The following is a 72,089-nucleotide window of genomic DNA, read 5'->3' on the forward strand; positions in this document are numbered from 1 at the left end:
GAAGAGCACCCGCCCAGCCGTCTTCTCTGGGAGCTGCACACTCTGCCGAGCGAAGGGCTGAAGGGGGCAGGAGCTCGACAGCCCGGACCGACAGCCCGGACCGACGGTCTGTAACAGAGTCTTGTAGAAAAGGGTTTCATCAACAGGACTTCCTCCGCTTTTAACGTGACTCTCCTTTCCCTATCCTGCTCTGATTATTTTGTTTGATTTCTTAACAACCTTGCAGTTTTCTACTACCATTCCTCTGCTGTAATTGTCTACCATTCTCGACGTTCAAAGACCTGAGAAAAAGCCTCCAGTGCAAGTGAGAGAGAAATTGGTTTCATTACTTTTTTTCCTCACATCTTGTAAATCACCAGCGTGGGTAATTACAATAATTTCCAGCTTAGCATGTACCTTCTCTCCATGTAATAAGATTAGAACCCAGCCTGTCATGCCACCCTGTTATGGTTTATAGATGGAATTTTTCTTCCACTATCTGTATTTGATTAAACACTATTTTCACTGCAGCTCTGACTTTATCTGTTTTCCTTGTTATCCACAAGGGATTCTGCAACACATCCCTTTTTCCCTGTACGGGAAGCACAGCCTTGTATCTGGGATGTAGCATGCTGTAGGACTCATCACATTTCCATGTGCTATAGATCTCTGACTTTTTTTTAAATTGGACATCTTTCTTCTTTTTTATGATGAAAACAGAGAATCATTTTCAGGGGGAAAAAACCATAAATGAGAAAAGGATTTATTTGGTCTCTTTAGATGAGTTAAGTTTTCTAATTGTGCCTCCTCCTTTCCTGCTGATCAGTATCAATCAGCCTAGAAAACAGTGTAATTTACAAGAAGAAATTTTAAGATTGATCTCTGAGTGTAGGGTAGGTGAGTTTAGTATAATCATATGCATACGTACATGTACGTATATGTGTGTCATACATATATTTGTATATAATATACATATATATTTGTGTTTATTTAAGCTATTTCAGGATTTTGTTAATATAAATCAAAGTGTAGATAACCTTTCAAATTAATAAGACCCTCTTTTTAAGAACCAGGACTACATCCCAGTTGGCAATGCTATTAGTGTGGATAACATTATTTCCAAAAAGAAAATAGTGTCGGAGCAGGTAAATAAAGAATCCTCGGCATTAGATAGACTCAACTGAATCCTATTTCCCTTTTAAATTTCCTTTGACTCTTTTGCAACTTTATAAAATGATTTTGAAGTATAATTTGGGATCAACGGTGGCTCTCTCATGTTGACTATACCCTATCACCAGGGTCCAAGTCCCATTTGGAAACCTAACCCTCCTAAGAGTACCTCCTCCTCTAAACAGCTCAGAACGTGTATGCTATGGTCAAAGCAAAACCTCACACATCTCTCTGCTCACCCTACCCTGCTGTGACTTGCTTATATCCTAGCAGCACTTAATACAAAGTTATAGAAATGCAAGTGTTCTGGAAAGAGGAAAACTCACCACTATTCTCCAGTCTTTAAATTACCTAAGACACTAAATTCTATAATGGCTTCCACTTCCATTAGTCTTAAAACTCACCAAAATGTAGAAAAACTGGAAAAGAAAGTATGGAGGTATAACTTCACCTTGTTCACCAGAAGACTAGGAAAATGCTTCATTAAAAATCCTTTAAAATGTCCAACTCTACATCAAAATAATCTGAACAGTCCATAGGGAATGCCTCTCTTAATTTTTTCATTGTGTCTTTAAGTGCTGAGGGCCTGTTTGTCTTTGTCTTCCTTCCCAGCATCCCTGTCCCTCAAGGAGCCGCTGTCCTAAGCCATCGCAAGGTCAACAGTTAACAGCTTGGCTGTTTTCCCTTGCATGAGGTCTAATGGTTTTTCTTGCATTTTCCTGTGTGACAAAAAACACTCATTCACTTATCAAATATTTATTGACATCCCCTATCTGCCAGGCAATGTTCTAAACATTTTGCTGCTCTTGGAGAGACTAACATTCTAATGGGATATCGAAAATGATAATCAACTCTTCCTGGTTTGCCCACGACTTTCCGGGTTTTAAAACTCACAGACCTATGTCCTAGGGATCCCCTCAGTCTTGGGTAAATCAAGCTTGTTGGTTACCCTAGAGAGCATCATAGTAGATAAGACTTAAAACTCGGTGGGGGGGGGACAAAACAAAACAAAACACCCCAACATCTTTTTCAGTGATAGTTCAAGTTGGTGATTATGGAAGAATCTTGTAGATACTGGCATACATACTGGATTCCACAGTGGGTGGACCTTGCTCTCTAAAAAAAAAGCAAGTTTCCTTTAAATTCTAATTTCTTACCTGGCATGCAGGGTGGAACGGACATAAAATTTTAAGTAAGAAAATTTGTCTTTTTGATCCTTCTGCTCCCATTATCTTTTCAGCACATGATATACCCATGCCCTCATCCTTCATGCCATGTCAATGGACCATGCCAACAGTCCAAGGCATGACCCCTGGAGCATGTATGTCAACACACTCTTTCCCACATATGCATTTCATGCCTCCAAGCCTTGGAACACAAAAGCCCTCTTCCTCCATATGGCAGCATGCTACCAATTCTTCTAGGCTTGGATCAGCCACTGCATTCTTAGTAATGCCTTCCCCCATTTGGATCCAGTGGGATGAAAATCTACCTGTATTCTGTTCATATGGCAGTTTTCACTAGCCTTTAACAGAGTAGGGATCACTCTTGAACAAAATTACGTGTTTCTGCATCTACCTTAGAATTTGTGTTACACCAAGCAAGCAAAATCTATCATTTATCCGTTTCCCCAGTAACTGATACAGAGAAAATGCTTGATACATGCTTTTGGACTTTTGTTTCTAGAAATGTGATAAACTGAACACCCTGAAAACCACCCTTCAAAATACTGGATAAAACATGACAAACATTATTTTAAATACAATTCTAGATGTCAGGAAAGCAAGAGAAATGTTCAGAGGTCAGGAACAAAAAACAAAAGAAGTTGGAGCGGTTAGTGTGAACTAACATTGGAACCACCCTGGGGACTTTTCCAGCCTTGGTACGAAGGAGCATACTTTGATGGCTACATGAGGATAGAAAAATAAGCCTTGGTTTTGAGCAAGATCAGGAGTTGGAACTGAAATGTCTAGAAAGTTTAACCCCTGAAATGCTGTAACTCCGCTGAAGGAGTAGACAATCCATAACAACATTTTTTATCACAGAAGTTTGTCTATTCAAGAAAGGCAGTTGGTCATACACATATTATATATATAATAAAATAAAAGGCCTCCCTGAGAAAATCACAGACCTGTTCTCACATAATTTTAAAGTATGGACATATATTACCTCTGGGGTCCAGGAACCCCTAAGCCAATAAATTAATAAGAAGAAATATTACTTTTCTCTTCCATCTTCCCTGGTCTGTCACCAGTACAAATCACTGTACTGGTTCCTACTAGCTTCGGTTCTTATCCCGGAGGTGACACATATCAGACCTGAGAGTCTGATGTTAATTCCTACACATACTGGGGTCTACTGCAGGCAAGAAACCACAAGAATATGAACCTAGGGATTTGTATAAGGGAGCAAAAACCATCTCCTCTCCTAACAGGAAGGGAGAAAACTCTCTGCTCCTTGGACAGGATCCTAAGTCCTTATTATCATCCTTATGAATGTAAATAAATCCTTTTAAAAGAGAAGAGAGGACCAAGGTCTTTAGCTTTACTGCTAAAAGGAGGTCTCCATGGTCCTGAATCTAAACTTCGAAAAATTATTAGAATTTTAAGAGTTCAGCAAAGTTGATGGGTAATAATATGTATTTACAAACTCGGGTTGTTGTTGTTGTTGTTTTTTTTAAAGATTTACTTATTATAAAGAAAGAGAGCATACTCATGAGTGGGGTAAGGGGCAGAGGAAGATCATCTTCAAGTAGACTCCCCGCTGAGCATGGAGCCCTTCCAGGACTTGATCTCATGGCCCCTAAGATCATGACCTGAACTGAAATCAAGAATCGTGGTTCAACCAACTGAGCCACTCAGGTGCCCCTCAAGTAATTCTTACATGTCATAAAAGAATGATTACAGAATGCAATTTTATAAAGATATAACAACAATATCAGTAGAAATATGAGGCAGACAAAAATAAGCCTATTGAAAACCTATTAAAAGACATTTATGCAGAAATAGATGACATTCTAAAGGAAGACTTCTTTAAAGACCTAAATGGAGAGAGAAAATCTAGACATGAATTTTAAGAATTTTTTTATTATTATGTTCATTTAGCCAACATATCATTAGATTTGATGTAGTGTTCAATGATTCATTAGTTGTGTGAAGATGCCAGTCTTCTGCATGTTTTTCTACAAGTCCTATATAATTCCAATCAAAATATCAACAGGTGTTTTTACTGGAAGTTATCAACAGTATCTGAAATTCACATGTAAGAGCAAGTAGGCAAAAATAACCAAGACAATTTAGAGAGCGAGGTGGTTGGGACTCCAATCAAGAGTTAATACTAAGTTATGATGTAGAAGATCCCACGACTCTAGAGATAGACAAGAGAGTTGATGTGTATATACAAAGAAGTAGCACTACAAATCAGCATGGAAATGATCATCTAGTCTGTAAAATAAGACTGAATTTCAGATATAATAAACTCTAAACGTGAAAGTTTAACTTTTCAATAAAAAATTCAAGTAAATATATTCAGGCCCTTGCAACATGGAATTAGTTAAGAGCCCAAAAGCACAAACTAAGAAAAATATGGACAAGTTCAACTTCATTAAAATTAAAAACATATACAAAGGAATACATTCTTAAAAATTTCATTAGATAAGCTACATTTTAGTAGAAATTATTTGCAATGTTCATGACCAAGACAGAATGAGTATTTAGTATTTATAAGGAATTATTTCAAGTAGTAAGAGGGCAAACAATCCAAAAGAAATATAACTAATGGGGAAAAAAGAAATACACTTTTGATAAAAATTCAATCGCACTATTAAATTAACTATTAACTAGCAAAATGCAAAATTAAATACAATTTAACAAATAACATTCTCAAAAATTAAATATTTGGGTAATAGCAACTATTAGGGAAGACAGAGTACCTGGTACCAAGAAGTAAGTGTATACATTCAAAATAGGACGGCCTGGGTTCAAATCTCAGTTCTGCCACTTATTGGTTAAGTGACCTTGAACAAGTTCCTTTATTTCTGTGCCTCATCTTCTTATACTTAAAATGAGAATAATAGTGGTACCCAAACCTCTGAGACTGTTACAACTGGAGTTGATGTGTGCAAAAATAATTAGTACAATTCAAACACATAATGAACACACAATAAAGGTTACTTTGTTGGAGTATACATTGGTATAACCCATCAGAGTATTATTTGTCAATATTTAGTCAAAATGCACAAACTCAAAACACAGCATTTGACACGCAAGTATAAACCCTTATAAATCTTGCCCTTTTACCATCTTTAACTGACTTTGACAAGAGGCCCAGTGACTTTTTGTGTTTTTGGCTTTCTAGTCCTCATTCACACTCTTATGGGACATTTTGAACTAGCCATTGACTAATACTTGACTAATATTAACTTGGAGTAACTTGACTAATATTTACAAGGAGTCACCATAAACTTGGGTGAACAATGCTCAGGGAATGATTGCAAATGAAACACAGGAAAACAAATCTCATTAAATGAAGCAAAGGTGGGTCTAGATCCTACCATCTAAGACAAACATGTGAAGAACCCATTTAACAGACCAGCATGTCTGGTTTTTAGTCTTTGCTCTACTTTCTAGTTTTTATAACCTTAGAGAAGTCATTTCACTCTCCTTACCTGTGTTCCTTCTTCCATCAAATGATATGATTTCTAAAGTCATTTCCAACCTAACAAGCAATTCTTGAAGGCAGAAGAATGCACTTTGGATGAAGCCAATGTTTTTCAACAGAGCTCGCGAAAGAGCTGTCCCTCAGTGTTAACCACCTCAATGTTAACCCCCTCAAGCAACCTTCCCAAAGGTTCTCATAGTCCAGAGATCCAGGATTATTTCTAAGAGCTTGAGCCTTTTAATGTGTCTTCATTTACCAAGGTAGAAAACCCCCTTCAAAGATTCAAGAAACCAAGCTACTATATGGAAACTGGAAAATTCCATTCTCCAGTTCCCTTGTGTGACCAAAAAAAAAAGGAAATTCAAGACTGCTACCTGGAAGATCATCCCCTAATACAATAGACATCTGAAAACTGCCCGAATGCCTTTCTTTCACAGCTCTTTAGAAAAGAAGATGATCATGAACATACTCACAGCAGGTTTCAGAATTTCTATTAGATACGGTTACCACCGCTAAAATGGCAGACTTGGAGAACACAGACACATAAAAACATCCAGCCTCTGGGCAAGACTTGTGTCCCATCACATTGCCCACATGAAAAATTTTCCATCAACAACAAGATTTCAGTTTAAGAGTTTAAATAGAAAAGCTACAGGGAGCCATAAATAAGAGCTTTCTCGGTTTCTTTTTTAAATAGAAACTCATATTGAAAGTTAAGCATACTTATTATTAGCCAATTAATATAATCCTGTCTACTGAGAGTAGGTTTTTACCCCTACCTTCTGGTAGCTGTTTGGAGCAGTCACACGATGTAGATGCTGCTTGATTTCTGGAAGTGTCTAAAATTGAAGGGAAGAGCCACCTGGAAGAGAAATCAATGATTTCTGTGTATATTACATTCATGATATTTGCTATTCATTCAGCCCAGTTCTCTCTGTTCTCCAACTCTCAGCTCTGAAACAAGCTTTACTGGGAAAGAAAAAAATGTTGACTCCTGTTTCCATCAATATTAATGGCAACAGCCTAATGAGGTGCAGGAACTATGACCTAAGTCTTTTCAATCAGAACACCTGGACAGTCTCAATATTATTCTGTAGCACAGTGTTGTGCTGGCATTTCTCAGGTCAGGAAGGGCTTAATGAAAGAGGAAATTGGAGAATATTCAACACAAAAGACTTATGTCAATGCTCCATAATGTATTTCTTCATTCTACCTGCAGGGCCTCGTACAGAGTTGTTCAAGAACTTACTATCATAGGTCATTGAACCTCCAATGGAGTGTATGTTCTCTGTCCAATATTATCAACTGAGGGGCAATTAGGGAATTTGACTGCTATTATGTAGTTGTATAACAACCTGAGCCCTTCAGGAGTCTGAAGGGGTCTTTTTTCCACACTTCTTACACATGGAAAATGGGGCAGTCCTTTAATTATGGGCCTTATGTTCAACTATTGCTCAGTTGGTGTCAAGTAATTGAATATTATAGATAATATATTTTTTCAGATCATATAATTTATTGCAGATAGCACACAGTTTAAAAATTCACCAACACACTGACAGTACAAAATGAAACAGGATTATAAGATATTCCCCCCTCAGGAAAATAAAACATACTATGATTGCCAAAGCTAGATGTCTGTCTAAGTTTTACAACAATGGAAGAATGTGAAACTAATAAAAGGAAAAAGCCATCACTTATAATGACCACAAAAAGAAAATCCAAAGGAAAGTCAGTTTTCTCACACATTCATTTTCTCCTCTAACAATTATTTTAACATAAACATATTTTTAAAAAACTAGAAACTCTTCAAGTAACTAAAGATAATGCTCCAAGGCCATTTTCACGGCTTGCTTTGTTTGCTTTAAATGCCACTAGAGCCAAATTAACACACATTCGGGCCAAGTATTTCCAAAACAGTCCAGCAACACAGAATGGAGTTTTCCATTCAGTATCTTAAGCACAAATATAGGCTGTGCTTACAGTAGTTAAGGTGATCAAATTTTAAAAAGCAACTAAAAAAACGGGGTGGGGGGGCAGCAAACAATTTCCATGCTACTCCCACAGACCTCATCTGTAAGTGCAAGACAGGAAAACAAACCCTGTGCAAAATGCTCTTGCCCTGTGTGCTGGTCATTAAAACCACACTTTGGGCTGCAGCCTTTGCTGCCCAGATACACACAGTCTATGAAGCCCCTTCCCCCACCCTCCCCATGTCAATCGAGGCTGTCCGGTCCTTTCAGCCTGGAGCTTTTTCAGTCCTTAGAATCTTTCCTAGAGTTGGGGGCAGCGGGGGCAAGGGTAGGATGAAGCAGGGAAGGTAGGGTAAGGGAGAAGGGAAGAAAAAGAAAGGAGGCCCCTCCAAAAGAAGAGAGAATGAATTCAAAAGTCGGTACACTTTGGTAACTAAGAAATCCAGTATTCTGTTAATCTTGCATGCATCTAAATAAAGTCACATACAAAAATGATTTTTAAAGATAATTTAGCTATGCTTAGGCATTGTTGCCCTGAATAGAGAACAGATGGAAATTACAGAGATTTTTTAAGATTCAAATTTGTGTGAGCACTGTGCTAGTAGACAAGACAGGCATGTTCCCTGCCTTCATGAAGCACACAGACTAGTGATTATGAAAATGAGATTCTGGGGAAAAGAACAGGAAGAGGAAGAACCTGCTCCCCTCTGAACCCAGAGGGCCACATGACCCTACGCACACAATTTAGCTTTCAGCTTTGTGTGTTCCTAAAAATATCCTTTCAAAAAGGTGATGTGGCATCCCCCAAGATCATTTTCTGGCAAAGGAAAATCAGTGTTTTTTCAGGAGGGAAAAAAAAAAAATCTTTCCATAATCCTTAAGAAATCAAAGCAAATGACAAGAAATTCTTCTTTCTCAAACGAGAATAACTATGTATTTTTTTTTAAATCAAGAATGTACCCTATTTGGCAAGAAAAGTGAAACTACTAATTATCTAAAGGATTTTTCCTAAAAGCAGATGAATTTTCCCTTTTCTTTGTATCATGAATAGCTCCATATTCCAAGTGAAAAGATGCAAAAACAAGAAGAAAATTGGTAGAACACATCGCTATGGGAAAGACGACGATATCTTTCAGCTCAAAGCAATTTTGGCTTCAGAGAATGCAGAGAATACCAATGACATCTTAATGTGCTCAGTCAAACAGAATTAGATAATAGGAGTTTGCTGGATTTTTCTGTGTCCTAAAATTCCTCTCCATAGCCCCTGATGCACAAAGCTTTTCTCTTTATTAATTATTTATCTACAAAAGCATATTCCTCTTCTGACAAATTTAATTTTTCCTCAGGACAAAATACAGTCAGAATGTATCTTTTCTAATAAGTACATTTTGAAACATTATGAATGAATATGATTTTATGTTTTAGACTAGATTAGCCTTTTCAATAAGGGGTAATGATTTATAATTTTAAAATTCACTTATGTTTTTCTTCCAGAAATAATTTATTTCAAAAGAACTTTGCAAAGCTTGTCTTTCTTATTTGACAGAATAAAGATCCCAATGAAATGCTATTTGTCATTCATATAATGTAGCCCAAGAAAGTGAAAATTGAAAAAAATCATAACTGTTTCTCGAAATTACAGGGAACAAGAAATTGACATAATACCTCTAGAGAAATACTTGTCCCAAACAAAATTACTTTTGTTTGCTACTGCTGATTTAAGTATTACTAAAGAAAAAAAACAACAGTTTTAAATGTTGTTTATCCCATTTACTTGCTGAATTCACATCTAATTCACACTTTTCAATAGATTTCCTTGTAAAACTTATGATCCCATGAATTCTAACAGTCATGTTTATATTCTAAAATTCTTAAAAAATTATGAAACAGTTAAATTCATTAAATTCATTAAATAAGTATTTTAATGAATTACAACACACAGAAGGTGAAATCCATATCCTAGTACAGGGTCCAGAGCAATAACTATATGCAACATTTTTAGGGCTTGAATTGTTGTACCCTTACATGCATTTTACATGCTTCGTCTCATAGTAATCCTTATAAAAACCCCACAGATACATACTGTTAACTATCTCCTCACTAGGTGAGGAAAAGTGTACTTGGACAAGTTGGTAAGGTCAGCCAAAGTCACCCAGCTAGTAATGGCAATGTTGGTCCCTAGATCTACCAGACTCCCAGCCCCCTTCTCTTAGCCCCTTCCCTCGACTGTTTTGGAAGTACATTCTTAGCAAATTCTCTGCCTCCAGAAGTCCTCTGCAAATCTTGTCCAGACTTCACGTAAGCCAGGAAGGAGACAACGAGTCTAGCCAACTGGCAGATATGAAATTTTAATTTCTGTTGGTCCAAAAGGTAGTTTTACCTTGTAATCCCTTCATATCTTCTTTCCTCATTAAATTTCTTAAACTCTCTCATGCACTCCGTATTTGGAAACAAACGAAAAAAACCTCCAGAAAGTTCTGTTATGACCTGAACTGCACCCCCACAATAGCTATGATGGAGTCCTAACCCCTATACCTGTGAATGTGACCTTATTGGGAAATGAGGTTCTGTAGTTGCAATCAGACTGAAGTCAGGCCATGAGGACGGGTCTTAATTCAAAATGACTGGTGCCACGGTAAGAAGAGGGAGATGTGGACAAAGACACGTGCAGAGGAGAAGGGCAAGTAAAGACACCGAGAAGATGGCAACACCAAGACAGAGGCAGAGGATGAAGGCATATTGCCTGAGGCCAAAGGTGTGTGAGCCTACCAGAGTCCACGGAGAAAAAGAACGATCTGCTCCCCCCAGAGCACTGGTAGAAGCTTGAGATCCGACATCCAGCCTCCAGAACCCAAGAAAGAATGTATTTCTGTTGTTGTGAACCACTGTGGTAATTTGATATGACAGGCCTCAGACAGGAGTACAAACCCAAGGAAGAAAAGATGGGAACTATATGGGCCATGACATCCCCTTCTCTCCTATTAGGGCTGAACTTCACATGTCACTGGTCAATTCAGAACAGTATTTGATTGAGATTAGCTTTATCTGTAGCTATTGGAGCTGAGAAATAAGATTTATATTATTGTTATTATATATAGCCCAGTCCACATGGAAAATCTAGCGTTACTGATGAACTGTCTTAGTCAATCTGGCCTGCTCTCAGTGATCACCGTAGACGGGCTGGTTTCTGAGCAGCAGGAACTTATTTCTCACGGTTCTGCAGGCTGGGAAGTCCAAGATCAAGGCACCAGGAAATCCGGCATCTGGGAAGACAACCATTTTCTTGCTGGGTCATGACATGGGGGTAGCTCTCTGGGAGCGCCTCTGCAAGGACACTAACCCCCTCCAGGAGGCTCCATCCTCATGATCGAGTCACTTCCTAAAAGCCTCACCTCCAGATACCATCAAACTGGGGATTCAGTTTCGTCACGTGAATTTGGGAGGAGATGACGGAAGTATCCGGCCTCTAGCAGGAACTTGTTAAAGAGATTTCACACATCATCTGAGGTCTGCCTGTATTACCTACAGTTTGACAATCATCCACGAAGAACGAAGAAAAACAGACAAGTTGCATGAACAGTTGCCATGCAGTGATGTCATCCCTCCCTGCTCCCTTCCTCCTGACATTTTCACTAATTCCAGGACTTATTTAGAGCAAAGTTAAATTATTCCCTCTCAAAAGATTGTCATTGGACATCTAATTCTATCACATTACTATGATCCAAACTCAAAGCTCTCCAGAAAATCCAGTTGTACAAGCAAGACTGGAGCTAGTTCTTCAGACATTCAGACCACCCCCCTGGGTCCCACGCAAATTCTCCATTCTTTCCTGATAGGAGTCAAAGGGGAGGATAGGATTGGAGGGTGGCAGAAGAGGGAACTTGTGTATAAATATTTATCTCGTTACTGCTTTATACTTCAGACCTTTTATATTTTGCATACACTGCCTCATTTCATTCAACAGGGCAAAAATATTTCAATTTTATGAAAATGAGGAGGCTGAGGCATGGAGGAGATTCTTGGTTTTCCCAAAATACCAACATTTGTTAATGCCAGATTGGGGAGGAGAGATCAGGTGTCCTAAATCCTAGTCTACTGTATTCTCTGCTATTGAGTCTCACACATAGATTAATTCTCTTTAACTCCTCAAGAAATACAGCACTGACGTACACAGCAAGTGCTCAGCCCAGGGCTTTGGCATGTCATGAGCACCCAGTGAGAAAGAGGCCGCCACCCTTCTTCAACCTGCATCCAATGCACTCAGACTCGAAACCTGGCCTCAGACACCCACGTGAGGGAGCGGAGGTCCACTCACAGAGGCGCTCTGCTCTCTCAGGATTACCCTGGACGTTAGTCACCTTGCCTCAAGGAGAACCTGTTAGGACACCTGGAACAGTGTGCATTTCCACTAAACCCCAAGGCTCTTCAAAGCAGTAAGATGAACAGGACATAAAATACTTCATTGTGAAAGTTAATGCAAAATAAAATCATCCCAAATCACCCCTCCTTTGCCTCAGGTAACCTGAGCCTTTTCTCTGGAAACATTATGCACTTTTAAATAATTTGGCCTTTCTAATGTCGTTCCATGCTTGAAGCATTATCTTTGAAGAAGCAACATAAAGAATGTCATTTTATTCAATGTGGGGTTTCCTTTAATGAATATGCATTAGCTTTGTAAGAAGTATTTATTTTAACAGCAAGAAAGTTCAGAAGAATTTAAAAAATAGGACATAAAATGATCTATAACACCAATATGCATTGCTTTAAAATTCACCCTTTCTGGGGCTCCTGGGTGGCTCAGTGGGTTAAGCCTCCGCCTTCAGCTCAGGTCATGATCTCGGGGTCCTGGGATCGAGCCCCGCATCTGCTCAGCAGGGAGCCTGCTTCCCCCCCTCCTCTGCCTACTTGTGATCTCTCTGTCAAATAAACAAACACTTTAAAAAATTTTTTTAAAATAATTAAATAAAATTCACCCTTTCTGGGCATTAATCAATATATAATATGTGAAGTCCAGAAGAGCCAGCTTTTCAATCTCTGTGTCATGAATACATAGTATTCGATGCCTCTGAAGCTACAACAATAGGTTTAATGTTACCTTGAAAAACACTGAGCAGTCTAGGGTTCCCAGTAAATGTCCACATCCAAGAATACCTTTGGGCAGCTCCTAGCTAGCACCCGGAACTACCTGTGCTTAGCTTTTCCCGAGCAGTGTGGCCTTGAGCACAGAGGAGCAGAGCCCTGGCCCAGCTCCAATGGGTTCTTCCAAACCTGGGGCACAAAGACACTTTGCCTGTCCTCCGTATCCGTGAAGGAGCACCAGCATTCCACCTGAAAATGCTGGACAAGTTCTCTCCAAGAATATTTTGCCTACCAGTAAGCACACACAACTCAGCAAAAGTGTCGAGGGCTAAGCCCTCCGATGGCCCGTTGTTGTCCAACCATTCCACGTGGACCCAAAATTTTCCAAGATTTAGTAAACTTCATGCACGCACAATGTCTCGGGACAGTAACAGGCTTTAGCTGAGAGAGCCGTCCTAAATTTGCTTTATTGTGGTAATTGGGAACAAGAAGACAAAATGATCTGCACAGTGGTTTTTGGGGGGGGCTGCCTGCCAAAATACGTAGCTTGCAAAAAAGAAGTTCATAATCCATTGAGAGAGGGAGAAATTATCAAATAATTGATGATTTTTCATTTGAAACAGGTACTAATGCATCCAAAAGATACGTTTTGAGAGTCTGCTATGTCCAAGGCACTGTGGTAAGTGCGTATAAAAGCATGTCCTTCCATTCCCTGAGCTTATAGTCTAGCGCAATGTACAAGACACGTACATAGAACATAAAATAGAAACAGCGTTGACAAGGACCGGAGGAGGTGATCTTTGAACTTGAATGATAGGTCAGATTCTAATGCGTGGATAATGAAGCCAAGAGTGATCCCGAAAGATGTAAGAAGAAATAAAGATGACACTAAGATATAAAAGCTTGGACAAGAAAAATGTTAATTGAGCTAAACAGTGTCCGTGAAGGGATTAGAGGAAAATGCACTGAAGGAAGTGGGAACGTGTCAGGATGGACCTTCCCGTCAGTCTAGGATGAGGTGCTGAACTTGCCTAAATAAGGGAGTATACAGCCAGAGCTGTGGCATCCCGGAGTTTTCCAAGGACACATAAGATAAGGCTTGAGAGACGAACAGAAGTGAAGCCATTAGAGCACCACTGGGCCAGGCCAGTAAAGGTGGGGATACAAAGCAAAGAATGAGCTCAGGTATGTTATAGTTCATAAGGACCTAAACCCCATCTGCGGGGTGGGCCAAAGAAGACAGGGAGTCAAGGGACCCTCGTCCACTTGAAGTCTGGGTAACCAGCAGGAGGGTGAGGCCAGGAACAGAAGTGGGTGACTCAGGTTCAGGTATAACGGAATGGAGATGGACTTCACATATTCAAGGTGATTCGCCAGGAGGAAATCTAGGTGAGGAGACTGAAGAGAGAGAGAAAAACACAGAACTGGAGCTCAACAGATAGATCGTGGTCGACAGAGAACTCCTGAGGATGGATTAGATTTTCAGGGGGAGATTTAGATGTTCAAGGCAGGCCTCAAGGGCATTAGCTTCACGGGTATGCCCTGACATAATACCACAAACAGGGTGATTTAAAATACCCTCTCACAGTTCTGGAGGCTGCAAGTCTGAAATCCAGCTGTCGGCGGGTCATGCTCCGTCTGAAAGCTGTAAGAAGGAATTCACTTTGCCTCTTCTAGTTTCTGATGGTTGCTGGCCAACTCTAGGGTCCCTTGGCCTGGGACAACATCACCGTTGGATGCTCCCTAATCCATGACAATCTCACCTCAACTCGATTCCATCTGCAACGACTCTACAAATAAAGTCTTGTTTGTATCTGCGGACCAGCTGTCACCCCCTCCACTTGCACTGAAACACAAAGGTGGCTAATCCCCTGCCCCTCTTGAGAATGACTGATGCGAACCTTGCCTCATTTTGATCTTTGCTAACTGTATGCCTCCTCACTAAACAAAGGAGAAACATGTTTAAAAAAAAAAAATTCCTAAGGAAAATGTCTATACTCATTTGCTCACTTTTCATAAGTTAAGCCTATCAAATAGTAAATAAAACACCCCCAAAACATCCTTGCTGTTTAAGTTATCCTCACAGAACTGGGCTTATGGTGCTCGTCTTTTGCTTCACAATTCCATAAAGAAGGTAGAGCAAATGTCATGATTTGCATTTTACAGGTAAGTTTCAGAGAAGCCTCATCCCACACCACACAGAGAAGCACAGAAGGACCGGAGGCCCAGGGCGGGGGCCCTACTGTGACATGACAAATTCGCTCGTCTTTTATGGCCTTCAAAGTTTTCATTTCACATTGATCGGCACCTGCTTTTCATGGGGAAATGACTCATTCACTAATATAACCTAAAGAAGACTGAGCTCGATCAATTTAAAGATCTTGATAACATCAAGCTGATGCCACACTTGAATAGATGGAAACATCTGAAGCCTTATACCCCCAGGCACGTTAACTAAAAGGAGTACACTCAATCACAAAACAAATTCTCAAAACGACTAAGGAATATGTATAACGAGATTATGTTGTCTTAACAGAGTGTACTAAAGTTGGACATCACAATCAAAATGGACACTTCCTTGAAAAGTTTTTGTGTCAAAAAAATCCAGAATGGAAATTTATTTTTAGAATTAAGTCCCAGGGACGGCTTTGAACATCAAAACTTGGAGAACATAGTAAAGGTAGTAAAAGAAAATAACATCTTAAAATATTAGAATAAAAGAATGACTGGAAAGTTATTAACTAAGTCTGAATATGAGTGACAGATCAAAACAAAAAAAATAGAAGCAACTAATAAAAGACAGTTTTTCTGTTTTCCCATCTATCCATCTCCTTGGTAGGGATACTGGAAAGCAGGAATGAGCACGGAGTCCAACAACAAGAAACCCAGAATTGCACTATGGAGCCACGGGATTTCTAAGACATCTATTTAAAATGCTTTCAGCATGATCTGGAAGAAGAAACGCCGGGCACTGAAACCGGATGGCACAATTAAGCGCTTTCTTATCAGGCTGGTGTTCCATACTGGTTTCCCTTTAAAAGCCAATTATAACTGCATTTTCAAAATGTAAAACTATCTAGAGAAATGTAAAATTAAAATAACTTTTCAGACCACATCTAAAATGTAAAACACACGGGAGAAAATGAAATGTATATTAGACTTTTTGTAATTTCTAGGACTTGTGAGGAATCACCATAATTCTCAATTACTTTACATTTTCTGTCCTGGCAGAGTGACAGAAGACAGCAGGTGCATGACTTTCTACCTTCAAACCACATCATCCCCAGAGACAAGCTTACTGGCCAATGGGGCTCACGACTTCTGGTGGGCAACGGCAAAGAAAAAGAAGGATGAGACTGCAACTCTATCGTAAACCAACGGTGTAACATCACATCACAACTGTCCAACCCCACAGAACCCAGGAAACTGGGCAACTCGGGAGATGAGCAAAGCTAAATAGTTGAAGCGCACAGCAGAGCGACGCTAACACCTATCAGCTCAAGGTGGCCTGTTAATCGCAGGACAACTTCTTAGCTCTTTCAACATTTCAGTTCCTATTTGACATATTATACAGAGACGTTATCTCCCATGTGCTGCCTTATCACTCGATATGTACTTCTGTAATCCACTGATTTGTAGTATTTTTGTCATCTGTTGGAGGTCTGCTCTCCCACTGGGCTGCCTCTAGAATCACTCAGCACGTAGGATGTGGTCTGTGCACTGTGTGTGCTCCCTTCAGGACCACGTGTGGCAGGAGGAGGGGCAGGGCCCTGGGAACCACGCCCAGCCCACGCCCACAGCGGGAGCCCAATAGTTTGCAGAAGAGGAAAGTGGGGGTCGGGAGGGAAGGAAGGGGCACCTGGAGCCGTCCATCAGGAAAGGGAAGACAGTGTGGAGGGGAGGTAAATGGCCTGCCAAGAGCCAAAGGGGAGGAATTGTAGCCTCATGTGAAGTGAGCAGTCGGGATAAACAAAATAAAAAAACACAGAAGGCACAGACAGTAATTTGTAGTCTCAGCATCTGGATTGTTTTGGATTCTTGACTTTATAATAGGAAAAAAAAAAAAAAAAGCCACACCTGTCCCTACCAGGTATTGTGCTTGAAATGTGGGAGAATTGCTGATGGTGTAGGATAAGGAGCATCCATGTGCACCTTAGTTAGCTGGTTTTCTCCTCCTATAAATTGGCCCCAAAAGGGCTTCATTTCAGATACATGGGAAATGTGTAACACAGCCCGTTTCCGGACATGTCCAGATATCCGTGTCTAGTGGGGCAGCTCTGTAATAATATGTAGAATGAATGTCTTTTTTTTATTATTTTTTTTATTTATTTGACAGAGAGAGATCACAAGTAGGCAGAGAGGCAGGCGGTGTGGGGGGGGGAAGCAGGCTCCCCGCTGAGCAGAGCGCCCCATGTGGGACTCCATCCCAGGACCCTGGGCTCATGACCTGAGCCAAAGGCAGAGGCTTTAACCCACTTAGCCACCCAGGCGCCCCAGAACGAATGTCTTTTAAGAGTCACAAGGCTTCAGTAAGAACTGAAAACGTCATGGGACAAGGGAGGACAGAAACGGGTCACATGTGTGTCCATCCCTGTGTACCAGCGCTTCCATTTGGTTTCAAAAGTCCTCCGTGCTTAGAAATGAGTAAACCTATACAAGGTAGAATCCTTTTCTTTTCTTTAAAATGACAAATGAGTTCATGTGAATGACACTGTGCTCAACAACACCTATAAAGGACATTGCGTATTTATGGGGGACTGTGCAGAGCCTCGGCTCCGTAAATACCTGAGCCGTAGAGGTGGCCGACAGCTCCCACCTATAATGCGCTTCATGGAGAATTATCCACTAAATCCAGGGAGCCGGCATATGACCGCAGACCATCAGTGCCTTAGATCTCCCAGTTTTACCGTGGTTTCTAGAATGTTTCACTTTTGTGCTGGGGGGAACAATATTTATCGCATAAAATATATCCTCTCCTGTCACTTAAAACGAATGTGTGGAATATGGATTGCTAGACCCATAGAGAAATAGACATATCACACAAGTGCCAGATGACAAATATGACGGGGGAAAAAGAAGACGGGCTGCGCTACACATCAGCCCTGCCGCCAATGAGAGCACCGACCCAGCGAGCACTCGCTCATCCCGGGCTGGGTCCCGCGCGAAGGGTGACGGACTTGCTCGTCGTGGTACCGCCGTGAACGCCAGAGGCAGGATCTCGATCCACGTCTGCCCCACAGATATAATTTTTTCATACATACTCCATTTTTATTTCAGCTTATCCTTATCCCAGCCCTGGCATTCAGCCAAGCAATCGCAACTGAATTACTCCTTCATCCGTAATACGCTCATGTGTCCATCCCGAACGCACCTGTCACGTCTGTTAGTGGCTGAAGAGACTGACATCTGAGAAAGTCTCCCGGTTGAGATTCTCTTCCCATTCTCTCTACGGTTTGTGCTTTTTCAAAACATACTGTATTGATGACCTACATTCAGCGCAGAGGAAGGCAGCTTAATTATTTAGGCATCTGTACTGTTACAGGAGGTCTTCATGGGAGACACAACGTCGGCGACCAGCCTGTCAGAGGAGTAGCAGGCCTCAGTGAGCAGAAGCCCAGGGAGCGAGGCCGCTTCCCCTCTCGCCATATGCAACAGGAGACTGCATGTGGTTTGTCAGTTAAAAAGGTGGAATGGGGGCGCCTGGGTGGCTCCGTGGGTTAGAGCCTCTGCCTTCGGCTCAGGTCACGATCCTGGGGTCCTGGGGTCCCGGGATCGAGCCCCGCATGGGGCTCTCCGCTCAGCAGGGAGCCTGCTTCCCCCTCCCTCTCTGCCTGCCTCTCTGCCTACTTGTGATCTCTGTCAAATAAATAAAATCTTAAAAAAAAAAAAAAAGGTGGAATGGAAAATGAATGAATGAATGAAAACGAAAAGCTACTTCTTCTTGTGTAACTTTCCGACAGACAGTCGTTATGTGCTTTCCCCTAAACACCCTCCTCTACCAGGACCCTGCTTGATGGTAACCAATATCAGGAACGGAGCTCTGAAATGAGAGAACCCACGGCCGTTCAGTTGTGGGCCGAAAGTGCCCGTGGGGTACGAGCTAAGTACTAAGGCAGGTCCGGACAAGCTTTCCTGCCTTCGTCATGTGAATGACAGGCGACCGAGGACGGCGATCTGGGGGCCACTCCTCACTGAATCCCGAGCCGTGTCTGGGAAGTTGGAGGGGAAGGAAGAGCGCAGCGGCCACTGCAACATTCACGACAGAGAGTTCGTGGGGAGCTGCCAGGAGGCAGGGCTACTGAGGCCGGAGAGCACAGACAGGGAAGAGGTAAAGACGGACTGACCCTAAGAGAAAAGGGAGCCATTTTTTATTTGAAGGGAAGGAATTTTCTACCTGAGTGTCAACACTCAAGCCACAGCTGGGTAGCCTGGAGACGGGAGGATGAGGTTTCCCTTCCCTTGTGAGGGGCGAATCTGGTCATACGGATCACAACCGTTCACCTTTGGAAGTACTTAAGAATCTCTGTCTCCTGCTTTCTATTTTTTTTATGCTAATGTGGCATTTCGTGTTTATTGTAATTATTTCTCTGGAAGCAGGGCCTCTAGCTTCTGACACCCCATTTACTTACTGCTTCGTTGTTAAATTGTAATACAATTAACCGTTTTGTTCACAATATTTAAAATGTTCCAACACACACTACAATAGGTAGAGCCAGCAGGTTTTTAAGTGTTCTCCAAGTGTTTATGATCACACTTCTACTTTTAAGACGTTTCCTAAAGAAATATTTTGAGATAAAAAAATAATTAATTGATACACATGGGTGAAAGGCAGGAAAGGTGTAACAAAGTAGATGGTGAACGCGAAGAGCCTGGAATTTAAATTTGAGTTTCATCACAAAACACTGGGGACTGTAGTGAGTGTGTTTCTTCAGCTATAAAGTTCTATAAATTCTTCAACTATAGGTACCATTGCTCTGCATTGACTAATAAGTCACTAATTCTGCCTCCGTTTCCTTAGAAGACCTCACTCAAGTCTCATCCAGTTATTTATGCAAGTCCTTGGCTGGGTCTCCAACAGGACCCAGGCCACGTCCACTAGCTATGGTGCACAAAATAGTATCCTGCCCTCCCCTCTATGCTGAGGCCTCCCTGCCCACTGCACTGCTGCTGAAACCCGCACGTCCATTCCCAAGGTTGTCCCTCCTATCATTTTATTTTACTTTATTTTTTAAAGATTTTTATTTATTTGACAGACAGAGATCATAAGTAGGCAGAGAGGCAGGCAGAGAGCGAGGAAGGAGCAGGCTCCCCACAGAGCAGAGAGCCCGATGTAGGGCTCGATGTGGGGCTCGATCCCAGGACCCTGGGATCACGACCTGAGCTGAAGGCAGAGGCTTTAACCAACTGAGCCACCCAGGTGCCCCTGATCATGCCTACTTCTGAGATACCATGGGAATTAGGTGAAATCTACGTGTCATGTGCTCTCTCGGTTCAGCCTTCGCTTTGCCTGAACTCCCCAATGCTTACCGCCGTTTCCAATTGCTATAGCCCATCTGTTCAAACTTTTCACGGTGTACTAAATTGGCTGAAAAAACAGATGGATGATTAAAGCTGATGAAAAAAAATAGGGGCTATTAAGCATCCCCTGGACACATCTCCAAACTCTGTCCTTAGAAAACTGGAGGAGGAATCCAGGATATGGATTTGCAAGCTAAGAGTCATCTTCTGGAAATCTGAAAAGTAAATTCAAGTCACAAGCCTGAGTTTTGAGGGCATTACCCAACAGAGCTCAAAGAGGTTTGCACCGAACTTTAATCTTTGCTGAGTGACATCAACAAAGATACAACCCACCTCTTCAGATTGTATAATAATGAGAAAACAAGTGGAAGATGTCAAAAGGAAGAGCACATGACTTGCTGCTGTGCAAGAAATTAATCAACCTGACTGTATCTTGGAAAAGAAAAGTTAAAAAGTGAGCCTGTATCTAACTTCCTCTAAACTTTCTCCAAAAGATAGCAGTGAAATTCAGGGCATTCAAGTTACTGGAAATCAAACGATGTTAAACCATTATTTATCTGTATTAGTTCTAAACCAATATCCTCTCTGTGGAATGTCTGAAGAAATGTCTCCCCAATATGGTCTCTGAAGAAATGTCCCTGCCCTTTTCCAAAGCTAATTTCTTCACCTGTATCCTTGATCCCCCTCTTTTTATCTCACCATTAGACTTACTCTACCAATATATGTTTCTCTTTCCTCCTATTCCACCTCCCCACCCCCGCACTGTTGGGTATGTGAGGTTCTCCTCAAACTTTTCCACATAAACCAATTAAACCTTCTCCTAAATTATAAACACACACACACACACACACACACACACACAGAGCTGCATTGTGTCTCCTCTGAGACAGATACTTCAGTGTCTACCTGGATCCCCTCCTCCCATACAGCCAGGCTACTTGGAAAAACAGTTGACTTACGGCCTCCACCTTCTCACGTCCTACTTGTTAACCCAGTACACCACTGAACTACTCTTGACTAGGACAGTAATTCATTTTCCTCATTTATATTTCGTCACTAACATGGACTCTGTTTCGTTCTTATTCTACTTAACATCTTCACACAAATGAACATTTCCTCTTCGAAACTCTACCTTCTCTTTGAGGGCATTGTCCTGACATCTGGGTTCCCCTCCCACATTTGTTTAATCCTTTTTCAGTCTGCACTGTTAGCTCCTGTTCTTGACCTTTCTCCATAAACGGTGGTGGTAGCCAAGGTTCTGTCCTCTAAATCTTCACTTTAATAACCCCCCCGACCCCCCGGTGCACAATCTCACCCAAGTGCAGACAGTTAACTATTCCTTCCACCCTGGTAACCTGACCATCTACACACGTCCCCACCTCGGGTATTGCTCCTGTTACTCAGAACTAGTATCCTCTTGTCTGGTACCTGTTATCCCGAGACACTGCACCTCCGGAGAAGGAGAACTAACTACATCTGCTTTTCTTCTTATGACCCCTACACGGGGAACTGGCACCACCATTTAACTCCACTCACCTAAGCAAGGTAGCCCGAAGCAATCCTGGATTCCTCTTTCTCCTTTTTACCATAGTGATCAGTAAGTTCTTCCAATTCTACTTACCCCAGAATGTGCCACATCAGGCCCTCATGACTGCCCAGACCGTGTGACCACTTCTTAAGAGATATTCCTGGTTTCACTGTTTCTTTCTTCCCATTCATCCTCCATACCAAAGCCATGGCTTATTCTCTCATGTTACCTCCATACTTAAAACTTTACAATTCCTGGGGCGCCTGGGTGGCTCAGTGGGTTAAAGCCTCTGCCTTTGGCTCAGGTCATGATCCTGGAGTCCTGGGATCAAGCTCTCTGCTCAGCAGGGAGCCTGCTTCCCCTTCTCTCTCTGCCTGCCTCTCTGCCTACTTGTGATCTCTGTCTGTCAAATAAATAAATAAAGTATTTTTAAAAAACAACAACTTTACAATTCCTTTAAGGTCAAAAGCTGTAGCAAAGTTCTCTGGAACTTTTTGATCTGACTTCTAGTTATCTGTCCAATCCCATCACTTTCCTTTTCTTCACAGACACCCAGGAGTGTGTGACTTCTATGAATATACCATTTCACTGCATGGCTTCATGTCTTTGCCCATATTCTCTTTGACCATCATCTATCCCCAGTCTCCTTCTCTATGAAGAGATATCTTACTCTCTCCTTTCTATTCTTAGACACTCCCCCTGACCTCCTCTCCTCTGTTCACCATTACCACCAGAAGGTTCAACATTCTGTCACTGGTGCCCACCCTAAATCCATGCCTATCAGACCACCAATCTCACTGAATCTGACAATTATACATCCAGGTATCTGCTTCCATTTTAATACTAAGATGCTGGGCCCCTGGGGGGCTCAGTCATTAAGCGTCTGCCTTTGGCTCAGGTCATGATCCCAGGGTCCTGGGATGGAGCCCCACCTCAGGCTCCCTGCTCTGTGGGGAGTCTGCTTCTCCCACTCCCACTCCCTCTGCTTGTGTTCCCTTGCTGTGTCTCTCTCTGTCAAATAAATAATTTTTTTAAATAATAAAATAAAACAAAGATGCCTCGGAAAGAAGTTTTGTGTTTTGTCTTTGACCCCCTGTGCCCCATAGAGACCTATCTGGCAATGAACAAATGTTTCAGGAACAGACGGATCATTTCAAATTAGCAGATATACGGTAAGAACTTTTTAAGATGCTTTTGAGCTGAGGGAATGAGAGTGAATTAGCGCTCTGAAGAACTAACAGTCTAGACAGACATGTGAACCAGCGGACTCACACAGAAGAAACACAATAGAAAATGTTGGATGTATTGTCACTGGTATGACTGGACAGTGAGTTGGAATGAACTATGATTTTTTTGTTATTATAAAAATCCAGATTTGCATAAAAGATATGGAACAGTATCTGCTTTTTACAAAGATTATTTAGTAGTACATTTACTGCAAGGTATCTTGAAATTACCATACTCCATGAAATAATGTGTTTTATAATAAGTCCCTTACTTACTATAGTAAGATTACAGGAGATTGCATAAAGCGAGTCCACCGCATCTCCCTACACGTTGGTTAGCTCTTTTATTACAGCATTTATAGGACATTCAAAACTGATGCTCAAATACTTTCTCAACAGACTCCTAAAGTAAACATTGGGTCAGGTCTAAATCAAAGGGCTCAAGTTAAGAGGCTATATAAAAAATTACTTCCCAGGATTTAAGGGCTGGCATGCTGAAAACAAAACCAACGTCTACAGAACTTTGAAGCTATTCCTTCACAGAGATTCCAGAAATATGCACTGTTTTAAATATATTAATATATTTATTATATTAGTATATATTAATGTATGATTCATGCATTAATTAAACATTTATTAAAGTGATACAGTTTTGGACAAAATATACATATGCTTGCCATCATAAATCACAGTTCCAATAAATTATGATACGTGCCATGTCCCAGGAGGGGTGGAGAGGAGGTGCTGTGAGAGCACTTAGGAGAGACAGTCAACCCATGAGAGGCGAGAGGAAAGTCCAGGGAGGTTTTCCAGGAAGAAATTGTGTCCTAACGGAGTCTGAAGTTCATTCGTTCAACTGTCTTCACTGAACAATCACTACTCTATGTAGCAAAACAAGCTCAGAGAGGAGAGATCAGGGGTTGCCAGAGCAAAGGTGGGAGAGAAGCGTGGAATGCATAAAGGAAATCAAAAGGTACTAACTTCCTATTATAAAACAGGTCAGTCCTGGGATGTAAAATGCATCACGGTGACTATACTTAATACTGTATTGCGTATCTGAAAGTGATCAAGAATGTGGAATTTTAAACTTCTCATCACAAGAAAAGCATTTTGTAAGGATGTGTGGTGACGGATGTTAACCAGATATATTGTGGTGATCTTTTCACAACATATACAAATATCTAATCATTATGTCGTACACCAGAAAGTAATAAAACGCTGTATGTTAATTACACCTCAAAAACTTTTTTGAAAGATTTAAGATGATAAAAAATGAATTTAATAGTTTGGTGTACTATTTTCTATAGGAGGTTCCTGAGAAAAACTAAGTGTTTAGCTAACAGGTTTGTCCATGCATCAGTGACAAGCTTTTGCTAACTCTGTCCTAAGCAGTATTTATGTACATTAGCATAAGGTTTATTATCCAACTTTCTCCGGACAATACCAACTCCGAAGGTAAATAGCAATGTTCAGGAAGGTCAATGAGAAATTCTCTTGTTAAGTTAAGGCCCACATTTTAGGGTCAAGAAAATGCTAAGGGATTTAGAATAGCTTTGACCCTATTGTCCGGGTTGTTTGATTACGAAAAAGACCCTATTGGTGTGATTTCTTTTCCCCTACTCCCCCCAACAGTCTTGTTTACTTCCAAAATGCCTTTTTAATTCATCCAATTAGTATGTTCTCCATGTGTTATGTAATGACTTATTATGATTTCAAGTTCATATTTTGACAAAACAGATGAACAACATAGGAGAAGGGAAGGAAAAATAAAACAAAAACAGAGGGAGACACACACCATAAGAGACTCTTAACTCTAAGCAACTAACTGAGGATTGCTGGGGAGGCGGTTTGTGGGGGGATGGGGTAACTGAGTGATGGGCATTGAGGAGGGCGTGTGGCGTTATGAGCACTGGGTGTTGTATGCAACTGATGAATCACTAAATTCTACCCCTGAAACTAATAATACACTGTATTATTATTAAGTCAAATTTTAATTTTTATAAAGTTCATGTTTTGGGGCACCTGGGTGGCTCAGTTGTTAAGCATGTGTCTTCAGCTCAGGTCATGATCCCAGGGTCCTGGGATCAAGCCCTGCATTGGGCTCCCTGCTCAGCGGGGAGCCTGCTTCTCCCTCTCCCACTCCCCCTGCCTGTGATCCCTCTCTCACTTTGTCTCTATCAAATAAATAAAATCTTTCTAAAAATAAATAAAAATTTAAAAGTTCCTGTTTTGAAACCTTCAAACAAAATTCCCTGTAGTCTAAATCTGTTTTGAATAACTTGCTTTAATGAAATGATTTTGAAGTTGGATATTAGGACCCTCTCATCAAACTCTGGCACCTGATGTGAAGAAGATCATTACAGCACTGACATCCTAGCGTGGACAGTGTGTCCTTCACATGAAGACTTTTAAAATTTAAAAACCAAAAGTTTTGACCAGCAACTTGAGAGTGCGTGGCTCCCCTCAGTAGCTCTCCAGCGATCTTAAGACACGGGACTCCTGCCATGGCCAGGCAACTCCTGGTCGGCAGTGTTGATAAACCACAGGGAAGGAACATCTGTTCCTGCCTCGGCAGGGATCCTCCCCCACCTCCCCTGGCCCAAGGCAGGTCTGTAAGCCATCCAGCAGTCCACGGTGTGACAACCTTTAAACCAGCCCACCTTGCTTGCCTGGTGCCTGTGACCCACTAACTATGTGCTCCAGCAGTGAGGGACCCAAGCCAGCAGTTAATACCCAGTTTTTAGTTAGAAGGATGGACTCTACCAAGAACCAACTTGTAAACCAGCATACCTCAACTAAATTTGGGCTTTCTATCTTTCATCTCCCCTTTGCCTGAAACAAGACTGCAATTAGTCTGTCATTGTTCTGGGGTATGTTATTTTCACTGACTTAATAAGAGGCATTATCCTGCGTGCTACTGACTTGTGAAGTATTATGGTAATGCCCACGGTGAACCCATGTTAAAGAAACTATTAGCAAACACAGTCTCAGTACGTGAGCATGATTTTGCCCAGAAGAAAACAATTCAACCTAACCCAAACTAATAATTAAAATTTGTCAGTGCTAGGGGATATCCCATCCTGCAGGTAATATTTGAAAAACATGTTGATAAATTATGTTGAATTTATAATTAACAAAAATCTGGTAAAGCTCATTGCTGGACTGACAAACTTTAAACTTACTATACTATTTACCATCTATGGTAAAATTACAAATACCCTATAAATGGACAGAACTGATGGAGCTGTTAGAGTTCAGATGCCAACACTGCCCACCGTATTTATCTTAATACTGCTTCACACCATATTATAAACAATTCGGAACATTCTATTAAACATCTCTTTAATAAAATAGACTTGAACACTGTTGTCAAAGACAAGAGGACAACAGCGAATATGCTTCATTCACTGACCTCACCAAAATTACTCAAGAAGTAGCTGAGGGGTACCCTGGATTATTTACTAACTTCAGAGGACCCCTGGAGATGTGGTGAAGATTTAGCCCAGACAAAACTTAAAATTAAGGAAATTCCAGATGTCAAGCTAATCAACTAACCCAGTGATTTGTATCCTATATTAAAAAGAGCAAATAAGGAAGAAATCCCAGTGCTCTCATTAGGATGCAGACAAACAGAAAATGAAGGCTACAGCCTGAAATCTTTTCTCCGGAGTAGGAGGAAACCCAGACCCCTTTGCTCCCAAGGGCACCAACTGACACTCCAAAGATGATTATTATAATTCTTTTGACTCTGGTAACTTTAACTTACTAGAAATTAAGCCCATGAGAAAAGACAAAAATACAACAAATGATAATATGGAACTAATCAGAGTTATTGAACAGAAAGCTTCTACTAGACAAGAAATGACAAAAACTAGGATATAATTCCAACCAACTGATTTGGACCCTGGAAACCAGTGGCTATTAGAATTATCAACCAAAGGGTACTAAAATCTGATCCTTACAGGAGTAGAGACTGTGCAACTCAGACACGTTACCACTGATGCTGAATTTACTCAATATCTTTGAGTAATTTGGAGAAAATTATACTGATTTACAAAGATCTTCGGTTGCAGCAACCTGGAAATTAAAATAGCCTATACCTAATATATTACCCTTTAAAAATCCCAATGGAAAGCAGCAGGGGAAGCTAATAATAATGAAATTCAGACCACTGGCTATGATTTGTGACGGGGCACAGACAGGTTATGTGTAACTCAACAGAACAAATTTAAAAGGTCTCCCAAAAGTTGTGCCCCACAGGACAGAATAGTAGTGTTCACAGTAATTGGAGCCAGAAACACAGAACTCATTGATTTGATCAGAACAGCTGAGGACCTGAGTCAAGGTAAAGGCTACAGCTTCAGCACTAATGTATAGAGACATAAAAGGCTGACACCTAATGTAAACAAACTTAACTGAACAAAACCTCTCAGGCTCTTTTGGCCACCTAAACTGTATAGACCACCACCCTTTAATCCTAATTATAAAAACAGAAACACAAAGAGAAACCCCCCAAAAACTACTTACAGTGGTAAAGAAATAAAAACCACCAACCTTTGAGAGGAAACAGACCCACAAACCCATTTATGACAGCTCTTTCACAAAACCTATAGATGAACTACTGACAAATTAAGTAGAGAAACTTCGAAGAACATCCCTAGAGGGGCTCAGCAGTCTGTCTCTTGGACCAAGCCAGAGAAAACTGCCCTTATGTTATAATAGTCGCTCCAACAGAAACTGTTTTGTAAATAAAATTTTTTTTTATACTAGACTATGCTATTGTACACTGGGTCCCAAGTAACAATGATACAGGGAAAACCCAGTAAGACAGAAAATTAAAAAACATGGTGGGGCCAACTGAAGGATTAGAAGTAAAATTAACCCCAGGAACATGGGTAGGTAGATCCCAACGATTGATGAAATGATGACCACCATCAGGAAAATCAAAATGCCTTACAGGACCCAATTTAGAAATCATCCCAGTAATGGATGTAATAGGACAACATGTGAATAACTAAGGTATGGCTATCCCAAAGAATAGTTTAACTACAGGAAAATGACTACAGTTGAGCTACCTGCCCCTCTAAATTAACAAATGTACCCCAATATAATCTTAGGGGAGGACACACAAAGAAATGCAGGAACTCCCAAAGGAACAAATTTTTGTGCCTACTATAGATTTATAGTAGATTACAGGAACTTAATCACTCTCCCAGATTGAAAGAACAGTCCCAGCTACAGGTAGCAATACAAAGAGTACAACCACAGGATTAAAACTTATTATATGATGACAGACTTCTCTGGTATGTTCTTTGTTATACACATTGATGAGAGAGACAACACATGACTGCATTCACACGGGAAGGTAGAAAATATCGGTTTACTAGCTCATCACAAAGACACCTTAACAAACTAGTGATAGCCCAACAGCCTTCATGGACAAGACGTGCAAGCCCTTCAGGAAAACAAAACAAACACAAACCATGATTTCCTAAATTGATGACATCTTTATTTGTAGTAATAACTTGGAAGACCAGACTAGGGTCAAGATAGAGGTAACTGAATTCCTCATACTCAAAGGATGATTTATTTACTCAGGTAAGTTCCAAGGACCCCAAACTACAGTAAAATTTCTGGGCATAATTTAGTCTTCTAAACTAAGGAAAACAACAGACTAAGTCAGAAACATGATAGATTGTAACCCAACTCCTATCATAATAGAAGAATCTTAGAAATTGATTACTGTATGAATACTGGTAACAGCATATAACACATATGGGGAAAATTTTAAAACCCATCGATGAGGTAAGTAGGCAGAACAGGGAACTTAGATGGACAGACCCAAGTAGCAGACTTTACTTATTTGAAAAATGCTTTCAGAACTTTAAACTTACTGGCGTTAGCTAATGAAGATTCTGACTATACACTAGAATGCCTATACTCTCAAGAGTTTGCAACATGGTCACAGTGGACTAAAACACTCCATGACCCCAAACTTCACCTGACAGCATTTTGGACCAAAAGTTCTTATGGTCCAAGAATAGATACCAACCAAGTGAAAAGCTAATCTGGTCACTCTCTGAAACCCTACAAAATGCAGAGCCACTAACAGAAAATAAGTCAATTATTCTTCAACTCCAACATCCTATTCTAGATTGAGAACAGCAGACCTCTAATAAGTAGAGGGGAACTACCCCTGACCATAAAGTCCTAACATGGAAATGGTGTATTTCCTAGTGGTACATATAGATAGATGGTCGACCCTCTGCTTCAGCTGAGGAAATTTCAGCAATGCCAATAATCTACTTGCTAGAGTTTTGAGGGGTGAGCCTATCGAAGCTGGAGCAGTTGGGCAAGAGGAATCACTCAGGCCCACGGTGCTCAAAAATGCACTGGTTTTCAGATGTATCATTCTCCTGGACACCACCTGAGTATGCTGGTAGGCCGTGGCCTTGAGGAGTAATGATAGCCTAACCCTGACAGAATCAAGCTTGGGAGAATCCATTCAATACGGTAAATTAAGACTCATAAAATTGGCCCTTGAACAGCTGTTTAAAGAAAATCAGAATGAGGTGTATCTATTCGCAGACTCATGGACAGTAGCTAATGTAATAGCTATTCGGTCAAGAACAAGGAAAGAAAATGGAAAAAAAGGATATGTGGGGTGTGGACACGTATCAGAAAACAGCATAGGCTGATATTTCCAGATTTATCCCACATGTCTCAGCTCACCAGAGAGATGACTGTGTGCTGAGTATAATAATCAGGTAGACAAATCACCAGCAAACCAATGAGGCTAGAATTTTTAAAACCAGTCTCAAAAAAACCCACATCGATTCACAGTTTAAAAAACAGTGTATTCAAAATATACTTATGCATAAAGTAAAGGAATAACGGGAAATAAAACAGGAAGGCATAGATATGCCAATTGACAGAACTATTATATGGACACATCATCAAACAGGACACTAAAACATAGCATACATAGTGTTAAAACCTGGTTAGAAAACAGAAACCTAATACCAACTCAACAGCTACAGTATCACACTATAAAAAAGAGAGAGAGAGAGAGAATTTTGGAAAATTTAAAACTTAGAAATCTTTAATCCACACTCCAGACAAAGTTGAGGCTGATAAACTCTTCCAAAGAATTCAGATTGACTACATAAGACCATTGCCAGTATCACAAAATATACCCATGCCCCAGAGTAGATACATGGTCAAGAAAAAGATTACCCTATCCCTGCAAGAAGTACGATCAAAGGTCAACAGTCGAAGTGTTAAAGCTATGGACAGCATGTTGTAGCACATCTGTCATCACAGAATCCGACCAGGGCACTCACTTCACAGGAAAGCCAACACAAGAATGATGCAAGACCAAGATGTAAGGTGGAACTTACACCTCCCATATAATCCTACCACCTCTGGATCAATTGGAAAATCCAGTGGTTTGTTGAACCAAAGCACTGTTTACTCACCAACAATCTAGACATGAAAGCTTGGACTAAAGAAATATGGGAAGAAACAAGTTCAGTAAACCACTATAGAATAATGGCAAAAGAATAATGGCAATATAGAATAATGAATAGAATAATGGCAAAACACCTATAGATCAATACTGCAACCCCTCACAGATAATACGACAACTGCTAATAGCACCCTAAACACTAAGAGGGGAGTGATATATATATATATATATTTTTAAAGGCACATATAAGTGAAATTTTAGCACCAGTTACCAATAACACTTAGTGGGTAACAGAGGGTAAAATAAAGGTGTACTACCCCAGACAAAGGAAGTCAGTGCCTCCATAAACCTTCCAGATATGAAGACTATACACTTCTGTTGCTTACTGGTAACAATGGATAGAAGTGCCTGATACCTGCATGTATACCTGAGCAGAACCTGGACTCCCTCTGTGACTGTAAGATACTTGAGACATTCACACAGCCGTTGCAGTAGGGAGTGTATTTTGCAGAACCTTGTGTGTGGCTCTCTCGCTGGGAGGATTCTCAGCAGTGGCAATCACTCTTGTCATAGTCCTCCCTGAAGAGCAAGAAGAACGAGGAAGGGGCAGAGATTTACAAAAACACCCTCTTTAGCATTTGCACAAATGAACGCATTATGCATCTTAAACCCTACAACTGATGGTAAGCGGGTCAGTGGGACCTGCGACCTATCGATCACACCCTTCACGAGCGGGAATACCACGCTCGTCGCAGCTACGGAGACTCTGACAGTTCCAGCAGCAGCTGTTCCGCCGCTCCAGATTTCACCACCTTTACCGAATCTTACCAAGAGGACTACAGACCAGGAGACAGGACCAAGGCAAAACCGTCTGGTAACCCAGGGAGAAGACCAGTAGTACATACACAGAAAAAAAAAAAAAAAAAAAAAAAAAAAAGTTAGCGTAGTAACGAAGAAAGAAGCTGAGCCAAGGAAAGAAGAGTGAACTGCTATATGCGATGCCTCCATGTGCGCCGATCCTACACTCAATGTGTCTACAAGACCAGAGAGTTTCAGACCTTTCATTCTCATAGTGAAGTGATATAAACTATTAACTTGGTGTTGTAACAAAACACATATAAATAATTCAATGCCATTCATAGTTCGAGACTTGATCTTTACCTTCCAAAATAATACTAAATCACTGTGTACAGATGCAGCAAACAGCACAACTTTGAATCAGACATTATGGAGACCCAAGAGTAAGGTCACTACAAAAGTTTAAATTTTACAAACATGTTCTTGAACAGATGTGACATGACATACAGACATGCCAAGTGTCAATCACAGGCAGAGGGCTCCTCTAGTGATGAGGGAGAAATCTCAGAACCTGCATGTACATGCACTGAGACGTACAAAGAACAACATAGATATAAATATCACTAGATACGGGGTAGAAGCATGGTCATATCAACATATAAAACATTTAATATACTAATAATATACCAAAAATTACCGATTAGAGCAGAATCATGATGTATTTATGGAACAGAACATGTCAAGAATCAAGAGATGACTAGCAGAAACCAAGAGTGAGAGCAACAACATTAGGCGGAAAAATTGGGGACAACCTAGAACTAAGAAAGTACAAAGATCCATTTGCCACATGGAGTACTTACTATGTACTCCCAACCATGGGTACTAATACTTCAGGAATAGACACATCAAGTCATAACCACATGACAACGTGGCAGTTATATCTTTAAATATAAATACCCCTAACAATGACTATTTACTACACCCCCAACTTACACTGTTTAATCTATAGCCCTCTTGTAGAAACACAGCAATAGATCTATAGACGCTACATTCAGATGTTAAAAAAAAACAAAACAAAACAATAGGGACATGCTGAAGGTATACTGAGGTCACAAATGAAACTTAGCACAGAGCACAGATCATTGTCTTGGGTGGCATACATCATGCTGCTTCTCACACCACAAATCTCTACCCCAAGAATATGGAAATGATGCTAATTTATATAGCTTTTCATGATCATATTGGAACCTACAACAGTAGCCTGTAGCTTGAAATTAAATTTTTCAAGCCAGACACACATCCTCAAATTGAGCTGTTTTACCAATCTTCATTTATGCTCAGTTTACAACCTATACCAAAAATAGCTTTGTTTTTAAAAAAAAAAAAAAAAAAAAGCCTTACAGTTTCTTGTTGAACTGGTAGGTTTAATTGGAGACACAATGGCAGCTATGTTTTCTCAATTCCAATTTGATCAAATCGTATTCAGTTTTAAAAACTCTGAAACCAAGCCATCTCAGTTTAACATGTGTGCAATGGCAGCTCTGTCCTCTTTGGATAAACAGATGGATAAAATTAGCAGTATATTATAAAAAAAAAAATTACAGATGGAAGTAAAGCAATGTAAACTCTACAGAAAGCAGTGGGAGAAAACACTAAAAATAAAGTACGAAGCAATGACATAAGAGATGTGTGTCCAAGTGTAGATTGTCAGTTGGTGCAGTTCAGAGTAGTTGATATCAGGAATACTCTTAAAACAGCTGTAATCTTGGGGCAATACTGGCACCCAAGGTAACAGACAACCCAACCAGAAGTACGGTAGATAACACAGACCTTAATGGCTGTGATTCCCTGAGCAACCATTACATTAAAACATTGGCACTTAAAAAAGCAAACAGGACATTGTGTTAACACATTTTTACAGTCCCCCAATGTGAAAAGGGAGTGTGGAACCTACACGCCACAGAGAGTTGCCTTATGGTAGAAGGACAAAGTGTTCCTAAGGATATGCTTGTGGGATAGAACCAAAGTATCTTTTTCACAGCAAGACATTTGGATAGACCCATGGTTAAAGTACCCATGACTACAGCCTTGACAGCTCCTCAACCAGTTGTATGTTAACTGGGGAAACTGAACCATAATAGCATGCTCTAAGTCAAACCCTACCCTAACCCATTAGAAAGGGCAAACATGGTGGGATGTGGAAAAATAGAACAAGTAAGGAATGTGACAACAAAAGGGGAAAGATATTATTTGAAGTCAATAGAAAATAGAGGAACACAAAATAACTCAAGACATATTCCACCCTGAATCTCTTATAATTGATATAATAAATATAAATCATACATTAGAAAACTTTAGACAAAAGAACATCTAGAAGATGCAACTAATAAGTCTGCAGGAATTGAAAAAAGAACAAAAGCATGCTTCTCCCAAAGTTATGACAGCTTTTAATTCTGATGTAATAGCAATTCAGCCTGTGCTTAGAGATGATATGTGAGCTTGTAACTGTGGAATTTCATGGAAATATTTGCCTGGAAACCTAATTGTCAAGGAAGTTAACTGACTGGTTTAAGGAGCTTAACCTTTGGTCATTTGGTGATTAGATACGGCATCCCGTTAAAGAGTTCTCTACTATGCTTGGATTGATAACACCAGGAATACAGTTGCTTAAACAGGTCATTCAAGTGTAGAAGAATATGTGTCAAAGGAAAATATGACTGGATTTTGGATTAAGATTATAAATATTTCAGAATTCAAGTGTGAATGGATACATCTGTGAACTTTGATTTGTTAAGGACATTAGGTCTTTACGTAAGCCTCTGAAATCTCAAGGGAGATTTTTGCATACTGACCTATTATTTCAAATCCACATTTTAGTAGAAAATTGTTTTGGACAAAATTGTTCAATTGGTTTTAAATAACTTGTTCTTGTGAAATTGTTCTGAAGTTGGGTCTTAGGACTTCTTCACCTAACTCTTGCACCCAGAATGAAGACCACCATGTTGTGCTGCCCATTATGTGTTGGAGCTGTGAGCTCCAAAAGCCAAGATGTCTGACGAGCAACTTCAGGGTACTCCGACTAAGGCCATTCTTTGCTGACGGAAAGAACTCTCCAAAGATCTCGAGATACCTGTCCTAACCAGGCTATGCTTGGTCATCAGCGTCTCAGGAAGAGAAGGGACATCTGCTGGAGCTACTTCTCATACACATTAGTGCAAGCTGTGTAATGGTCATTGGAGTAACGATCTTCAGAACAGCCCACCTTGCCTGCCAACACCAATGCCATCATCACCTGCTAGCTGTGTGTCTCAGCAGTCAGGGACCTAACCCGGAAACTCAGAACCAGCGTTTAGTTGAAGGGATGGACGCTACTGAGAGCCAAATCATAAAAACTTGCACCTCAGGGGCACCTGGGAGTCTCATTCAGTTAAGCATCCGACTCTTGGTTTCGGCTCAGGTCACAATCTCAGGGTCATGAGGTCGAGTTTGCCTTTAACATGATACCATATCTAATCACCATCGGTTTCTGTGTTCAGCAAGAAATATGCTTCAGTATTCTCTCCCTCCACCACTCCCCCCAACACACACACCCTCGCTCTCTTAAGTAACTAAACCTTAAAAAAAAAAAAAAAAAAAATGCCCCTTGACTAAATTTAGACCTCATTTCTTTTATCTCTTCTTTGCCTGGAACAGTGCAATTAGTTTATCATTGGCCTGCGGTACACGATTTCTTTATTGTTTTAATAGACATTATCTTGTATGCTGCTGCCTTGTGAAATATTCTAATTCCTGCAGTGAACCTGTGTTAAATAAATCATCGGCAAAGACAATCTCAGTCTTTGAGCATCATTTGCCCCTGACAAAACACCCCTGTCACCTCAAGAAAATTACGTTCAGCTACTGCATGGACCACTGAAGAAAGTGGCCCAACTGGCTCTTACATCTACTCCTGCCCAGACCAGCAGCTGGCATGAATACTCTGGAACCATGAATCTGATCCTAGTTTTCTCTTATCTGAAACTCTTGAGGGGCTTCTGAATGAGCTCGAGATCAAAACTGAAATCCTTATATGACCCAAAGGATGCAATACCATCTGTTCCCTCCAACTTCTGTTCCCACCAGCTTATCACCCAACAGTACCTCAGACACGCATCATACACACACTCTAGAGCTCTGTGCCCCAGTTACACCACACTTGTCTCTTCTAAGGACTTGACTTTAGTTTCCGCTGCCTCGGTGCTCTTCTGCCGACTCTGCACTTTGTTAATTTGGGGGCAGATTATGAGACAGAACTTTACAAAGGAGACTTTCTCCAACTCCTTGGACTGTATTAGATCTACATGTTATCTGCTTCTTTAGCTCCGGATTCTTTACCTTGTGCTCTTTTCATAGTATCTAGTTATACATTTGAGTACTTTTAAGTCCACGTTTGTCTCCCTTACTTGACTCCAAGCTCTGTGAAGGCAGGGCCATGGTGGTTTGGTTTCTTATTAAATCCAGAATTTAGTATGGGGACTGGAGCATAGTAAGCACTTCATATGAATACAACAATATGCAAATAAAATAGTCTGAGCCTTTCTCAAAAAATTCAGCCATGCCTCTTTAAGTGTTGCTTTTTTGCCATTCACAAGGTCATTTTTAAAAATTTTTTTAGAGATTTTATTTATCTGTCAGGAGAGAGAGAGAACACCAGCAGGAGGAGTGCCAGAGGAGATGGGGAAGCAGGCCCTCCGCTGAGCAGGGAGCCCGATGCGGGACTCGATCCCAGGACCCTGAGATCATGACCTGAGCCAAAGAGAAATGCTTAATAGAGCCACCCAGATGTGCCAAGGTCATATTTGGAAGAAAAAAACGCTTAGCTCTACCACTCACTAGCGTGACTGTAAAGCAATTCACGTACATCTCTGTTTCTTAATGTATTCATCCGCACTTCATTTACCCATTCATAATCTTAGGCAACATTTTTTTCACTCCTGTGAATTTTACAAGTCTTTTTAAAATGAATACATTTGGCCCTTCTCTTAATTACCCAAAGGAGAAATTACTTGCTTTTATTTGGTACCAGGCTAACGGATGAACATCATAAAACCCATTCAACAGAAGTCACTTGGTTCTTTTCCTTACCGTTGATTCTCCTTAGTATTTTCCTCCAGAAAAAAAATTAGCTCAAAATGCGTGCACGTTGGAATAAGTCTGTTACCATGGCAATAACCAGAAATAAAAGCAATATGAAAATGTGGTGCAGCCTTTTGATTAGAGTAACGGATGAAATCTAAGGAGAATTATCTTCAAAATTAAAAACCTTCCTAAAGTAAAAGCAAATTTCTAGTATAAGAATTTTGCACACAGTCTACCTTTTTCATCCTTACTTTTGACAAACCAGAATTTCAGTAAAGAATCGGAAATCATTCAAAAATATTTTTATATATGGAATATCAACAAAGTATGCGCTGTGGGTGTGCTTTTCCTGCTCAAATTTGCACGGAGAGTCTCTAATCCAGGAAAATGGAGGCTTGGTACCACTTGCAGCTGCTAAATTCATGCTCAGAGCAACATCAAGTTAGATCATGTTTGCAGGCTCTTTTGTAGAATTACCCAAAGTGGAGCTCATAGAAACACACAGTGCAGCGGCTCGGGCTGTGCTGAGGTTTGCTGACACGTCAAACACTGTGCTGTAAATGATGCGTGCTGTGGTAAGTAAGTGATGGTCCTGTCCCCAAGGTGCGCACGCGGAGGACAAGCATTCGTAACAGTGTGCGACAGGAAAAGGCTCAGGTATGCACAGAGACCCAGTGTAGCACGAGAGGAGGACTAAGGAAAGAAGGCCATGGAATGCTTTACTGGAACCCTGAAGCCCAAGGAGGATTCCCCTAGAAGAGAATGGAGTTAACGTCCATCATCTCGTACAGGTCCTGAAGAAAAAAAAATTGTCCCCTGTGATGAGAACTCCTCGGATTTACTCTTAAAAACTTTCAAAATATACCAGACATCAGTGTTAACTAGCACCAGCATGTTGTACATTGTACCCCTCGCATTTTGTTTTTATCTTATTTATCTTTTAAGTTGGTACCTTTTGACCACCTGCATCCAGTTTCCCTTTATATAGTTCTTAGAACATGGCCACTTTTTCCCCCCCGCAAAGCAATAGGTGAATCTCTCTCAAGTATTGAGCGTATGGGGTCCTGATGCCTCACTCCATTGAGCATCCAACTCTTTATTTCAGCTCAGCTCTCGATCTTGGGGTTGGGAGTTTGAGCCCCATGTTGGGTTCCACACCCAGCATGGATTCTCTGCTTAAGAATCTCTCTCTCCCAGGCATCTGGGTGGCTCAGTTGTGTAAGCATCTGCCTTTGGCTCAGGTCATGATCTTGGGGTCCTGGGATCGAGCCCTGAGTTGGGCTCCCCACTCAACAGGAAGTGTGCTTCTCCCTTACCCCCACCCCTCCCCCCTGCTTGTGCCCTCTCTCTCAAATAAATAAAATCTTAAAAAAAAAAGTCTCTCTTTCCCTCTGCTCCTCCTCTCCCCCTCCCCAACCCTCTGCTCTCTTTCATGTTCTCTCTCAAGATAAAAACGAGAGTGCTATCTTTACAGTCATTGTAATTGGTGATAGATGTGGTGGTGTTTCTACCATCTCAGACAGCACTTCCTGTTTTACTTCTTTACATTTCTCTTCCCTCCTTTCTTGGCTTTAATGAATTAATTACAACATGGTTTTGATTTCATATTTCATCTGTTTACTGATTTGGAAATTATATGGTCTTTCTTTTATTTTAGTGGTTCTCCCTCAAGTCTTGCCATGCAAAATTAACCAAGTCTGAAGGTAACTAGTATCTTAGCCTCCCAAACTTTACAAGGGCACTGGAACATAAAATTCTAATCACCCTCCTTATGACTTACTTGGTACCATTGCACAGTATTCTGTTCCTGATTTTAAATCCCTCAAATTAAACTTCTGTTCCAACCAATGTTTACATTTACATAGAATTTACTTTTATTCCTTACTATTCCTTTTTGTTTTTCGGACCTCCTTCAGAGATCATTTCCTTATTCCTTTTTTTTTTTTAAGATTTATTTATTTAGTTATTTGACAGAGATCACAAGTAGCAGAGAGGCAGAGAGAGCGGGGAAGCAGGCTCCCTGCTGAGCAGAGAGCCCGATGCCAGGCTCGATCCCAGGAACCCAGGATCATGACCTGAGCTGAAGGCAGAGGCTTTAGCCCACTGAGCCACCCAGGCGCCCCCATTTCCTTATTCCTAAAATGTATTTTTTATTTTAATTTTCATACTTACACCTGCTGGCATTAAACAGTCTCAATTTTTACTTGGTTTACCTTGCTTGACAGAGTTTGAAGGCCATGCCAGTCCAGCTATTGGTAGGTAACAGGACACAAACAGTCTAAGCCCTTAAGTGGCAAAGCAGGTTTTTGGTTTTGTTTTTTTTTTAATTATGACCCATGGCCTCATCAAGTAAACATGTGCTTTGAAAAGATGCTGGACAGTTATCACGGGACACATAAATGCTGTGGATCGATCAGCCCGCTTCATACCACACTCAGAGCTAAGCTAACAGCCAGTGTCAGGTTTAGAACTCTTCCTTCAAGGCATGGTTGAGAGTACAGGGAGGTTTTATCATTTTCCCTAAAAAGCCTCTTATTTCTTGCAGTTACAGGACTGATGTCATTTGAAAATTAGATGAAGAGTGGGATCCAAAAGCATGTCACGACAATACAAGTGGAATTCACTATCTTGCAGGTTTCTGACCTGAAAAGGTGGGCAGTTTCTGTGGAAAAGCACGAACTTCCGAGGATCTGAGATAATCCAGAGGAATCAGAGTATCCTGAGCCAGTGGACCCCCTTATCAGCAGAAACCACCCCTTCTCTGCTATGTGAACAGTATGGTCTTGCTTTGCTCCCAACTCGGTCATGATCTTGCCTTAATATTTTCTTGCCCAAGAATTTCAACTGCTCTTGGACCTAAAAATCCCCTTTATTTCTCCAGTCCTATGTCCAGTCAGATCAAGACACGCCCCAAAGGAGCAAGCACAGAGTCCCCCCTCTAAGGAGAGGACATACACAACCCAAGTTTGCTAATCTGTATCAGCAGAAACCACGAACACGTGTGAGGTTGCATCCTGAAGCTGTTACACCAAGGAGGAAGGAAGGGGATTTTACATTGAGCAGAATTTGTCAGCATGAACTTGGCACAAATTCTGGGTTCAATATGCCTGCTTGAGCAGAATCATGTTACAGTACCTGACAGGCTTTTTAAATTTTGTTTTTATCTCTCGGCAACATACACAAAATTCACTGGTACTGCTTTGACCCATTTACCAAATAAGAGATGAGCTCTCGGCACTGTCAAAGACAAATTATCAGGATGGAGTTATATAGGCAAGAAGATTTTATTCAAGGCTATTAGCATATGGGGGTGGTGGGAAGACTCAACTCTACCCTTGAAACAAGAGGAGTTGGAGTAAGTTGGTGGAAAAGTACTAAAAGACCTTCGTGGGGAGGCTGGTCCCTGTGTTTAGACATTTTGCATTTGCTGATTGTTGTTTATCAAAATCAGGCACCTACTCCCCCCCCCCCCCCGAGACAGTAAGAGAGAGACAGAATCAAAGGAGATAATCAAAGGAGATAATGTCTTTAAGTGATGGCCCCCAGTTCCTTCGGAAAGACATTCATAGAGGACAGAATTCCAGGGGACTGGGGGGAAAATGTCACCTCAAGGGGGCAGAGGAAATTTATAATTACAAGTTTTCTCTAGTAAATGCTATATACAAAAAGGGAGGTCACAGATGTATCATCATTAAGACATCAGGGCAAAGTTCAGTCAAGTCGAGGAGACTAGCTCAGTATGCCACAAGCAAGAGGAGCTCCCTTGGTGTTTCAGACCCCAGGGAGCAATCCCACCACGGGGGACCCAGGAGCCTGCAGACCCAACGGGGCTTCAAGTATCTGCAGATCTCAATGCTACAGGGAGCAAGCACCACTACAACAATCTAAGTCTAGTTTCCTGAGAATTCTGTGGTTAAGTTATACTGTCATTGGTGAATAATGTTTCTCATTTGAGGAAAATGACTCCTGACCACTCTCTGGTTTTGGTAGAGTCAGTACCTAGCCATGGGCTGAAAAATGAACATGAAGCAGGAGGTTTTTCCTCTTGAACTGGGTATCAACTGGTCACAAAGTCATAAAATTGGGCTTGTACCAAAGCACTCCATCATGAGGAGACCAAGATTGGATACGAGGGTGGACTTTGTTTAATTAGAAGTTTTGGTGATACTTTCATGGCAAATGATTTATTAGTGTTGGACTATAATGGAATTCTGACTACGCTGAGTGATGGTCCTATTAATAATAAACTAAATCATTATGATCCATGAATTGTGAAGAACAATTCTAATCCAGTGCTTAATATATTAGAATTTTCAAAGCCTGGCAAATTTAAAGAAAACAATCTCTTAGACTCCATTTTAAAATCACTTTTCCTTCATTTTTGGTGTTCATAAATCAGTTCAAGTCTATAAGACCTCAAGTTTTATAAATCTTCAAAGATTCTACTCCCGCTGTATTATTGCTCGCTCTCAGTTTCTGAGAGTTCAAGGAGCTGTTCTTTACCAATTCTGTCTTCTTTCAGAAGATGATACGTTCTGCACAGACCACTGTACTACCTGCTATTCAATCATTTGTTAATTCACGCTTGCCAATCACTCATTTTCAAAGGCCTCCACCCTCCAGGTACTGTCTGTATACCGAAGATACAGAGACCAAGAAGGCGTGTCCCTTGGCCATGTGTAATCACAGACCGAAAAGGAAGACGGGCCGGCGAGCCAAGCGCCTCCCTTCCGCGCTCTGGACTAGCTGAGAGATCAGGTTGTGCCATCAATAGACCACACGAAATGTTAGCACCCACTTTGTTCCTATTTTCCATACATTGTCAGATTAGTATCTTTCAACCCAATATTGATTATACAAGAAAAATACCCATAAAACAACCTCAAAGTCGTACGATATAGCATACTAGAAATACAGGTCACCGTACTACTCTCACAGTAGACAGCTGCTGAGCATCTATGTCGGGCTGGTTTTAAAGAGAAACATGGCCCAGAATCTTCAAGGAAGATGTCCCTTTCTTGACCCCCACATGCTTAGTTTAACAACCATCCCTGTTCTCTGCTCCCTTTTCTAGCAAAATCTAACCACCCGCCATCCAAAAAAAAAAACAAAAAACAAAAAAACTCTGTGCCGATACTCCACATTTCTTCTCCGATTGTCTCTTGAACTCTCTCCACACAGGCTTCAAGCCCTCTCCGTGCTGTGAAAACTGCTCTCACCAAGGTTCCCAATAACCTCTATGTTGTTAAATCCTACGATCAGTCTGTTTCCTACATCTACCTTATCTTAAGGCAGAATTTTACATCATTCCTTCCTTCTGAAAACACTTTCCATTTCTACTACTGGTCCAAGGCTCCACCATCTTTCATCTAGAGATGTAAAAAAGCCCCTAATTTGGGGGCGCCTGGGTGGCTCCGTGGGTTAAAGCCTCTGCCTTTAGCTCAGGTCATGATCCCAGGGTCCTGGGATCGAGCTCCGCATCCGGCTCTCTGCTCAGCGGGGATCCTGCTTCCTCCTCTCTCTCTGCCTGCCTCTCTGCCTACTTGAGATTTCTCTGTGTCAAATAAATAAAATCTTTAAAAAAAAAAAAAAAGCCCCTAATTTGTGTCCTGAACTCCTGTGGACTATTTTCTGAGGCGAACATGACCCTGTAAAAGGTGAGTATCTTCCCTCTTCCTCTACTGCCCAAAACCTGCATGTAGCATTGCTTCTCACTCAGGTCCTTAGAAAGGACTGCAAGGCCCAACACTTCCCTTTATAATCCACTTCCCATCACTCTCTGGTTTATCTTTTCCTTCTCTCCCTTTTTGCTACCTTGTTTCAGTCACAGGGGCCTCTGTGCTTTTCCTGGAACACCCCAAATGCATTCCCATTTCAGGGTATTTACAAATGGTGTTCCCTCTGAATGAAAAGTTTCCTACAGAGGTACCTGGGTGGCTCTGCATTAAGCATCTGCCTTCGGCTCAGGTCATGATCCCAGGGTCCTGGGATCAAGCCACAGGGGCTCCCTGTTCTGCGAGAAGCCTGCTTCTCCCTCTCTCACTTCCCCTGCTTGTGTTCTCTCTCTCCCTGTCTCTGCCAAAAAAAAAAAAAAAAATCTTAAAAAAAAAAAAAAGAAAGAAAAGAAAAGCTTACTACAGCATAGGCATCCTCACATTACGAGCAAGACCCTCCCTTACCGCCCTATGTGAAATAGCATTTCCCTTCCAACCCACATTCTCTATTTCCACTATTCTGCTACATTCATCTATTTCTGTTTTATTTTTCTCTATAGCATTAACCATCTGGCACCCTATATATTTGCTTATTTGTTAATTGTCTGACTGCTCCCTTAGCACGTCAGCACCAAATAGGAACATGTTTCTTCTGTTTTGTTCCAGGTTTTACCCTAAAACAGTGCTGGCTCAGGCGAGGGTCTCAATTAGTAGCCCAGGAATAAATGAACAACTTCGAAGAACTCAAACTTCCAGCTGTGTCTGGAAAGATGGACAGAATTGGGGTAGTAATGGGATGTATTAGTCCTCCAGGTAGATATGTATAAAAACAACTGGAGAAACCGAAATGCCACACAAATGACCTCAGGACGGGATGGGGGAAGGGCGTGAGCAGGGGAGGAAGAGATCAAGGAAAAGGCAAGCCCGGGGTTAAGAGTCTTTCAAATACTTCCTGATAATTCTGTAATGATGGAAACAGGAGGGTTTGCTTGGTGGCTCTCAGACGGAAGGGGCAGCGTCCCTGCCAAAGCCCCATCTGTAAGGCACACTGTTCCCATAGCTCCCGGCCATCAGCTCCCAACCTCCAACAAAGACGTCTCCTCTACGAATTACACAGAACAGCCCGGCAGATGCTGGCTCAGCCTCTGGGTAAGTCAGAGGGAATGTGCTACTCTTGTGCCATGAAACCACTCAATGGTAGCTTCTTCCTTCCACAGACACCCAGGAGTCCCTTAGGAGATGGGGATGGTGACTGCTGGGGTCCGTTACCAAAGGAACAAGACTGAGACAAAGTGAAAGTTATGCAAAGCCTTATTCTATGCCAAGCATTAGAAGTCAGACTGACCGGCCGGGGCCGCCTCCGAAGAGAGCGACCCCCTCCCGATCTGACAGGCTGGTTTTCTAGGGCATAACCGCAGACCCAAGGTACGTGGCTTCTATCGTTAAGGCGTTTACTCCTGGAATCCATACCCGGAACCATACCAGGAACTACTACTAGGGCTTTTATTCCCGGAATGAAGTCCGTGGATGTAAACAACAATATGGCTACCTCGGCAATATGGAGTCGCTCTGGCTAAGCAGGCCCTAATAGTTAAACGGGTTTTAACATTAAATTGGCCCCAACAGTGACATTTATTTTGGTGATTATGCACGTAGCCGGATTAAGTAGTTACCTAGTTCCTGTGTGAGATGTCCAGCACTGGGGGGCCTGGCTGACCGAGGACGGGATATTCCTCCCAGGACTATCGGATTCCAGAGACAGCCAAGTGATTCTTCCTGAGACATAGCCTCTTTACACAAAGAAAATATGCAACACTCATCCTCTCCTCCTACCTACTTTTCACTGTAAGACACTATTTCTCTGCCCTGATCGCTCCAGGTCAGACCCTTAAAAACTAGGGGCTCACGTATTCCTTCCCAGAAAAACCACAGGCAAGGCTTTTCCACGGTGTCCCTGCTCTCTCTCTGCCTGTGGCCAACCCCAGGCTCTCCAGCCTGGCCCTGTATGGCATGCCCACTCCCTTCCCCCTTGGGACCTTTCCAACGGCATTGAAATAAATGTCACAAGTAATAAACTACCTTTTCAACGACATTCATCTCCTCCTTTGTTCACATCATACCTGAGCACCAGGTATTCTGCCCAGCGACGCTTTAAGCCGACAATTTCGAAGCTTGACAATACCCCTTTGAGGGGCACCTCCCCCAGCAGCTAGAATATTGTATCAGGAATCTGGTCTGCAGGCACGCTCTGTCACTTAGTCCTTGCTCCTCCTGTCACCAGCAGACTCATCTCTAACCCAGCTCCCCCTTTCCTCACCTCACCCAGCTCCACCACCCCCTACCCAGCTCCACCACGCCCTACCCAGCACCAGGGCGCCCCCTGCCGTTCATCGGTGACTGTTCTAGCGAGGCAGGAGAGTCTGCGGGTCTGCCTGCAGGAGGCCAGCCAGACCCTAAGGGCATAGACTTGGAGATCAATCAGGAAGAGGCAGAAAGGACCCCAGGTGATTCTAGAAATCCCTCAATTAAACAGCACAGCCTCAGTGCTGCCTCTGCTCACAAACTCTCTCAGGAATCCGTGAAACTGGAAAGACATCTCCCACCCAAAACTGCTTTTTGTGCATGTAAATGAGCATAGTGGGTGGTTAGACAGCTAGAGCTCGTGTCTCACTTGAAGCCAAATACAGTGAGGATGGAACTCCGTCTTTTTTTTTTTTTTTGAAGCAAAAACGAAGACAAATGTCTGTACAATGTGGATTGCTGAATTTCAGCATTAATTAGTTTTATAGCATATGTTAATATCAAAAGGTTACTCTCACTAATGATTTCCTCTTAATAAAATAACAAAATGCCAAGATCCTTTGAAATCCACCCTGCAACATGACGACTGCCCTTTTCACTGTAGGGCTGCCAAGCCTCCAGAGGGAGCCCATCACCCACCAGGTTAGGCTCGTGGAAAGTTGGTATTTCTGGGGCCCCTGGAGCCTCCGCCCTCTACTTCTGATCGATCTTTCACAGTCTGCTTAGAGATGCCAAACTCCTAGGAACAAAGAAGTGTGACAGGCCATCTTGGTGAGGCAGGGTGACATCTACCTAGCCTTGCCGTCATCTGGATCATCTGAAACCAGGGTCTTAGCAAAAGAGCTGAAACTTCTCTATATAAATCAGTTCTACTCTGGCCTGTTGGAATGTCTGGACTGTAATGGAGAGGATTTGAATAGAATTTGGAAGAACCGAACAGTCCGTTTTTGGCCCAACTGATAAGTAATTTGGAAATTGCAAGAAAAATTCATGGAGAGTACTTAAAGCACAGCCTAGAGCTTAGTAAGTGCTCAATTATCATTAACTATTAATGGACATGCTGGCTGCTGTGCACTGTGGCTATCTATCTGGATTTCTCAAGACTCATCCAAACCTAAGAGACTAGCCGGTTATTTAAAGGAAACTGGGTTCAGAGCCATTTGAAATGATCGCAATAGATCAATCTTTCCGCCACTGTGTCCTAAAGGATCTCTACATACAAAGCAGGATATTTTCACAGAGCTGAAAATTAGAAACATAAACAAAGCACCTATTAACTAAGCACAGAAATTAATTGCCAGATAAAACATTAAAAGCCCCCCAGATCTTAGGTCTACCCTGCCCAGTGAAAGGCAGACAAAAGGAAACTTGAAATGCTCTTGTTTTTCTGGCCTATAGCTGGTTCTTATCTCTGTCAGGACGTAGCCACCCCCCCCACCCCCCCCACCCCACAGAGACACACACACACACACACACACACACACACACACACACACACAGCGTCTCTCCTCACTGACAAACTGGCACACTTATGTTCCTCATAAAAACATCACAGCCTTTTGAAATTATAAAGACCTGGATTTAAATTCCATTTCTGCTTTTTTCCTTTATGTGTAAAATACAGATAAGAGCTTCCTCAAGTGAATGCTATGGAAATTCAGAGAGATTAAAAAGTCTAGCATAAAATAAGGTACAGACTAGATGCATAACAATTCCTTATCCATGATTTCTTTCTTTCTCTTATATAACTTTTTTTTTTTTTAATTTGTTAGTAGGCTTCAAGGAGAATTCAATGCTGAATCACAGTAATTATACTAACTTTGCCTTGGGTTATACTTCTCTATTCCTCTACACCAGAGCTGTTTACACACACACGGGACACACAGAGTAGTAGGGACACATTTAACCCATATGATGTTTTAATTTTAGTGTAGTATGTGTTGATGTGTAATGTTCTGGAGAGAGGGCCCATCGCCCTCAAAGGGGATGATGTCCCACAGAGGTTTAAGAACAGGATATTCAGGGGCACCTGGGTGGCTCAGTGGGTTAAAGCCTCTGCCTTCGGCTCGGGTCATGATCTCAGGGTCCTGGGATCGAGCCCCGCATTGGGCTCTCTGCTCAGCAGGGGGCCTGCTTCCTCCTCTCTCTCTGCCTGCCTCTCTGCCTACTTGGGATCTCTGTCTGTCAAATAAATAAATGAATAAAATCTTAAAAAAAAAAAAAAGAACAGGATATTCAAAGTATTTTTTGCCCTCCCACTTCTAATATCATTTTTGTTTTAGTCATTTCAAGTTTTTTCCCATCAGTTTTAGAATTTAGGCAGGGCATGTCTTAATAGTTTGTTAATACAAGATTGAAGGAATGTCTCTACTCTTACTCTATCCACTTCCTGTTTCTACTTAGAAAGATTCGGCGGATGGGACAGTTTTCCATTACTGCTGCCTCTACCCTATGAAGTCCTAACTGGCTATTATTGGACACTGTGGCGATCATTCGTCTTTAGCTTTTTCTAGGCCATTGAGTTGTAAGCAGAATTAGCATAAATTCATCTTTCTGTTCCCCGTAACAAGGCCAAGAGCTCAGAGAGATTTGGTTACCTTTTTTATTGTTGACTCACAATCCATTCCATACATACATAGCAAAATAAATCTTTTCTTAAAGGGTGCATCTGAATTGTTGCACAAAGTTGTTGTTGTTGTTTTAAACAGATTTAATGGGCAGATACTGTTAAAGATATTGGAGATACCACAATGAGGAAAATAAATGAAATTGTCCCCTCACTGAGCTTATTTTCCAGGGACAGAGTCTCTTAGTAAGCCCATAGGTCACTAAACACTAAATCATGCCTGATGGTGATAAAGGTCATCATGAAAAATGAAGCAGTGTTTCCAGAGCAAGGGGAGAGATACCAGGGTCTGATTTTAGATAAAGTGGTCATGGAGGCCTCTCCAGTAAAGCATAATTGAGCCAAGATATGCAGAAAGGGTGGGACACCCACAGGAAGAATTTTCTCAACAAAGAGGAAACCAAGTGCAAAGGCCTTGAGGCAGCGCTTACCTGGGTGGGTTCCATGGAAAGGGAGGTGGTCGGTGTGATAGAGCCAGGTATGGGAGGAGGAGGAGAGCAGAGGCGACAAGAAACGCAGTAAGTGGGCCCAGAGCTCACCTGTCTCGGGTGAGCTTCCAACCTGACAGAGATACCAAGGTTCCTGGAAGATGACTGAAAACCAGCATGGATTTTAAAGGCATTCAGAAAATGCCAGATACTCCTTGTACGGGATATTTTATTCTCCGCCTACTTGTACCAGGTATCTGAGAGCACTTATAAGAAGTAGCAACCAGGGGCGCCTGGGTGGCTCAGTGGGTTAAAGCCTCTGCCTTCGGCTCGGGTCATGATCCCAGGGTCCTGGGATCGAGCCCCACATCGGGCTCTCTGCTCAGCAGGGAGCCTGTTTCCCCCTCTCTCTGCCTGCCTGCCTCTCTACTTGTGATCTCTGTCAAATAAATAAATAAAATCTTTAAAAAAAAAAAAAAAAGGGAAGTAGCAACCATTTCTCCCATTCTCTAGGGAGAAAAGAGTAAAACCTGAGAAAGGAGACTATGCCCTTTCATTTCCTGAGCAGGATTGTTTAGAACATCCTAAAAGAACCAAGACTTTGGTAATAAATCACAGGTTAAGTTGGAGTAAGAGGTGTAGTTCAAACGAAGGTACACAGGAAACAGAAATCAGAGCAGGTGGGAAAGAAAAACCAGGAAAACAAGCATTGCTCCTAATTCATTGATAAAACGTCACCTACAAGTCCAGACCCCTGTTTCCTTTGAGCCCCTAGTCCCTCGCTCTGGGCAGCTGCCCCAGGGCCCCTGATGGGCTGTGAGACATTGAGCTTTGTCTGCAGGCAAGGAAGGGCCAGTGGGGTCAGAATGCAGATGACAAGCGGCTCCAAAAGCAGCAGCCATGAGACGGAGCCCACTCAAAGGTAGTCCGTTCAGCTGAATGCGATTAGTTTTCAAAGCTTTTCTCTACTGAAACAATGCGTTTAGATTCATTTACTTGCACTGACATCATTGTGTCTCTCAAGCCTTTGTATAAAAGGAAGCCTGGAAAAGATGATGTTTTAAGACATTAAAAAAAAAAAAAACAGTTATGACAAAGCGCTTTGGGTCTCAGTGTGAACAAAGCAACAAACAATGAGCGCCTTTGATTTGGAACCCACAGGATGTTACTTCAAGCCTCACGGGGAATGTAGAGCATAAAACGGTGGGCAGATTTGTGAGATGTCTGTGGTATTTCTAAATCTCAGTGTCAAAGAGATGCTACGTAAAGAAACCTCTGGGTCATATTTAATGGAACCTCTTGCCAAGCATGTACTAACGTGAGGACGTCTTCCCCCTCTTTTGAAAGGTCTAACTATTTTAATGCTTTGAATGAAGGTGCCGTGAAGGACACGCCCCTTCGACCTGGTCAGATGGTTCCAGGGATGGAAGACCGTTTTTCTAGAGAAAGCCTTCAAAAGGCTCCTGAACTTTTCGGATTTAACCTAAAAGTGGAAGCAAGACAACACACTGTGGAAGAAATTTCCCCGGGCAGGGAGGGACCCGTGTTCTGGCATGCCTACGGAAATAAGCGAGGGTTTATCAAGCTCTTTTCAGCTACTCAGGGCTGACCGCATTTAGCATCAAAGGCTTCATCTAGGCCCAGTCTTGAGGGTCTGCTCTGGGTCTGAGAAGCATGCAGTCAGAGGCACCAGAGCAAACCAGGCATTCCCAAGCTGTCCCAGGACTTTACTGTTTGTTCAGGGATCTTCTATAGTTGATCTGAGATGAAGAAAAAAGGGAAGGAGTTTTCACAATTCTCCATCAACAACAAAAACAGGTAGCTACTGAAAAGTCATGAAAATTTCAACTTAAAAACCCCTCCAACAACGCTGAAAGTTCATCAGGCTTAAAGACAAAAACTGAGAACCCACAGAACAGGGTAGGTGTTAGCGAAAGAGCTTGCAGTATTTCTGGAACAAGCTTTTTTTTTTTTTTTTTTTTAAGATTTTACTTATTTATTTGAGAGAGAGAGAGAATGAGAGTGAGAGAGAGACAGCATGAGAAGGGGAAGGGCCAGAGGGAGAAGCAGACTCCCTGCCAAGCAGGAATCCTGATATGGGACTCGATCCCAGGACTCCAGGATCATGACCTGAGCCGAAGGTAGTCGCTTAACCCACGGAGCCACCCAGGCGCCCCTGGAAGAAGCGTTTTAGGGGACAGTGCTAGGGGACAGTGCTAGGAGACAGTTCAGAGCCTAGAAGCTCAAGGGCAGAGGGGCCGTTCTCTGACAAAGGCTCCAACTTGTATTTCAAGCACGCACAATTTATTCCCATTCATGTGCTTATTTGCATGGAAAAATCCCCTCAAATTCATCAGAAGAGTACAGGAAGAACCAAAATAGTTTTAAAAAAGAACCCAAAGGGGGATTTACTCATCAAGTATTCATAATAATTATGACAGAAACTGATGCCCGGTCAGAGCAGACACAACCCACGGCAGGTCCCAGGGTCCCAGAGCCGCAAATACTCAGTCTGTCACAGAGGCGGCCTCCCTCCCGGGGTGAGGGGTGCTCACGGGCTAAGTGGGGCTGGCACAGTGAAGTCCCCATGTGGGAACACAGGTAGGTCTTTACACCGTACATTTGTGCTACACTAAGTTCTAGATTCTCTCTTTCTCTCCCCCTCCCTCCCTTTCTCTCTCTCTCTCTCCCTTTGTCTCTTTCTCTTTCTCCCTTTGTTTCTCTCTCTCTCTCTCTCTCTCTCACACACACACACGCGCGCGCGCACACGCAGGAAGGGGAGGGAGGAGTTTTCATAAGCAAAACACGAAGTACTGAAACCATGCAGACAGTGCATACACATCACTATATTAAACTTATTTCTCAAATAGTAAGTGACCATTTAAAAATTTTTCCCAATATATGCTTAAAAATAATCTCTAATATTTTACTGATTCACAAATAAAATCTGATTACTCCATCAGAAAAATGTAGAGATTTATTCCTTCATTCATTCGACATATGTTAAGCCTTTATCCTATGTCCCCTGCCATCTAAATCTGACACCACAGAAAACAGAAGCACACATTAATACATATATAATGGAAGTCAAGTAAGCATTACAGAAAATAAAAATATAAACCCAGCTCCAGGATGAAGTTGAGAACGATTTTTTTTTTTTAAAGATTTTATTTATTTATTTGTCAGATAGAGAGAGACCGAGAGCGAGCACAGGCAGAGAGAGTGGCAGGCAGAGACAGAGAGAGAACCAGGCTCCCTGCCAAGCAAGGAGCCCGATGCAGGACTCGATCCCAGGATGCTGGGATCATGACCTGAGCCGAAGGCAGCCGCTCAACCAACTGAGCCACCCAGGCATCCCGAGTTGAGAACGATTTTATCAAAGGTAGTGAGAGAAGGCCTCTTCTACTCCGGTAATTAACAAAAAATGAAACCAAATGGCCCGTTTACAAACACTTCGCTGGGCAATCCCTGTCAAAGTACCAATGACATTTTTCACAAAACTACAACAAATGATCCTAAAATGTGTATGGAACCACGAAAGACCCTGAATAGCCAAAGGAATCTTAAGAACCTCTAAGCTGGAGGTATCATGACCTCTCATTTCAAGCTGTACTACAGAGCTAGAGTCATCAGAACAGTAAAAAACAGACATCACAGAAAAGAATAAACTCAAGCTCATCTGGTCAATTAACCTACAACAAAGAAGACAAGATTTACAACGGGGAAAAGAAAGTCACTTCAATAAATGGTGCTGGGAAAACTAGGCAGCTACATGCAAAGAAATGAAAGTGGACCACTATCTTATTCCATATACATAATAAACTCAAAATGGATTAAAGATCGAAACCTGAAACATTAAGACTCCTGAAAGAAAACAGGTAGAAGCCTTAGATATTGGTCTCAATGATATTTCTTTGGACCTGTCTCCTCAAGCAAAGGCAGCAAAACCTAAAATAATCCATTGGGATTAGATCAAACTAACAAACTCCTCACAGCAAAGGAAAGCAAGACTAAAACAAAGGCAGGTTACTGAATGGGAGAATATATTTGCAAATGATAGACCTAATAAAGGGTTAATGTCTGAAATATATGCAGAAAACTAATACAAGTCAACACTAAAAAAAGAAACAATCTGATTTAAAATGGACAGAAGATCTGAACGGGCATTTTTCCAAGAAGATATGCAGATGGCCAACACACACACAGGAGAAGACACAAATCAACACAGCAAGATACCCTCTCACACCTGTCAGAATGGCTAGTATGGAAAAGACAAGAAGTAACAAGTTTTGAGAAGCGGAGGAAAGGGAACCCTCATGCGCTAATGGTAGGAAGGTAAATTGGCAAACAGTATGGAGGTTTCTCAAAAAGTTAAAACTAGAAATACCATGTGATCCAGCAACTCCACTTCTGGGTATTTACCCAAAGAAAATGAAAACACTAATTCAAAAAGATACAGGCACCCATGTTCATTGCAGCTTTATCGACAATAGCCAAGATATGGAAGCTAGTGTCCATCGACAGATGAATGGATAAAGAATATGTGGCATGTACTGATGTACACATATACACATGCAGAGAGAATTATAAAAAGGAGGAGTTCTTGCCATTTGCAGCAACACAGATAAACCTAGAGGATTTTATGTAATGTGAAATAAGTCCAAGAAAGACAAATATCGTATTTTACTTTTATGTAGAATCCGAAAAACAAAATATTGCTCAGTCATAAAAAAAGGAGTAAAATCTTACCAACTGTGCCAACATGAGTGGACCTAGAGAGTATTAAGCTAAGTGAAATAAGTCAGACAGAGAGAAACAAATACAGTATGATTTCACTTATAGAGATGAAATCTAAATCCAGATACAAACAAAAAACAAAATAGAAACAGACTCATAAATATAGAGAACAAACTGATAGTTCAGGAAGTTGGGAAGAGAGATGGATAAAATAGGTCATGAGGTCTTGGACATATGAACTTACAGCTCTAAGTCACTAGCTTTTAAGCAGAGCACAGGGAATGTGGTTGATAATATTATAAGAATTATATACAGTGACAGGTGCTCATCAGACCTAACATGGTGATCATTTCGTAATGTATATAATCATCAAATCACTATGTTGTACACTTAAAACTAACAGTATTTTATATGTCAAGTACACTTTAATTAGAAAAAAAGAAGACTACAAGGAAAAAAAGACACTAGTATTCATGGAAATGCCTAAGTAAATATTGCAACATAACTTTCTTCCCCAATTTAGTAGTTGAAAGCAATTTTAAAATTGGTCATTGGTCAGAGTCAGGGAAACACTTATATATGGAAGGTAAATTAGCTTTCACACAGACTCAAAAACTTCTGTAAGAGGCAAATATGAAATGTACGTTTCCTTGAAATTCTAAATAAAACAAAATACAAAATGCTTGACAACTAAGGAAAAAAGCAAAATACCTTTAATCCTAACACTCTTGAGAGTTTTTTAAAGTATATATTCTACTCTAGTCTTTTTTAGTTATTATCATGCACAAAAACTCACCAATTTTTTGAACTAGCACTTTATATCACACATTTTCTTGTGTAGCAACAATACCCATAATTATACTAGCTAAGTAAGATGTCAATGATGGATACACACACTTCCTCCCTGTTGAATTTCTTGATCTGTAGTCAACTGCTAACAGCAAAGCTGACAGTTTTACTCCTAGTATAAACTCTTCAGCCACATTCTGTATGTAAAAACCAATAAAAATCTCCTAAGTTAACAAAATTTCCCCCCCAAAAATAAAATTTCCCTACCAGTGTTTGTAGTCATGCAAAATCCAATTCAGTATTTACAGAATTACATGAAAGATAATAATAAAGTTTAGAATCTTCTTTAGAATCTTCCTCAATTACGGACAAAATTTATATGGCGTACCACTGGGGATGTATATATTTTCCTGTCATGTCATGATTTATAAAAATGGCTGAGAAAAGCAGAAATTATATTCAAACATTTCTTTGAAGATTCATAGAAAACAATGCTAAAGCTTTGAACAAACGTGTATTAGAACATTTACAATGTGGAAGGTATGTTGTAGAGTTGGCTCGAAGTTGAAAATAATGTCTCAGCTTATGCTATTTGCTAAATACTGTTTTAAGAATGCAATGGCATTCTCTGAACTATTAAAAGAAAGATATATTAGAGAGGATATATTATCAAAGTAAAACAATTTTTTAAAACTGTGGAGGTGTTGTCACTGTTGATAAAATAGATTTCAGCCAGTTCTCTTTCAAAATTATTCTGGATAAAACTGCAGCCATAATAGTATATTTAAAATTAATTCATTGTAACATTAGAAAGTCCTTCCACCACACAAGTTGCAACCTGACATTTAGAAAGCCCTATAGGGAGGGGGGAGGAGCAGAATGGCGAGGAGCAGGAGACTAAATATTATCAGGTCCCAGGAGTTCAGTGAGGTAGTTATCAAACCATTCTGAACCACTACAAACTCAACAGGAAATCAAAGAGGAGAAGAGCAACAATTCTAGGAACAGAAAATCGACCACTTTCTGGAAGGTAGGACGTGCGGAGAAGTAATTCCGAGGGGATATATGGGAAGATGGACTGCGAGGGGAGGGGCCGGCTCCGGGCAAGTGGCAGAGCAGCGCAGCACAAAATCGGAACTGCTACAAGTCTGCTCCACGGAGGTACATCGCTCCAGAGGCTAAGCAGGGGGTGGAGCCCTCTTGGGGACAGTGTGGTCTCAGGACCCACAGGGTCACAGAAAGACCGGAGGTGTCTGAGTGTGGCAGACCCCCCGGTATAGGAGCGGGGAAGCTGCCAGCAGAGTTGGAGCTGAGGGGGGCTGTCAGCTCGGGGTTACCTTAACCGGTGATCCAAGGCACAGCTGGGCCACTACTCTTCGAGCAGGGACCCTACAAGTGGCAGATCCTTGGAGACTCCCTCCTTCCTCCTCCAGGAGGAATGGCGCGAGAGTGCGCAGAAGGAATCCGCCGGGTTTGGAGACTCCAAACGGGGCCATGTGCCAGAGATAGAAACGCTCGGTCACAGGCCGGGCGTGAGCACAGAGCGCGGCCAGAGACCAGGAAGACGGGAGGGACTGGCTGCTTTTCTCTGAGGGCGCACCGAGGAGTGGGGCCTGAGCCCCCTCAGCTCCTCTCGGCCAGAGACTGGGCAGCCGCCATCTTCATTCCCGTCCTCCAAAGCAGTAGGGGAAGCGCTCAGGGAACAAAAGCTCCCGAGACCAAAACGGGGCAGATTACCTAGCCCGGCCCCTGGCAAGGGCGGTGCAGTTCTGCCTCAGGCAAAGACATGTGAGAATCACTGCAACAGGCTGCTCCCCCAGAAGAGCAGCAAGAACATCCCCCCAAGACCAAGTTTACAGATCAATGGGAACTGCGGAACTCCAGAGCTAAGGGAAAGCAACACAGAATTCATGGCTTTCTTCCCATGACCCTTTAGTCTATCAAAGTTAAATTTTTTTCTTATTCTATTTTTAAAATTTTTCCTTTTTTCTATTTTTACCATTTTTAACTATTTTATCTTATCGATACCTTTTTTTAAAAAAAGATTTTATTTATTTGACAGAGAGAGAGAGATCACAAGCAGGCAGAGAGGCAGAAGCAGGCTCCCCACTGAGCAAAGAGCCCAATGCGGGGCTTGATCCCAGGACCCTGAGATCATGACCCAAGCTGAAGGCAGAGGTTTAACCCACTGAGCCACCCAGGCGTCCCTTATCAATACCTTTTTTAAAATCTTTTAAATTTTTCATTTTTATAAAACCACAGTGAGATACCACCTCACACCAGTCAGAATGGCTAAAATTAACAAGTCAGGAAACAACAGATATTGGCAAGGATGCAGAGAAAGGGGAACCTTCGTGCACTGTTGGTGGGAATGCAACCTGGTGCAGCCACTCTGGAAAATTCCTCAAAAAGTTGAGTATGGAGATTCCTCAAAAAGTTGAAAATAGAGCTACCCTACGACCCAGCAATCACACTACTGGGAATTTACCCTAAAGATACAAACGTAGTGATCTGAAGGGGAATGTGCACCCAAATGTTTGGAGCAGCAATGTCCACAATAGCCAAACTATGGGAAGAACCTAGATGTCCCTCAATGGATGAATGGATAAAGAAGATGTGGTTTACATATACAATGGAATACTATGCAGCCATCAAAAAAACACAAAATCTTGCCATTTGCAATGACGTGGATGGAACTCGAGGGTATTGTGCTGAGCGAAATAAGTCAATCAGAGAAAGACAATTATCATATGATCTCTCTGCTATGAGGAATTTGAGAGGCTCACCAAGGGGTCGTGGGAGAAAAGAGGGAAAAAATGAAGCAAGATGGGACTTGGGAAGGAGACAAACTGTAAGAGACTCTTAATCTCAGGAAACAAACTGAGGGTTGCTGGGGGGGCGAGGGGGAGGGATAGGGTGGCTGGGTTATAGACATTGGGGAGGGTATGTGCTATGGGGAGTGTTACGAATTATGTAAGACTGAGGATTCACAGACCTATACCCTGAGGCAAATAATACATTATATGTATTAAATTAAATTAAAGAAAGTACCACAGGATGTTATATTTACATATGTAATTATATATTTTGTGTTTTTTAAAAAGATCTTCAAATTGTAGTAGAGTCCTTATAATAATAAATAGGAAACAACCTTAAAAATTTTTTTCTATAACGAAGAGGTTTTCTGGCTGATTTATGCACAACTACTTAAGAGATCTGTCAAGCAAACAAAGGTACATAACTAATTTGCATTCTATAAAAATATGTAATTTCTTATTTTAAATTTCCATAATGAAAAAACTGCTACCAAGTAATTTCAGAAAAACATTAAATATTAAAATTCAAGATGACATTTTATCAATAAAAGAGAATAGCTGCTTCTCCAAAGGCATTTCTCAGTTTTTGAAATGATGTTTGGAAATGTTTTAATCATTAAGTGATTTTAATGCCCAAAACAATGTGTATCACCTATAAAATGCTTAAAACACTCACAAGCAGAATTTTCTTATTTGCTTACAAATCTTTCAGTAGGAAATAACTCAATAAAGAGCTTCAGTGGATTTTACAGACTTATTATAAATATAATGATTTAATGACTTACAGTTAATTTGTAATGTCAAAAGACTGACATGAGGGCAGATTGAAATTTCAACAACACCAATTATCTGTTTGGTGAATAGTTTGGAAAACGAGAAGAACACTTCAACAAATGAAATCAGTATTGCATTCCATTTCAGTCAATTTAACTTTTTGTGAGATAACTCTTTCAAGGATGACAAGCATTAAAAGTAAATGTCAATCAGCCAGTTATTAGACTAATAACTTGTGATAATAATGGAATATAAACAAATGAATTATTGATACAGGATCAACACAGATAAATCTCAAAATCACTTATCTGAGTGAAAGGAGCCATGGAAAGGAAGGAAGAAGGTAGGAAGGAAGGGAGTGAGGGATAAAGAGAAAAAAAAAAGAAAAGGAGAAAAAGGAAGGAAGGAAGGAAGGAAAAGAGAAAGAAAGAGAAAAAAGAGAGAAAGAAAGAAAGAAAAATACTGTGTGACTTAATTTATACAAAATCTAGTCAAACTAATATTTAGTGATAGAAAGCAGGTCACTAGTTGTCTGAAGATGAGATAGCAGGAGGGATGGTTTGCAAAGGAGCACAAAGAAATTTTCTTTGGAGGGAGTTATGGAAATATTTGTCATCCTGACTGTGACAATAGTTTTCAGGGTGTATTTGTCACATATTATCCCACACTTTAGCTTATCTCAAAGTGGTAAAAATGAGCTCAGTAACATTGTAATGAAACACTAAAATTAAAAAAAAAATGAACTACAAATGCAAAAAAAATTAAACTGGATTTAATAAAAATTAAAACTTCCTACCTTTCATATGACACTACAAAAATTCAAAGGATGTGCCACAGACCCTGAATAAATACTTGTAAAATAACTATCTAATAAAGTACTTGTATTCAGAATATGTAAAGAGCTTTTAAAAATCAGTAAGAGTTAGGGGTGCCTGGGTGGATCCATTGGTTAAGAGTCTGACTTGATTTCAGCTCAGGTCATGACCTCCCGGGTCGTGAGTTGAGGTCTGCATCATGCTCTGTGCTCATCAGGGAGTCTACCTGAGATTCTTACCCTCTCCCTCTATCCCTCCCCTTGCTTGTGGTCTCTCTCAAATAAATAAATAAATAAAATATTTAAAAACAAAAACAAGAACAAAACTTCAGCAAGATACCTTTATATGTTATACTAGTTTTCTAGGGCTGACATAATGAAGCACCATAGACTGGGGGGCTTCGACAACAGAACTTCATTTTCTCCCTGTTCTAGAGGCCAAAAGCATACGAAATCAAGGGCCATCCACAGGGTTGGCTTCTTTTGAGGCCATTCTTTCCCCACGTCTTGACTTGGTCGTCCCTCTCTCTGTACCTGGCGCCTAATCTTCCCTTCTGTTAAGGATAAGGGTCATCTTGGATTTGGGCCCAGCCTCATGACATCATTTTACTTTAATTACGTCGTGAGAGGCCCCATCCCCAGATACAGCCACATTCCCCAAGTCCAGGGGGTAAGACCTGAACATGTGAATTGGAGGAGTACGGTGTTCAGACACATGGTTCCACCACTAACATCCACCCATCAAAATGACCAAAAACTTAAGGGGAAAAAAAAAAACAACAGACCTACAAAGTGTTAGTGAGTATGAGAAGAAACGGGTTCCTTACTCACTCTGGTGGGAATTCCCAATAGGATGCCCGCTCTGGAAAACCCCCACTTGCCGTATGAGCCACCAATATCTCTCCTACTATTCACCCAAGAGTATTTAGAACATACCTTCCCGTCAATACTGGACACAGATGTTTATAGTAATTTCACTCAGAAGAGCCCCAAATATCACAGAACCAAGATATGCACCAACTGGCGAATGAATCGCGCGCGGTTCATCCAACAAGCAACAATGCTCCTAAATGGGGAGAAAGTTCCAGTACATGTTCAACAACCTGGACAGTACTGAGTACAGTATGCGTTTGCTTAAAGTAGCTGAGCACAGAAGGCTAAGTGAAGGAAGACATACAGAAGACAGCACAACGTATGTGGCTCTGGAAAAAGCAAAACTGCAGGGATAAAAATTCGAACAAGACTGCCGGGGCTCTGGCTGGGAACAGGGAACAGATTCTGAAGAGGTCTGGTATGGCAAGGGGGTGAGGTATTAGTGAGTTTAGGGAAGTGTTCTTTTTCTCGACTGTGGTAATGGTTACAGAACGGCAAACATCTCTGGAAACAAATCGTGCTCCTAAAAACAGTGAATTTTACTGTATGCAAATTTTGCTTCAATACACGTAACCTTGACAGTCATCTCAAGAGCAGACCATGGAATTACCAAAACATAAAATGTTATACCAGTGATTTTAAAAAACTTAAGGCACAGTCAATCACAATGATCTTACTTAAAAATAGTATCGACGACATTTTTAATTCATCCTTCAGTCTCTAATTGTAAATGCCTGCATACCATCCATGCTACCGTGCCAGTACATGTGTATAATTTATACCTAAGTCACTAGGTCTATAAAGGACATGAATGCTCCAATTTTGTTTTACCCTAGGGCATAAATGCTCAAATAGTTTAGATAGGACTTATCTTGCTCCCCATTTTTCACTATCACCAAAAGTAATTCTCAAACTTCCGTCTCTGCTTAGAGCTTTTATCTTTATGGTGTTCTTTTCTCTTAGAAAACAAAAATGAAAAAACTGGACTTATCAGTCCAAAAAAATTATATCTCATGAGATTTATATATTCTAATGCTTTCCAAAGTTGTCAAACCAGTGAAAGGAAATCCATTTTACTCTACTCTTGTGAGCACTGCCTGATGGAATTTTTTAAATCAATAAATTCCTTTTAGCAAATGTCCCTCAGCAGCTATTAAAATCTTACAAACGGGCGCCTGGGTGGCTCAGTTGGTTAAGTGTCTGCCTTCAGCTCAGGTCGTGATCCCAGGGTCCTGGGATCGAGTCCCGCATCGGGCTCTCTGCTCCATGGGGAGTCTGCTCCCTCTGACCTTCTCCTCCTTCGTGCTCTCTCTCACTGTCTCTCTCTCAAATAAATAAATAAAATCTTTAAAAAAAAAAAAATCTTACAAACACTGGTTTCATCTGTATTATATCCACTGAGTTTCTTTCATTAAACCACCTTTATGTCCCCAAACAAGAAAGACAATTTAGAGTATTTGCTGCTAAAGCTGGCCCAGTGGTTTGTGGTGGGCAATGGTGAATCCCAGACATAAGCGGCTGATTCCCAGTTACCTCTTCTCCTAGAACCCAGTCCTTCATGTGCATCTATTTGCTTCTTGATGCTACCTACCTTCCCTTATTCTTTAAAGAAGCTGTTTCTGTTTCTCCATTTTCCTAAGCAGCCTTTTTCTTCAACTCCTTGAAAATGGTTGCCTGCTCTCCACTTACTGAACACTGAGCAGGTCCCATGCCACATTTATGACCCATTATTTCCCAGAGCAGACACGGCTTTCCCTTTGGGGACTGCAGGGTTCTGCACTGAAACCATGAGCTTTCGCAGAGCCTATGAAGTGCCGATCAACCACCCGCTGAGTAATGTAGCCTAGATTCCAGTTTCTATCAGAGCGTCCAGAGCTCCTGTGCAATGGCCTTAGCCTCCGTCCTTCCCCCGTGAGAGCTTCCGTGAACACAGAAGATCCAAGTGGAAAACGCATCAAACATGACTCGATTCTCAGCCATGCCAAAGACTGGAAGCCGACAGTAGTGCCACAAGGAATAAGCCAACGAGCCAATAAAGGAAACGGTCTCTGGTCCTTACACCTGACTGAAGAACGTAAGACCCTTAGACTATCTGTTCAGTCGGTTGTGTGACCCCAACAATACAAAACTGCCGATGCTAGTGAAATCAAGTTCACGCTTGCCCTGGGGAAACACATCCACAATTCTCAGTTCTGACTATACATCAAAACATTCTATAGAACTTTCCATGCACACTTGGGTCCCAACATTCAGATACTCTTTTCGTGGGTCCGGGATGAAGACTAGACATCTATTCTTAGAAAAGCTCCATGTATTATTCTGATGCTGAACCAACATTTCAGACCATTGGTTTTAATTCTGGGGACCACACAGGCTCTGGAAAATACTCCTTTTCAGAAAACTTAACGCAAAGAAGAAATCTTAAAATCTAAAAGTACCTGATCCTTATTTTCAGGGAGTTAATCAGTTTATGGCTCAGTTAAGACTAATGGAGCCTACTGCCAAGGATTAAACCATCTTGACACAAGTCCCAGAGTTTCTCTGTATGGGATGAAATTGTGTATTAAGTAAAACGGGGACTGGAGATCGACTGTAGGTTGTATCCACCCTGCCTGTTCATTTCTACCAGAGCAAAGCCAGACAACTGACAGAATGGGCATTCCCTTTGACAAGGCAATCCCTCCCTTAGAAGGGACATCTTGGTTTAATTATGGAAGGCATAGTATTTAGAAGGCCCAGAAAGAACACAAAATGATTTGGAGAGTTTGGAAAGTGAAATAATGTCAAGTGTTATTAAACTCCTCTGTTCAGCTGTGCTGTACTTCCAGTGTGGGGGGGGAGGGTGGGGGGAGGTTGTGCAACTATGCTCTAGAGAGCAGCCATATCCAGTAGACCCGTGAGTGGGCTGGATCAGGCAAAGGGTGGACCCAGAGAGACAAGTGCGGGTATAGTTAGCCTCCCGCGCCGGAAAACAGAGAGGAGAGGGCAGTGTCGGAAGTTCAAGAATTTGGGAAAGACCGTTAGCTCTCCACGGGCAACATGAAGAGGGGAATCTCTTTCCAAGGTTACTGTAATCCAAAGGGACCTTTCTTTGCCAGAAGAGTGGCGGAAACTTTAGTGCTCGGGCCACGTGAAGATGTTAGGACTTTAGATGAAGACCACCGTCTCTGCAGACAGAGCCCTGATGCCCGGAGAGCAAGTCAGGGTCACTAAATAATTCACGCTGGGGCTTCTAACGGCACAGGTAATTCAACTCAATAGAAGTCGGGATAATTCAACCAGAAAACAGCCCCTGAGGCAGGTCCGACCTCACATGGGATTTATTGCCGGTATGATTTTCAAGGTGGTCATGTTTCCTCTGCACAACAGGGATGCAGGATTTTACACATGGTCTTCCAGCTCCAAACACATCGTTCTTCGTCTGTTCTTCTGTGGCCCCGCAAGCTACTGCTCACCAGCGTGGAAGTTAGCTGGTTTCTTCCTGGTTTCTGCCAACAGGAAACCCCAGAGCAGGCTCACAGGGTTTTTTCCTGTGGTTTTTCCTGTTCCTGTCAGCTTCCTTCCTGCTTCCAGCTTCCCTTGGCACTTCCAGAGCACCCTCAGTTCACTCTCAGAGCTGTCAGCGGTAGCCAGGGATGTCTTCCTCAGAAGTCGGTTCTAGGCTCTAGTGACCCCACACCACTCCTTAGGGGATCCCCAAGGGTCCTAGCTGCTTGCAGCAGTCACTCTCCGCCCTCCCTGCAGGCTGCCCTTCTCTTTCAGCCTTCCCAAGCCTGTGTTACTAACTCCCTGTATCGGGATCCCCTCCGTCCGAAATACTTTGTCTAGTTTTTGTCTCCCTGACTGGACCCTGCCCCGTACAGGAGGGCAACAGGTGGTTTGGCCATTATATTCAAAAAGGAAGCAGAAAAACATTAATTCTGCTTTTGTTATACCTGATTTGTTCAAGCAACAAGCATTCACTAGGCATCTGTCCACAGATGAGGGACTCGGCCTTAAAAGTGATGACTTAATTCAACCATGCAAGTAAAAGTCAATAATAAAATTTATTAGAAAACATAAAATATAAAGGTAAAGTGTCCTACTAAATTATTTACTTCATCAGACCTACAGACGGTAACTGCTGCTATTTCAACTATCCACTGTGCTTCTGAGTCATCACCCAAAGGCTAGCCGTGTTCTGATAGTATCAGCCTCTCTAGATCCCACGGCCCGGGGCCCCATTTCCTTTACATCTCCCACCAAGCCCACAGCCTCCTTGCATCCATGTACTAGAGAGGAGCAGGTGGTAATGGTCCTCAGTTCCCACGTACCAAGACCCAATATGGGCTAACCCCCAGCCCCCTCAGTGGACTTAGAGCATTCCTGCATAAATCATTAATGTTTGCACTCCAGAAATTTTAACGGGACCCTGGTGTGGACTGGACTACTTTCTCATACTCCGCGGAGGGCTCAGTGTGACACAGATCTCTAATTTTGAGCTCACAGTAAGTAAGATAACTTTCCTCACAGTCCAAGTCTAACACTGCATGATGGGAGGTGAGTAATTTCTGCACAAAACCCACACTCTCAACTTGGAGATTTCTCATTCACAGTTCGATTCTCCCATGTTTTCCCCTTATTTGTCCACCCAGCCTCCCACTGTTTCCTTCAATGCTGGGAGCCCCTGGATTTTCTAACAAGCTATGTAGAAGGAATTTATACCCTGTTGTGCTTCTTTTCTCAAGCTTTATTTTGAATTTTAAACAACTGGGAACTAGTGTACTCATCAGAGCTCATAAGAGCTCAACATTAAAAAAAAAATTGTGCAGTTTTTAAAATACAGAGTTATTACTGATGCTGAGAAGGGCTTCTTTTTTAAACTTCTAGAATGAGCACAATACAGGGGAAATTCTAGAATATATTTTGACTTCAGATAAAAATATATTTATGTTTTCTGATAATTTATTTGAGGTGTCTTTGAGGCAGTGCCAGAAGTCTACACAGTAGCTATGGGTTTGCAATTATGTTCTCTGACTTTCTTCAGAAAATTAAAATATATTCATTCACTCAACAATTATTCAAAGTGTGTATGTGTGAGTGGGTAGGAAAGGGAATCTAGTTAGAGAAGTAACATCTACCCACCTCAAAGATAGCGAGCAAAAGAAATGCATCCTCAGAAGTTCCTTTCAGATATGAAAAGATTTTTATGGGTTCTATGTTACTTACTAAGTATATTATTAAAAAATAAGAGTTAAAGGCTTTCCATTGCATTTAAAGTAAAAGTAAACTTAACATGATCTAAAAAACCCCTTATGAATAATCCAGTTCTCCCTGCCTGTCCAACCTCATTGCTTTCTACTCTCCCCCTTGCCTTGTACACTCCAGCCATGCTGGTCTTAATTCTGCGCTCAAACACGCAAAGCTCATCTCAGCCTTATTGAGGACACTTATCCCTCTACTAACAGAGCTCTGCCCCAGGTTTCATGTTGGCACATTTGCATCTTAAAGTCTCACCTCAATGGTCACTTCCTAAGAAAGGGTTTCCCTCATTCTGCAACTATTACTCTTCACAAAGAGCAAATTCATACTCTTTACAGCCCCTTCGCACTCTGTGCCATTGTCTTTCTCCTGGGTATGTTTGCTTCCTTCCTCAACCTTACCTGTCTCGTTCAGTAGTGTCGTCTGATACCCAGAACACTGTCTAGCAAACACTGAATTTTTCCTTATGCAAGGAAGTTTTTCCTTATGCAATTTTTCCTTATGCAGACGGACACAAAACAGAGAGGGACAGCTCTTTCACTGTAGGGGGAAGAAAAGAAAAAAAGATGATGGTACAAATACAAGTAACTTGGCCCATTTGGGGACAGACACTAAAGGAAGCCTCCAGCTTGGAGCTTCTTTCTGTGACACAGGAATGAGCTGTGGCTGGATGTCTTGTTATCATTAACAATGATAAGTCAAAGAGCGACGGGATTATAAAAAGCACGGAGAATAATTAGATGAGACCCTAACCACGTTCAGAGAAAGAATAACGGTCATGGAGAGAGAACAGGAATTTGCCGTATCAAACAACCGGCTCTCCACTGATAACGGACACCCCTCCTCCCCATCTACTCAGATAAACCCTCTGGTTAGTCATCACCACTTGCACACAGTTTCCTCCAAACCTAGGCCAACTGCATTGATGGTGACATCACTGATTATGCAGCAGAAAGGAGTAATAGTGAAAGAGAGTATGGGTAGATGAGTGCAAACACTAGAAAACAATTATTTGGGGGAGCAGTGGAGGTCATTTCATAATCTGAACGCTTGCACGGGCATCAAACCCAGTAAGAAAAATGAACTATTCCTCTGCTTCCAAGGCAAGAGGATAGATCTAGATTGCTTTATCTGGAAATGTTGTCAAGCCCATCCTGCTAAGGGGTGTATGTACCTCTTGCTGCTCTAGATGCTAACAGGCATACGGTCTACAAACTATTCACTTTTGGTACCCTCCAAGAATGGTGCTCACAGAACACGAAACAAAGAAGAGACAGTGTGTGCCTGGGCATCCCCTCTGCGCAAATGTATTTCGGGGAACACCCGTCGCGCCGGAGGTGGAAGCCCTGTCATTCCATCAAAGACACCGCAGTCGACAGCTCACGAAATTCCCATTGCGTATGTATGTGAGAGGGAAATACGGAAGTCAAGAAAGAGAATGAACCAAAAGGCTTTATGTCTCCAGTGGAAACTGGTTTAAAATGCGTAAGAAAGCAAGTTAAGCTTAAAGCAAGAGCTTTTCTAAGCTGTAATTACTTATCTGGTCACTTAGAGGGTGGTTTTCCCTAACAGTCATGAAACACTGTCAAAAAGGAAGCTTGGACTGGAAAAGAGGAATGGTACCTGGAAATATGGACAAGTGATGGGGAAGATCAGAAAGAAGTTTCGGGACACAATTTTAAGTTATGTTCAGCCTCGCTAAAACAGAGCTCCTTTCAAAATGTGACTCATGATCTGCTCTATGTAATTACTCTAAGAAATCACAGGTAGTACAAGATACAATCCTGTTCAAGAAGGTTTTCTTTTTAAAGGTTTGTGACTGATTTATCTTTGAGTTACAATTCCTTAGCTAATCAGAATTGATCATCTGATCACCAACCAGTGATGTGTACCTTCTCTTTGATAAGACACAAATATCTCATTTGGTTAATACTCTTATTTTACCAATGAATTCCAAGCTGTTCATCTAGATGGTACTTTTCAGTTCTCGTCTTCACTCTGTTATACAGCATTTGATAAAGCAACATACTCCTGTCTGGACAAGGTCTCCTTTCTCATCTTCCATGACTTTCGTAGCTCTCCAGCTATTTCAGTCATCTCCACCCAGAAAGTGCACAACCCCGGAGACGCCACTGCAGACCCTGCTCTCTTCTCGTTGTACACACCTGTGCTTGCACAGAGCCTAGAATACAGTTGAGCGGATCACTTTGGATTAATAAATCCAATCCCTCAAGTTCTATTCATTTCTCCTTTCAAATCCAAAGTACATGCATATTTAAAGAATGGCCCACAAAAAAATCAGTTTTAGAATTCAATAAAGTTTTAAACTTATATTCATTTGGCTGGGCATAGCTAATTTTTGAGATTACAGTTTTTAATAAATATAGCTGCAAATGTGCATTTATTACAATCAACTCAACTGTTGAGGCCTTCAACAAGACTATAAGCTTCATGAGGGCAGAGGTGTCTCTTTTTATTCCTTATTCTCTTTCCAACACCAGCACAAATCAGTCTATGTTCCACTAATGTTTTTGTATAATTTGTAGAATGAATGAAAGAATGACAATCTTCTATCTCATTTTGCACCAGGCTTGCCTGAAAAGCTCCATGTTGGGTCAAGAGACAGAAGTAACCAAGTGCAGAGCAGTGCTTGGAGCCAAGAGGTGAGCCCGGGGGGAAGGGGTGATGAAAGCGTCAGCTCAGGGCCTCCTACTGAATAAAGCTCCTGAGTGGGGCAGGAGGCCGAGGAGGGCACAGGAAAGCGGTTACACCCACTCGAGGGATTTCTGTCCTCAGAAGTGGAGGACAGAATCATGAATCACTGAAAACTGCATAACCAGGAGTGACCTGCAACAGCGTGGTAGGTCCCAAGAAGGCATTTCAAAATGCCCAGTTGTGTGGGAGAGGAGTGAGGACTAACATAGCTGTGTTCTGGAAGGAAGGTCCGTGCACCTGCGTTAGACTCTTCTTCCTGAGCTGGACAGAAGGGAGCCGACCTCTGGAGCAGCCAGGACCTGGTGAAACCCAAATCGCTCTGAACTAAAAGCATCGTCTTTCTGCTCTTTAAATGTTCCTGGCCCTCTGGGGGCCGCTTCTGGGCCATGTCCGATTGTTGTTGTTGTTGTTGTTTCTTCTTGCACTTCCGTTTGTTAATGTGGTGTCCTTGAAGGACATCTTCAGTGAGGCCCATGGCCTAGTCCTTCCAAATCCAATCTCTGAAATCTGATGATCCACACCTCCCCTGTGAGCTGTTTCCACCCACCGGACGAACTGATTGTCCGTGCTGAGAATTTGCATTTCCCGGCCTTTGCTTGCTTCCTGAATGCTTTTTTTTTTTTTTTTTTAAGATTATTTATTTGACACACACAGATCACAAGTAGGCAGAGAAGCAGGCAGAGAGAAGGGGGGGGGAAGCAGGCTCCCGCCGAGCAGAAAGCCCGATGTGGGGCTCGATCCCAGGACGCTGGGATCATGACCCGAGCTGAAGGCAGAGGCTTAACCCACTGAGCCACCCAGGTGCCTCTTCTGAATGCTTTTAAGAAAACTGTTCAAGGCAAGGGTCAGGAAGCTCTGCAGGACCACAAACACAGCAGAGAGCAAGACAGTTAGTGCAGTACTCGGTTCCAAGATACTCAACAAGTACTCTGTGTAGACCTGCTGAACACAACAGCACCGTGAGCTGAATTTCTTGCTTTCCTCATTTACAAATGAGCAATCAGAGAATCCAGGAAACTTACATTTTCCAAGATCACACAGACTTAAGAATGTGTGTATTCACTCACCAAACACACAATGAGGGCTGAGTACATGCCTCCTATGTAAGCATATACACCCTGCTGCTCCCCACTGGCTGGACCAATGCTGTTTCACTCAAACCAGTCTACCCCCCATTTTGAAGCATTTTTATTTCTAATCCTGTACCCTTGTGCCTGAAAAGTCCTTTTCTCTCTTTGATTTCATCTTATCTTTCCTTCAAGTTTCCTTTGAAACCATCCTGATCCGTGAAGCACTCCTCCCCTTTTTCCAAGGATGGTGACTTCTCAGGTCTCTGCCAACTACTGCACATAGTATCTTTAAAATCTAATCTCTGCATGGCAATACTTTTTCATGATTTCCAAGTGCAGGTCAACAGAAAATAAACCAGGGAATGGCAGGAATTTTATCCCCTCTTCCTTTATGTCCTTCATGGGGGCTGAACACTGCCAGACTCTTGGAAGTCTTGTAAGTCACTGCAAGTTTCTTGTAAGTTCTAGATTAGAACTGTGCTCTATGTAGTTTACTTTGAAGAAGATCTTCTACAGATTCTCTGCTGTTTAAAGGGTGCCTGGGTGGTTCAGTCATTAAGTGTCTGCTTTCAGCTCAGGTCATGATCCCAGGGTCCCGGGATTGAGCCCCGTATCGGGGTCCCTGCTCAATGAGGAGTCTGCTTCTCCCTCCCCAACTCCCTCTGCTTGTGTTCCCTCTCTCGCTGTCTCTCTCTCTCTCTCCATCAAATAAATAAGTATAATCTTAAAAAAATAAAAAATAAAGAGTGCTTTCTCACTTTGCCCGTACTTCTTGATACTTAGCAAGGCTAGGTTTTTAAAAGAAAAAATATTTTAAATCCTCTTTTTCAAAACTGGGTCATTAAAGATGTAGAGAAGCTACTCAGAAGGTATGTTTGAGATGAAGGAGAGCCTTGAAGGTTGGCCATCTTTTCCGTTTTCATGATACACGATATTGTTAGGAGGGAAAGGAGACGAAAAGGAAGGTATCTTTTTAGTTTCCATACCTAAATTAATTTAATGGCGTGCTCAAAAGAAAAATGCCTTTGAAGCAAAAGATATATTTTACTATTATTATTGAACTCAAGATACAGTCATCCTCCAAAATGGGCCTGATTCTCTTTAAATTGATTTCAAAGATTTCACAGTAGCTTTGTTTTTTTTTTTTAATTATAAACGTCCATCTTCTTTCTAAGCCCTTTTATTTGACTTAAAATATCCTTATTTTCTGATACAGCTCTAATCTGTTGTAAGCTTCTTAGAGAAATTTAGTGACATTCTGTCACAGAAAGTCACATGCCCACGGCCCCAATATCCCTGGACGTGGGAAGCTGCCGATTCTCTGGTTGTGTTAGACCCTGGCACCTAAATTTCCTTTTCCAGGCTGCTGACAGCTACCTTTGAGTGCTTTCCCTGTAACTTTGGTCTCCAGACATTCAGGTCAAGTAGGGGTCAGTAGTTGGCCAGATTTCTCCATTCTCCTTCCTCACAGCCAAGGTCGTGTGCTCTAAGATTGACAGCCAGAGCAAGGAGCAGATGGAGGCTCCCTTCTTGGCTGGTAACGACTTTATGATGAACAATTTTAACAAAAGCCTGATTCAGAAAGAGCCTGGGACTCAGACGGTGACTGGAGCTGGGGGCGAGCATCTCCCTCCTGCTCCTTAGCATTTGTGCAACCCACGGGCAAGTCAAGACCTCCCCCCAGGGCTTCCGTGCAAAGTCGTGGGAAATAAACATGACAACACCAATGTAGCAGGACGGCTGCAACAATTACACAAACTAATACATCCCCCAAAAAGAAAAAAAGAAATGGGAGCAGAAAAAATATAAACTTGACTCCCAAATATGAGGATTTTCCCATTTTCTTCTACTTTACCACCAAAACAGAAATAGATCAACACATGTCCTCACAGCTAAAATCAACTGGGATGAATTGGGACGCCTGGGTGGCTCAGTTGGTTGGGCGGCTGCCTTCACCTCAGGTCATGATCCCAGCATCCTGGCATCGAGTCCCGATCGGGCTCCTTGCTTGGCAGGGAGCCTGCTTCTCCCTCTGCCTGCCATTCTGTCTGCCTGTGGTCGCTCGCTCGCTCTCTTTCTCTGACAAATAAGTAAATTAAAAAAATCTTTTTAAAAAAATTAATAAATAAAATCAACTGGGATGAACTAAAACCATTCAGAAGTTAAACCACTCAGGGTAGCCTAGAAATTCAGAGGCACTGAAGTTGTACGAACTCTAAAAAACTGAGGAAGAAGTGAGCCTTAACTAATAACTTGTGCCAGAAAAATGATTTTATTTCTTTACCACATAGGCTTCGCATCTTTCTGTCTCTCCATTTTGGCAGTTATGTCTTGAGGAGGGCAGGAGAGGGACAGGCGCACGGTGAGGGGATCCTATCAAGACAGAACTAGTAATAACTCAGTGTCGCCATTAAAAGGACCCTGACTTAATCTTACAGATTTGTAAGGCACCTTGCAGCTAGTGTAGCACTTTGTCATGTTTTCTGTTCGTAGGAGTCATTTTATATAGTTGTGTCCAGACAGCGTGCCCCAGTGTATCCCTGGCATTGCCAATTCCGAGCCTCTCGTAAGTTCAGTAGATCCTGCTCCCACTCTTCTCTTATGGCTACGTGTCCCCAAGGACAGTCACGTACCTTCTCAGCATATCAACTAACTGGCCACTGCTGAAGGGCTCAGATTTCTAGCAGCCTATCTAGGCGGATCGTGTCCAAAGCAGGAACGTGGGCAAAGCCCCCTTTGAGTGGTGATCACAGAGGCAAGGGTGATATCAATCCCCACGACGCGAGTTTTCAAGACAGAGGTGGCCAATCCAAGTGTTCCATTCATGGTACAGAGCCCCCTGGCCAGGGCTGTCTAGATTAAAGCTATTTTATTTTGTGCTGCCTCCTCACCATGAGACAGAGTATATTACTCTGATTGCTGCTCTTTGGGCAAAAAGAGGTACGAGAATACAGAAGCAGCAGAGTCTGAGAAGACTCAAGTTTCCGGATATGCTCGACGTCAGGCTCACAGCAGAGCGAGAGGGGACCGATCTCGTGAACCAGTTCTGCAGGAACGCCGGAGCACCACTCTGTCCTTCCCCAGGAAGTCCTAGATGCCCATTAGACATGGGATCACCTAGCGAACCCTCGACCTAAGTAAGAGTCAGCAGAACAAATCAAGTCCCTACCTCAAGAGTTTGCACAGGTTATTGAGAACACCATACTGCTTCAAAGAGCTGGGGGGAGACTCACTAGCTCAGTGGCAGGACCCCTAAACACTAGTAGACCCAGCTACGTGTTGTTTGGGGCTTTTTTTTTTCCCAACTTGGCAAGCCCCTATTTTAATTCCTCAACAGCTGCATGTTTTTATTCCCAAACATCTGTTAGCCTATCCTGAAAGCCTTGTTAGTCAACTGTCTTGCAGGGGAGCCCACGTGTCATTTCGACTGAGTTTTACAGATCAGAAAACTAATTTTCAGAGAGGCTATGTTATTGTGTCAGTAAACTATCTGTACACCACTGAATCCCCAACTCCCAGAGCAGAATGTGTGTATCAAAATAAAGATTATCAAGTGCATGAATTTAACCAAGACTGAAATGATAGTAAGTGGACTTAGGGGTCGAACTCTTCTCTTCTGATTCCAGTATGCATTCCAAATGCACAGGGTAGCTTCCTGCTTGAATAAATTAGTGTGTAGGATCCTGGAGTCTTAGAAGGGATCTTAGAGCTCCTTTAGTCTCCATATACACCTAAGTATGAGCAATAAAATATTCTGTGCAGGACTATCTTGTGTGTGCTCGAAGGTTCACAGCCATTTTCAGGTAAAGAAAAATTACCAGAAATGGTATCTTTGAAATAAACCTGCATAAAGCAGGAAAAAAAAAATACTACTTGCTGATTCTTCCAATTATTTTTTTGAGTTGGGGAGCTGTTTCATGTTAGAAGGTCTATTTTCCAAGTGTAATCATCCCTTTTCTATATTATATAAGATAGTTATGAAAATTCCAGTATCAGGAAAAATGCTTTAGCTATATCATCTGAATTCCAGTCATGTTTATGACTGGAATTTTTTGGCAAAAATATTTGCCTAAAAATGTTCAGCTGCTGTAAGATGCACGTAGTTCACTCATTTGTCCTACCTGAGCAGTTCTTTAGGGTGATTTAAGCAATCATATATTCCTTAAATGTCTTAAGTACTAGGCTCTGAGGTAGGCAGTGGGAGAGTCTATCAAGGTAAATTAGACAGAGAATAACGGTCACTGAAAACAAAACAAAAGACTATCATACAAATGATACCAATCACAGACTTAAGAATTCTACATAATTACCACAAAAGGGGAACTGTAGTAAATGTTTATACATTGGACTTTTAAGATGAACTTTGAAGAGGATTATGACTCACTGAAATTGCAAAGAACCCATTCATTCATTCACTCACTCAATAAGTACTTACTGAGCCCTAGTAACCAACCAGAAATTGTAGATACAGTGATCAACACAATACACAATACCCATGCCTCCATAGAGTTAATGGACTAAGTGACAGAGGTCAATAATGAATGGGTGACTATAATAAAATATGCCAATTGCAAAATAATTAGTGTTTTGAGAAAACATAGGAGACCAAATTGATTTCGGGGCATCAGGCAAGGCCAACTCAAGTACCTGATGATTAAGCTGAAACCTGAAAGTTGAG

Source organism: Martes martes, assembly GCF_963455335.1.
Source record: "Martes martes genome assembly, chromosome: 10".
In the NCBI taxonomy this organism is placed as follows: domain Eukaryota; kingdom Metazoa; phylum Chordata; class Mammalia; order Carnivora; family Mustelidae; genus Martes; species Martes martes.